The 72,089-nt window shown below is 49.4% G+C and overlaps 1 protein-coding gene across 1 annotated transcript; it reads right to left on the bottom strand.

Annotated features, from left to right (window-relative positions):
* Window positions 1-30,015: 30,015 nt before the first annotated feature.
* Window positions 30,016-35,036, bottom strand: LOC125537314 (uncharacterized). The gene is made up of 7 exons (XM_048700608.2): window positions 32,910-35,036; window positions 31,738-32,307; window positions 31,578-31,648; window positions 31,408-31,484; window positions 31,165-31,315; window positions 30,693-30,854; window positions 30,016-30,597 (listed from the first exon to the last, which is right to left on the bottom strand). The coding sequence occupies exons 1-7, from the start codon at window positions 34,846-34,848 to the stop codon at window positions 30,232-30,234; spliced, it is 3,336 nt and encodes a 1,111-aa protein (XP_048556565.2). The 5' UTR covers window positions 34,849-35,036; the 3' UTR covers window positions 30,016-30,231.
* Window positions 35,037-72,089: the final 37,053 nt, after the last annotated feature.

Below are 72,089 nucleotides of genomic sequence, written 5' to 3'. Positions count from 1 at the left end.
GCAAGGAGCTACACTACATATGTGTGCATTGGTATCAAATGGAAAAGGGGTATCATATGTGGACTGAACTGCAGAATGCTGGAATAACAGGGGGGATAGCTAGTCCTTTCGAAGACTACGCATCTGGTAACCTCCATCTTGCAGCAGAAGAAGAGAGTAGATGGTAAGTTCACCAAGTAACATCGCATAGCATAATCCTAACCGATGATCCTCCCCTCGTCGCCCTGTGAGAGAGCGATCACCGGTTGTATCTGGCACTTGGAAGGGTGTGTTTTATTAAGTCTCCGGTTCTAGTTGTCATAAGGTCAAGGTACAACTCCAAGTCGTCCTGTTACCGAAGATCACGACTATTCGAATAGATTAACTTCCTTGCAGGGGTGCACCACATTTCCCAACACGCTCAATCCCCTTTGTCCAGACACACTTTCCTGGGTCATGCCCGGCCTCGGAAGATCAACATGTCGCAGCCCTACCTAGGCACAACAGAGAGGTCATCACGCCGGTCTAAATCCTATGGCGCAGGGGTCTGGGCCCATCGCCCATTGCACACCTGCACGTTGCGAGGGCGGCCGAAGAGCAGACCTAGCAACCTCCATTACAAAGGAAGTTGCCTTATGCGGTCCAACCCGTCGCGCGCCGCTCAGTCGCTGACGTCACGAAGGCTTCGGCTGATACCACGACGTCGAGTGCCCATAACTGTTCCCGCCTAGTTGGCTAGTGCGTATAGGTGATACATCTCCAATGTATCTATAATTTTTGATTGCTCCATGCTATATTATCTACTGTTTTGGACATTATTGGGCTTTATTATCCACTTTTATATTATTTTTGGGGCTAACCTTTAACCGGAGGCCCAGCCCAGAATTGTTGTTTTTTGCCTGTTTTAGGGTTTCGAAGAAAAGGAATATCAAACGGAGTCCAAACGGAATGAAACCCTCGGGAACGTGATTTTGTCATCGAATATAACTCAGGAGACTTGGACCCTACGTCAGGACACGTAACAGGACGCCACGAGGTAGGGGGCGCGTTATTGCTCCACCGACGTACTTCTTCCTCCTATATATATCCACGTACCCCCAAACGATCAGATACGGAGCCAAAACCCTAATTCCACCGCCGCAACTTGCTGTATCCATGAGATCCCATCTTGGGGCTTGTTCCAGAGCTACGCCGGAGGGGGCATCGATCACGGAGGGCTTCTACATCAAAACCATAGCCCTTCCGATGAAGTGTGAGTAGTTTATTACCTCAGACCTACGGGTCCATAGTTAGTAGCTAGATGGCTTTTCTCTCTCTTTTTGGATCTCAATACAATGTTCTCCCCATCTCTTGTGGAGATCTATTCGATGTAATCTTCTTTTTGTGGTGTCTTTGTTGATACCGATGAATTGCGGGTTTATGATCAAGTCTATCTATGAATAATATTTGAATCTTCTCTGAATTCTTTTATGTATGATTGGTTCTCTTTGCAAGTCTCTTCGAATTATCAGTTTGGTTTGGCCTACTAGATTGAAATTTCTTGCAATAGAAGAAGTGCTTAGCTTTGGGTTCAATCTTGCGGTGTCCTTCCCCGGTGACAGTAAGGGCAGCAAGGCACGTATTGTATTGTTTCCATCGAGGATACCAAGATGGGGTTTTCTTCATATTGCATGAGTCTATCCCTCTACATCATGTCATCTTGCTTAAGGTGTTACTCTGTTTTTACTTAATACTCTAGATGCATGTTGAATAGCGGTCGATGAGTGGAGTAATAGTAGTAGATGCAGACAGGAGTCGGTTTACTTGTCTCGGACGTGATGCCTATATACATGATCATACCTAGATATTCTCATAACTATGCTCAATTCTGTCAATTGCTCAACAGCAGTTTTTTCACCCACCGTAGAATACTTATGCTCTCGAGAGAAGCCACTAGTGAAACCTATGGCCCCCGGGTCTATCTTTATCATATCAATCTCCTACTACTTAGTTATTTACTTTGCTATTTACTTTGCCTTTACTTTACTTTGCATCTTTATCATAAAAATACCAAAAATCTTATCTTATCATATCTATCAGATCTCACTCTCGTAAGTGGCCCTATAGGGATTGACAACCCCTATTTGCGTTGGTTGCAAGGATTTATTTGTTTTGTGCAGGTGCGAGGGACTCACGCGTAGCCTCCTACTGGATTGATACCTTGGTTCTCAAAAACCGAGGGAAATACTTACGCTACTTTGCTGCATCATCCCTTCCTCTTCGGGGAAAACCAACGCAGTGCTAAAAGAGGTAGCAAGAAGGATTTCCGGTGCCGTTGCCGGGGAGGTCTACGCAAAAGTCAACATACCAAGTACCCATCACATACCCTTATCTCCTGCATTACATTATTTGCCATTTGCCTCTTGTTTTCCTCTCCCCCACTTCACCCTTGCCGTTTTATTTGCCCTCTCTCTCTATCCTCCCTCTCTATTTGCCTCTTTTTGCCCGCTTGCTTTTTGTTTGCTTGTGTGTTAGTTTGCTTGCTTGTCACGATGGCTCTACCTAAATTTGGTGACCTTCACCTTAAAAGGTTAGAAGAAATCGAAAATAATGTTAGGAGTTTCATGGTTTTGCAATTTGAACATAATAGTTTCTTCAGAAACAAGCTTAAAGAACAGAAAAGTTTTATGAGATTTATGAATAAAGAGCTTGATGATATGTCTAAAGAATTTGATGGTTTAAGATCCCAACTTGCTCATCTTAAGAAATTAACTACTGAAATTTCGGATAAGCAGGTTACCCTAGTTAATAAGATGGCCGCTAAACCGAGTTGCTATAAAAATAATGATGAAGATCTAAAAGTTATTGATGTGTCCCCTATTAAATCTTTGTTTTGCAATATGAATCTTGATAATGATGGGACTGAATATGATCCACCTTTACCTAGAAGGTGCTCCAAGAATTCTGAATCTTTTGATCTTGATGCTAAATTTGATAAAAGTGGGATTGAAGAAATTAAAACCCTAGATGTTGCTAAACCCACTATTATGGATTTCAAGGAATTTAACTATGAAAATTGCTCTTTGATTGATTTTATTTCCATGTTGCAATCCGTGCTAAATTCTCCTCACGCTTATATTCAAAATAAAGCGTTTACTAAACATATCGTTGATGCCTTGATGCAATCTTATGAAGAAAAACTTGAATTGGAAGTTTCTATCCCTAGAAAACTTTATGATGAGTGGGAACCAACTATTAAAATTAAAATTAAAGATCATGAATGCTATGCTTTATGTGATTTGGGTGCTAGTGTTTCCACGATTCCAAAGACTTTGTGTGATTTGTTAGGTTTCCGTGATTTTGATGATTGCTCTCTAAACTTGCACCTTGCGGATTCCACTATTAAGAAACCTATGGGAAGAATTAATGATGTTCTTATTGTTGCAAATAGGAATTATGTGCCTGTAGATTTTATTGTTCTTGACATAGATTGCAATCCTTTATGTCCTATTATTCTTGGTAGACCTTTCCTTAGAACGATTGGTGCAATTATTGATATGAAGGAAGGAAATATTAGATTCCAATTTCCATTAAGGAAAGGCATGGAACACTTTCCTAGAAAGAAAATTAAATTACCTTATGAATCTATTATGAGAGCCACCTATGTATTGCCTACCAAAGATGGCAATACATAGATCTATTCTTGCTTGTTATGCCTAGCTAGGGGCGTTAAACGATAACGCTTGTTGGGAGGCAACCCAATTTTATTTTTATTCCTTGCTTTTTGCTCCTGTTTAGTAATAAATAAATTATTTAGCCTCTGTTTTGGCTATGTTTTTGTGTTTAATTAGTGTTTGTGCCAAGTAGAACCGTTGGAAAGACTTGGGGAAAGTCTTGTTGAACTTGCTGTAAAAAACAGAAACTTTAGCGCTCACGAGAACTGCTGTCATTTTTATTTGGAGAGTGATATTTAGTTAATTATTTTTGCAGCTGATTAATAGATAAATTAATCACGTCCAGAAATTTATTTTAGAATTTTTGGGGTTCCAGATCTTGCGCTAGCTACTGATTACTACAGACTGTTCTGTTTTTGACAGATTCTGTTTTTTGTGTGTTGTTTGCTTATTTTGATGAATCTATGGCTAGTAAAATAGTTTATAAACCATAGAGAAGTTGGAATACAGTAGGTATAACACCCATATAAATAAAGAATGATTTCATTAGAGTACCTTGAAGTGGTCTTTTGTTTTCTTTCGCTAACGGAGCTCATGAGGTTTTCTACTTTAAGTTTTGTGTTGTGAAGTTTTCAAGTTTTGGGTAAAGATTTGATGGATTATGGAACAAGGAGTGGCAAGAGACTAATATTGGGGATTCCCATGGCACCCCCAATATAATCTAAGGACACCTAAAAGCCAAAGCTTGGGGATGCCCCGGAAGGCATCCCCTCTTTCGTCTACTTCTATCGGTAACTTTACTTGGAGCTGTATTTTTATTCGCCACATGATATGTGTTTTGCTTGGAGCGTCTTGTATTATTTGAGTCTTTGCTTGTTAGTTTACCACAATCATCCTTGCTTTACACACCTTTTGAGAGAGCCATACATGATTTGGAATTTGTTAGAATACTCTATGTGCTTCGCTTATATCTTTTGAGTTATATAATTTTGCTCTAGTGCTTCACTTATATCTTTTAGAGCACGGTGATGGATTTGTTTTATAGAAACTATTGATCTCTCATGCTTCACTTAGATTATTTTGAGAGTCCTAATAGCATGGTAATTTGCTTAAAATCCTAATATGCTTGGTATGCAAGATTAATAATAAAACTTTCTTATGAGTGTGTTGAATACTAAGAGAAGTTTGATGCTTGATGATTGTTTTGAGACATGGAGGTAATAATATCAAAGTCGTGCTAGTTGAGTAGTTGTGAAATTGAGAAATACTTGTGTTGAGGTTTGCAAGTCCCGTAGCATGCATGTATGGTAAACGTTATGCAACAAATTTGAAACATGAGGTGTTATTTGATTGTCTTCCTTATGAGTGGCGGTCGGGGACGAGCGATGGTCTTTTCCTACCAATCTATCCCCCTAAGAGCATGCGCGTAGTACCGAGGTTTTTGATGACTTATAGATTTTGCAATAAGTATGTGAGTTCTTTATGACTAATGTTGAGTCCATGGATTATACGCACTCTCACCCTTCCATCCTTGCTAGCCTCTTCGGTACCGTGCATTGCCCTTTCTCACATTGAGAGTTGGTGCAAACTTCGCTGGTGCATCCAAACCCCGTGATATGATACGCTCTTTCGCACATAAACCTCCTTATATCTTCCTCAAAACAGCCACCATACCTACCTATTATAGCATTTCCATAGCCATTCCGAGATATATTGCCATGCAACTTTCCATCATTCCGTTCATCATGATACATTCATCATTGTCATATTGCTTAGCATGGTCATGTAGTTGACATAGTATTTGTGGCAAAGCCACCATTCATAATTCTTTCATACATGTCACTCTTGGTCCATTGCATATCCCGGTACACCGCCGGAGGCATTCATATAGAGTCATCTTTGTTCTAGTATCGAGTTGTAATCATTGAGTTGTAAATAAATAGAAGTGTGATGATCATCATTTTCTAGAGCATTGTCCCAAGTGAGGAATATAAAAAAGAGAGAGAAAGGCCATAAAAAAGAAAAGGCCCAAAAAAAGGCCATAAAAAAGGGCCCAAAAGAAAAAAAAGAAAAGAAAAAATGAGAGAAAAAGAGAGAAGGGACAATGTTACTATACTTTGCCACAATTGTGCTTCAAAGTAGCACCATGATTTTCATAGTAGAGAGTCTCTCATGTCATCACTTTCATATACTAGTGGGAATTTTTCATTATAGAACTTGGCTTGTATATTCCAACAATGGGCCTCCTCAAGTAGCCTAGGTCTTTGTGAGCAAGCAAGTTTGATGCACACCCACTAGTTTCTTTTGCTGAGCTTTCATACATTTATAGCTCTAGTGCATCCGTTGCATGGCAATCCCTACTCCTTGCATTAACATCAATCGGTGGGCATCTCCATAGCCCATTGATTAGCCTCGTTGATTTGAGACTTCCTCCTTTTTTGTCTTCTCCACATAACCCCCCTCATTATATTCTATTCCACCTATAGTGCTATGTCCATGGCTCGCGCTCATGTATTGTGTGAAATTTTATAGGTTTGAGATTACTAAAGTATGAAACAATTGCTTGGCTTGTCATCGGGGTTGTGCATGATGATAGCATTCTTGTGTGACGAAAATGAAACATGACTAAACCATATGATTTTGTAGGGATGAACTTTCTTTGGCCATGTTATTTTGAGAAGACATAATTGCTTAGTTAGTATGTTTGAAGTATTATCATTTTTATGTCAATATGAACTTTTGACTTGAATCTTTCGGATCTGAATATTCATACCACAATTAAGAAGAATTACATTAAAATTATGCCAAGTAGCACTCCGCATCAAAAATTCTGTTTTTATCATTTACCTACTTGAGGACGAGCAGGAATTAAGCTTGGGGATGCTTGGTACGTCTCCAACGTATCTATAATTTTCATTGCTCCATGCTATATTATCTACTGCTTTGGACATTATTGGGCTTTATTATCCACTTTCATATTATTTTTGGGACTAACCTATTAACCGGAGGCCCAACCTAGAATTGGTGTTTTTTTTGCCTGTTTTAGGGTTTCGAAGAAAAGGAATATCAAACGGAGTCCAAACGGAATGAAACCTTCGGGAACATGATTTTCTCATCGAATACATCTGGAGACTTGGACCCTACGTCAAGACATGTAGCAGGAGGCCACAAGATAGGGGGCGCGCCTACCCCCCCCCCCCAGGCGCGCCCTCCACCCTCGTGGGCCCCCTATTGCTCCACCGACGTACTTCTTCCTCCTATATATGTCCACGTACCCCCAAACGATCAGATACGGAGCCAAAACCCTAATTTCACCACCGTAACTTTCTGTATCCACGAAATCCCATCTTGGGGCCTGTTCTGGAGCTCCGCCGGAGGGGGCATCGATCACGGAGTGCTTCTACATCAACACCATAGCCCTTCCGATGAAGTGTGAGTAGTTTACCTCAGACCTACGGGTTAGTAGCTAGATGGCTTCTTCTCTCTTTTTGCATCTCAATACAATGTTCTCCCTCTCTCTTGTGGAGATCTATTCAATGTAATCTTGTTTTTGCGGTGTGTTTGTTGAGACCGATGAATTGTGGGTTTATGATCAAGTCTATCTATGAATAACATTTGAATCTTCTCTGAATTCTTTTATGTATGATTGGTTATCTTTGCAAGTCTCTTCGAATTATCAGTTTGGTTTGGCCTACTAGATTGATCTTTCTTGCAATAGGAGAAGTGCTTAGCTTTGGGTTCAATCTTGCGGTGTCCTTTCCCGGTGACAGTAAGGGCAGCAAGGCATGTATTGTATTGTTGCCATCGAGGATAACAAGATGGGGTTTTCTTCATATTGCATGAGTCTATCCCTCTACATCATGTCATCTTGCTTAAGGCGTTACTCTGTTTTTACTTAATACTCTAGATGCTTGCTGGATAGCGGTCGATGAGTGGAGTAATAGTAGTAGATGCAGGCAGGAGTCGGTCTACTTGTCTCGGACGTGATGCCTATATACATGATCATACCTAGATATTCTCATAACTATGCTCAATTCTTTCAATTGCTCAACAGTAATTTGTTCACCCACCGTAGAATACGTATGCTCTCGAGAGAAGCCACTAGTGAAACCTATGGCCCCCGGGTCTATGTTTATCATATCAATCTCCTACTATTTAGTTATTTACTTTGCTATTTACTTTGCATATTTATCATAAAAATACCAAAAATCTTATCTTATCATATCTACCAGATCTCACTGTCGTAAATGGCCCTATAGGGATTGACAACCCCTATTTGCGTTGGTTGCCAGGATTTATTTGTTTTGTGCAGGTGCGAGGGACTCGTGCGTAGCCTCCTACTGGATTGATACCTTGGTTCTCAAAAACTGAGGGAAATACTTACGCTACTTTGCTGCATCATCCCTTCCTCTTCGGGGAAAACCAACGCAGTGCTAAAAGAGGTAGCAATAGGCCAGTGGCCAGACTCAGATCAAATACCAAGATCTCGTTAAGCATGTTAATTGAAGTATCCGCGAATGCCGACCAGGGCCAGGCCCACCTCTCTCCTAGGTGGTCTCAACCTGCCCTGCCGCTCCGCCACAAAGTAACAGTCGGGGGTCGTCGGGAACCCAGGCCCACCACTACCTGGATGGAACCACCTGCCCCTTCAGCCCCCACATCGAAATCACTTGCGGGTACTCTACGAGCCGAGCCGACTTTAGTCACCACATGTATCATGTGTAATATGTATAGTATATACCCGTGATCAACACCCGACGTGATCACGGCCCGATAGTATAGCATGGCAGACTGACAAGAATGTAGGGCCACTGATGATAATCTAGCTACCTATACTAAGTGTCGGTGTCAAAACCGGCGGATCTCGGGTAGGGGGTCTCGAACTGTGCGTCTAAGGCGGATGGTAACAGGAGGCAGGGGACACGATGTTTTACCCAGGTTCGGGCCCTCTTGATGGAGGTAAAACCCTACGTCCTGCTTGATTATTCTTGATAATATGAGTAGTACAAGAGTTGATCTACCACGAGATCGGAGAGGCTAAACCCTAGAAGCTAGCCTATGGTATGATTGTATGTTGTCCTACGGACTAAAATCCTCCGGTTTATATAGACACCGGAGGGGACTAGGGTTACACAAGGTCGGTTACAAAGGAGAAGATATACATATCCGTATTGCCTAGCTTGCCTTCCACGCCAAGTAGAGTCCCATCCAGACACGGGACGAAGTCTTCAATCTTGTATCTTCATAGTCCAACAGTTCTGCCAAAGGATATAGTCCGGCTCTCTGGAGACCCCCTAATCCAGGACTCCCTCAGTAGCCCCTGAACCAGGCTTCAATGATGATGAGTCCGGTGCGCAGTGTTGTCTTCGGCATTGCAAGGCGGGTTCCTCCTCCGAATACACCACAAAAGAGTTTGAATACAAGGATAGTGTCCGACCCTGCAAATAAGTTCCACATACCACCATAGAGAGAATAATATTTCCACAAATCCAATCTGTTGACACGTTTTGGCAGCATGACATCATGCCATGGCCCGGTAATTATTCGAACCATTTTTCCTTAACCAGCCCCGCACATAATGCGAGGCAGTTTCTTGACACGTCTTGTCAAAGCAGAGATTGTGTTCCCCTTATTACGGGATTCTCATTAATACGGACGTGGGTAACCCAACCGTGCCTAGGACTCCTAGATTTTAGGCAAGTCCCAAACAGCCACGAGGAGGACGCTTGATATTCACCCTCTTTATAAAGGGACAAGGCTTTTACTTCTTCCCTCCCGTGCTCAATCGAATCCTTCCCCGGCCTCGAGTTCTAACACCCAAAGCCCAGGTCAGGTGCTTCGGACCTTCAATCATGTCCGGGTCCAGCCTTCAAGGCCGGTGGATGCCTTCCTCCGTCACGGAGGAGGATATCAAGAAGTTGAGGGAGGCCAGATACCTGACCGCCGAAATTTTGCATAGGCTGCCCGCCAGAGGGCAGGTCATCCCTACTCCCGAATCCAACGAGAGCGTTGTGTTCGTCTCCCACTTCCTCCGAGGACTAGGCCTCGCTCTGGATCCTTTTGTTAGGGGTCTTATGTTCTATTACGAGCTGGATTTTCATGACCTAGCCCAGGATTCCCTCCTTCACATCTCGTCATTTATTGTCGTTTGTGAGGCCTTCCTCCGCATTACCCCTCACTTCGGCCTGTGGCTCAAGACCTCTGATGTGAAGCTGAAGATGGTCGAGGGGCAGTACGCAGCGTGCAGAGGTGCTCTAATAAGCAAAATTGCTGGCGCTCCATGGCCGAAGGGCTCCTTTCCAGAGGTGTCCGGACTGTGGCAACGGGAGTGGTTTTACGTCACAGCTCCCCGAAGTGCCAAGTGGGTAGCCGCCCCCACCTTTCGCTCGGGCCCTCCACCACAACTGATGTCATGGATCAGCAGGGGGCTGAGCTGGGGCCCAGCCAAGGACGTGCCCATACTGCAGAGCCACATCCGAGAACTCTTCGAGGGAGATTTCAGTCTGGTTATGGTGATGCAAGTCATGCTGGTTCGTCGAGTCCAGCCTTGCAAACGCCGGCCCCTCCGCATGTGGGAATTCAATCCGGAAGGACCGCGCACTATTCAGAATTTCCTTGGCCTGACGCATGAGGAGATGTACAAATCGTTCTTCGGACCCCAAATAGAGTGTCTGGATACTACCGAGGATGTGGGCCTGAGTAGCAACCGCACCGCGGCCCAAGTAAGTAATCCCATGGCCAAACACACTGTCCTTTTCTTCATGACATTATTCTGAAGAATCGCTCTTTGACCAGGACTGGATAACAAAGGCAAAGATGATCCGGTGTTCGGCCCCCCTTCCTGAAGGCTTGGACAATCCGGTGCTAGAAAAGATGCTCGAGCCAGCACCTTGCCTGGTGCCCTCAAAGGAAGATGAAGGGGGAATAAAGAGGGCGAAAGTGGGCCTCCACCGCTACCTATTCCAACCGAGGGAATGAGCGTCTCCGTGAGGGCGGACAACCCAGCGGAAGAATCTGACATTCTCTCGCCCCGGGGAAGGAAGAGGACTACCTCTAAAGATCCGAAAACCAAGGTTTCCAAACGGGAGAAGAAATTTCCACCAGAGGGTCCTGCCTCAGAGGGTGCTCTTGCCGCACAATGTCCGCGCGGGGATCAGCCCTCTAACGAGTTGTAAGTAATCAAAAAGTACTTAATAGTGAAGATATCCTACCTTACTTCTGAGGAAAATAACCAAAGAGTTTATCTTGCAGTTCGGATCTTAGCCCTTCTCAACAGAGCTCGTCTTCGGGGGATCTTCTTCCGGAGATGATGGAGAGCGAAACGCCTCCCCCGGACTCCCCAGCTCAAGAAGCGGGCGACCTTGAAGTGTCGTCGCGAAGGGTCTCTCCGGATCCGGCGAGGCCAGAAGACAATCTTATGGCCACCCGAAGTCCCTAGTATCCGGCTCTTGAAGAGAGCAACCAAAAGAGTCCAGCACCGTCTGGTATGCGGTCGGACGTACTAAGGGATCTGCTAGAGCGAGCGACTATCTCAGAAGAGCACCGTGCGTTGATGGGTACGGTGGTTGAAAGGATTTTGTCCGCCTAAAGCGGGTTGCATGAAGCCTTTATGAGTCTACTGATGGGTTTTGAGGTACGTGAAATGATGTACATTTTTAACAGTAGCGCACATTTTAAGGTGTGCCCTGTGTAGATAGTAGCCCCTGAGACTCTGGTTGTCGTCGAGAACGGCGGCAAACAGAGGATCGTAGTCCCAGGTAATAATCAGACCACCTTTATGTGCAGGTGGTTGAAGCTCCGGTGGCTAGCCGGACTGATGGGTTTGCCGAACTAAAGCGGCAACTGGATGCGGCAGATGCCGACATTGTGCTTGTCAACAAGCGGCTTGACGAGGCTCGGGGTGAGTGATTTTTCTGGTGATCGTCACATAATAAGAGCAGCATGATGTCAGTATCTTTAATATGTTGTGACTGCAGATGGAGCTGCCACCGTGGAGGCCCTTCGGGCGGAGCTTGCCCAAGCCAAGGAGCAATTAAGGAGTAGTAATGCGGCCGCTTTAAAGGCGGCCGAAGAGTTAAGAGCCGAAAAGGCCGCGCATTGCGAGAGCAAAGAGAAAATGGCCAAGATGGCTGTAAAGTTAAAAGACACTGCCGACCGTTGCCAGCTTCTTGAAGAAGAAAACCAGGCGAAGGCGACGGACCTGGAAAAGGCCACAATAGCGACCAAAGACACCCGCTCTGCGATGAGAGCGAAGAAGGAGGAGCTGCGTCAAGCCGGGGATATCGCGGCTGGGAAACCCTTCATGCTGCGGAGGAAGTTTGGAGATCCTCAGTATGCCCCTCTGGACCGGCTGTGGAGTTCGGCGGACGCATATCTGGACTTGGTGGCGAGTGCTGACGATGCGGCCGAATACTTCCGAGATCAAACAGATCGTGAAGTGGACAAGCTATTCTGGTCACAATTTAATGTTCCAGAGCGGCCGCTTCCATTGACTGATCGGCTTGCCGAATGGGCCGAGCTAAATAGATTGTCTAGACTCGCCATGAGGTCTGTTGTGGATCATCTATGGCCGGAAAGGCCAAAGCCGAACATCTGTTTTAGTTTGGTGCAGCAGTTCCTTGGTGCGGTGCCGCGCATTAATGCGATGAAGAGGTCGTCGTGCATAGAAGGCTCGCGGATGGCCCTTGCCCGTGTCAAAACATACTGGGCGGAGATGGATTCCACCACTGTCGCGGCGCAGGGTTCGGCCATAGGCCGAGTGGCTGCCGAGCACTATTTTGAAGAAGTTCTTGAAGGCGCTCGTTCGATAGAGGCCCAGTGCTCGAAGAATATTATGTTTGAATGACATGTATTCCCATTGTAAAAAACAATGTTTATTAAGTTTATCAAGGCTCTATTTATACTTTTGCCCGAAAGTATTATGATGCCTCATGTGCGACTGTTTATGTATATATGTATATAACCTGAAAGATTGCAGTCGTCGGCTTCAGCCCCCACGCATATAATGCGGGGGTGTTCGTAGAAGACGCATGTTCACACTTGATCCAACGTCTTGGTCCATTAAGGAGGTGATAGCGCAGCGAACTAGGCAACCGGACTATAATGGTTTACCACTTTCACTTAGCCAGAGGAGTTTGACAGTGGGGCTACTATATAGCCCCTGGTGGCTCCGCACTCATCCGAATTCGGGGTGCGTACATGCCTGGCCGGGAAACGGCCCTTCGTTAAGGCGGAGGAATCCCGAAAATTCCGGTAGGTCATCGAGTGGTTGACCAGTCTCACGCTATATCATGACAGTCAGTTTTCGGCTTTCTCTACTGAGGTACTCGTCCAGATGAACCAGGGCACAATTGCAGGAGTTCTCCTGGTGCCGCCTTAGCCGATAGAGCGGAACGTAAGGCAGCAAAACACAGGAGCCGGGCAAACCCAACATTTGACCAAAGACATGATTCGGAGCTGATGCATATAAGTACAAACTCGCGATGCCGAACACTCCCTAAGGTATTCGGTCTTTATGGTGTAAACCGGGCCTAAACAGTGCCCTTTGTAATAAGCCCCTGGTGTCCAGGTACGTGCAATATTCTGACTTGGCCACATGCCAATACGTCAGCATACTTCTCAATTGTACTGAGAATCCAGGGGATGTGTATCAACAAGAGACAGTAAAAAAGGTTTACGCAGGGTCTTAATCTAAAAAGAATCCTTGGAATGGGTCCCTGCTGCACGTCTGCGCCTGTGTCTCCGTTGTGCCGTATCCTGGACGGGTGTAGCACGATGGTCATCTATAAAAGAGAGGAACTTAGTTGAAAAGTTGTCGTGCAAAAAGGTAGGTTGTACTAAAGAAAATATGTACAGTTCAAGATTAGTAAAGTTGAGCCTAATTGCCACTTGTTTGCGCGCGTTGAGCCCCTTGTATTGTAATAGGGGTATAGCCATCAAACCTGTATCAATTACATATAACTGCGCCGTACTCGTCCAACCGTGTCCGTGGTCTTAGCGACCTATCAGATGCTTTAGTTAGTGAGGCCGTTTAGTGTGCGGCTACCAAGGCAACCGCACGGTCATCCGCGTGCAAGGAGTGCTCAATATTTCCATTTACTGTAATGAAGCCACGTGGACCGGGCATCTTAAGCATGAGGGAAGCGTAATGCGGTATTGCGTTAAAGCGAGCAAAAGCTTCGCATCTGAGTAGTGCTTGATAGCCGCTTTGGAACGGAGCGATGTGAAAGGTTAAATTTTTGCTGCGGAAGTTATCGAGGAAGCCGAATATAACCTCTAGTAGCAGGGAGCCCATGCAATGGGCTTATGGGCCTGGCGTTACTCCTTTAAAGATAGTGTTGCTATGGCTAATTTTTGCTGGGTCTATCCCCATGTTGCGGACTGTGTCCTGATATATTAGGTTTAGACTGTTGCCGCCGTCCATCAAGACTCGTGTGAAGTGGTATCCGTCAATTATTGGGTCGAATACCAAGGCAGCCCATCCTGCTCGCCGGACACTTGCTGAGTAATCCCGGTGGTCAAAAGTGATCGGTTGGGACGACCAGTGGCAGAACTCCACGGTGATAGGCCCTGGGGCATGTGTCTCTGGGAATGCCGCTTTGTTTCTCCCCTTTATCACGTATAACACGTTGACTGTTTTGACTTCTGGTGGGAATTTCTTCTGTTCCCTAGTGCTTTGCTTGCGAGGCTCGTCCTCGTCTTCGCTTGGTGTATCCTGCCCCTTATGTTCGGCGTTGAGCTTGCCGGACTGCTTGAAGACCCAACATTCTCTATGGGTATGATTTGTCGGTTTGTCGGGGGTACTGTGGATCTGACATATTTGGTCTAGAATCTTGTTTAGGCTGGACAATTCGTCTCTGTTGCCTTTGGAGGGCGGCTTTTGCTGACCTGGCCGAGAGCTTCTGAATCCGGTGTTTACCGTTGTGCTCTTCGGGCTGTCTTCTTTATTCCGACGCTTGTTTTTGCTACGTCGTGATTTCCCGTTTCCGTCCCTGACTTCGGATGTACTTGGGTCGCTGGTGCTGCATCGGGCTAGCCAGCTGTCCTCGCCCGCGCAAAAGTGGGTCATGAGGCTTGTTAATGCTGCCATTGTTCTTGGCTTTTCTTGGCCGAGGTGTCTGGCGAGCCATTCGTCTCGGACACTATGCTAGAAAGCTGCTAAGGCTTCGGCATCCGGACAGTCTACTATTTGGTTCTTCTTAGTGAGGAACCTGTTCCAAAGCTTTCGGACTGACTCTCCGGGCTGTTGAGTTATATGACTTAAATCGTCTGCATCCGGTGGTCGGACATAGGTCCCTTGAAAATTTGCCCGAAAGGCGTCTTCGAGCTCTTCCCAGCTTCCAATGGAGTTTTCGGGGAGGCTTTTAAGCCAGTGCCGAGCTAGCCCTTTGAGCTTGAGGGGTAAGTACTTGATGGCGTGGAGATCGTCTCCTCGAGCCATGTGGATATGGAGGATATAGTCCTCAATCCAGACCCCCAGGGTCTGTTGTTCCGTCGTACGCTTCTATGTTTATGGGTTTGAATCCCTCTAGAAATTCATGGTCCAGCACCTCATCGGTGAAACATAGGGGGTGTGCGGCACCCCTGTATTTGGGTGTACCATGGTGTTCGGATGTTTGTTGTGTTCTATTGCATACTGGAGCGCGCTTGCGTGGCCCGTATATGGATCTGGTTGCACCGTCCTTTTGATGCGAGCCCTCGCGTGGATCGCGTACTAGCTTATGTGCGGCGTCGTTTGCCGCTCTATATTGGCCGCGAGGTCGTCTATCCGACCGGATGGCTGTTTTATTTTCTAATTGCGGGGGATCTAAAGCCTCCTCGTCGAATTCAGGTAGCAACTTTCGCTTCGGGTAGCTCTTGGTGTGGCGATTACCGCCGTACTTTGCTGTAGTGTTGAGTACTTCACTCCATCTGATTCTGAGTGTGTCTTGTGCAGCCCTGAGTGTTTGCTTCTGCTTTTTCAGACTTCTCGCAGTGGCAACAAGCCTTTGATGGGCATTCTGTTGCTCCGGGCGCCTGTCCGGTGTGATATCGTCCGGACTGTTATCTTCGAAGGAGCCAAGTTGTTCGGTTTGATTCTCCGTGTTGCCCTGGTCGAGCGATGGTTCACCCTGCTCTATCGCTGGGTCTATGTGACCGCTGTTTCTGCCGAGGCGAGATTTGGAGCAGCGCTTACGCCGCCGCTTTGACTGCTTCTCGAGGGAACAACCCTTCGTTGCATACTTCCGTTCCTCGTCGTCATTTTCTTTGGGTGTGTCCACCATGTATACATCATATGATGAGGTGGGCGTCCAGTGCTCTGTGGGCAGTGGTTCCTGTTCGTCTCCTGCATCATCGTCCATACCGTCGATGTCTTCGGAGTCGAGGTCGAGCATGTCGGTCAAATCATCGACAGTGGCTACTAAGTGGGTGGTGGGTGGGCAGCGAATTTCTTCGTCATCCGCACCCCAATCCTACCGGACATAGTTCGGCCAGGACTCTCCTAACAAGGAGAGAGACCTTAATGAGTTCAGTATGTCGCCGAAGGGCGAGTGCTGAAAGATATCCGCGGAGGTAAACTCCATGATCGGCGCCTGTCGGTGTCAAAACCGGTGGATCTCGGGTAGGGGGTCCCGAACTATGCGTCTAGGCGGATGGTAACAGGAGACAAGGGATACGATGTTTTTACCCAGGTTCGGGCCCTCTCGATGGAGGTAAAACCCTACTCCTACTTGATTAATATTGATGACATGGGTAGTACAAGAGTAGATCTACCACGAGATCAAGGAGGCTAAACCCTAGAAGCTAGCCTATGGTATGATTGTTGTTCGTCCTACGGACTAAAACCCTCCGGTTTATATAGACAGCGGAGAGGGCTAGGGTTACACAGAGTCGGTTACAATGGTAGGAGATCTACATATCCGTATCACCAAGCTTGCCTTCCACGCCAAGGGAAGTCCCTTCCGGACACGGGACGAAGTCTTCAATCTTGTATCTTCATAGTCCAGGAGTCCGGCCGAAGGTATAGTCCGGCTATCCGGACACCCCCTAATCTAGGACTCCCTCAGTAGCCCCTGAACCAGGCTTCAATGACGACGAGTTTGGCACGCAGATTGTCTTCGGCATTGCAAGGCGGGTTCCTCCTCCAAGTACTTCATAGAAGATTTTGAACACAAAGGTAGTGTCCGCCTCTGCAAAATAAGTCTCCACATATTGCCATAGAGAGAATAATATTTACACAAATCTAATCTGCTGACGTATTCCGTAGCGTGACATCACACCACGGCCAATTCTTTATTCGAATTGTTATACTGTCCCACCTCAGCGCGTTTAGCGAGGCGGTTTCCTTGGCACGTCTTGTCAAAGCAGAGATCGTGTCCCCTTATTCCGGGATTCTCATCAATACGGGCGTGGGTAACCCAACCGCGCCATGTATTACGGTGCTTGGGAGATAAGTGAGTTTTACCAGGCAGGTGGGGACGCATAGTCGCATCCTCCCATATAAGGGGATAAGGATCCACCTTTTCATCCACGCCTTCTTCCTCCTTTGCCTATCCATTTCCGTGCACTCGAGCTCCAGCGCCCAAGTCCGCACACCCCTCCTCAACCTTCTCCAGCCATGTCCGGAGCGGGAGGCAAGTGGATGGTCTCCTCCATCATGGAGGGACACATCAAAAAACTGAGGAAGGCCGGATACTTGTCTAACGACATTGCGCACCGACTTCCCGAAGAGGGGCAGCTCATCCCCACCCCTAGGCCCCATGAGAGGGTGGTGTTCCTCCCCCATTTCCTCCACGGACTGGGTTTCCCTCTCCACCCATTTGTCCGGGGGCTCATGTTCTACTATGGCCTGGATTTCCGCGATCTGGCCCCGAACTTTGTCCTCAACATCTCGGCGTTTATCGTCATGTGCGAGGCTTTCCTCTGCATCCGTCCCCATTTCGGCCTATGGCTCAAGACTTTCAATGTCAAGCCAAAGGTGGTGCGTGGCAACCAGGCGGAATGCGGAGGCGCCATGGTGGGCAAGATGCCCAACGTCCTATGGCTCGAGGGCTCCTTTGTGGAGTCCCTAAAGGGGTGGCAATCGGGGTGGTTTTACATCACCGAGTCACGCGACTCTGAATGGGTCGCAGCCCCCGAGTTCTGATCTGGACCCCCTACGCGGCTCACCTCCTGGAAAGAGACGGGCCTGTCGTGGGGTAAAAAAGGAGAGCTGACCGGACTCCAAAAATGCGTCCAAACCTTGGTGGACAAGAAGCTCAAAATTGTCAACGTAGTCCAGGTTATGCTCATCCGCTGGATCCTCCCGTGTCAACAACGGGCTTTCAACCTGTGGGAGTTCGACCCGGCGCAGCACCGAACTCTGAGCAGGCTCTTTGACACGACGTACGAAGATGCATGGAAGGTGCTTTTCGAGGGCGCCAAGGCCCCCGCATCCGCTATCGAGGATCGTGGATTCAGCACGCAGCGTCACGCTAGTGCGGTAAGCTGTTTTTACCTTTTACAGGGTATTAGTTTTTCATAGTTTGACTCCATGCGGGATCTAAGCTCCCTTACCTTTGACAGGATTGGCAGGAGACGTCCGGACAGATCAACTGTCCGGCTCCTTTGCCCGAAGGCCCAGCGGACGCTCGCTTGGCGAAGCTGCTGGTTCCGGCACCCTATGTGGTGCCGGAGAAGAAGGCCAAGAAGGCGGCCACAGGGACTCGAAAGAGTGCCCAGCGCCTGGAGGTGTCGGATTCATCATCCGACGACTCCGAGGCGCACTCCTCCCGTGAGGACGAGGAGGAGGAAGAAGAAACCTCTCCCCCTCCCGCGGGGGGAGGGAAGAAGAGGAAGGCTGCCCCAACTGGGGAGGCCGAAGGGTCCAAGAAGGGGAAAACCCTTCCTCCGGACTACTCCACCAACGCCGACGACGGCAAAGAGGAGTGGCCTCTCAGGGCCAAGCCCCTGGCGAAATCGTAAGTATCCGAATACCAAAGTGATTCATAGTATTCCTCCATTGCATAGCTTTTCCTTACGTCGAACATGTTTATGCAGTCCATCCAAAGACCGGCTCGACGTGTCGTTGAGCGGTTCCCTGGATTCGTTGGATGTGAATTCGCTTCCGACGGCTACCTCCCCCCACCCTACGGACGACGCCGAGGTGCTTTCCCAACAGGTTCCAAGCCAGGAGGAGGTGGTCCTGGAGGCGCCGCAAGGCGACCTCCCGAACTCCAGGCGCAAAGGGGATAAAACCCCCAAGGGCTCCGAGTCCGGCCTTGAGCCGGACACCGCGCCGGAACCTTCAACGGTTCCAGACTCCGGTAGGCAGCCTCCTTCCAATAGGAGCAAGCCTACCAAGCCGGTGACCTCCGTCCAACCGGAGGCACCAGACAATTTGCTGGAGGTGCTTAACGGCGCCTCCATCGACGAGGAGCACCGCACTATTATGAGTGTGGTGATCCAGAAGGTTCAGTCCGCCAAGAGCGGACTGACTGAAGCCTGTGCCAGCCTTCTAACAGGCTTTGCAGTAAGTAAAGAATATGTAAAAATATTACCGCATAGACAGTAGCCCCTGATGCTCTGTTCGGCGTTCGGAAAGAAAAGCCGAATAGAGGATCTAATAACATTCGCAGGAGTCTAACATAATCAAGTCAATATGCGTATGCAGGCTTCGCTGCTGGCCTCCGCCGCACTGACTGCGGAGGTGGATACGCTGAAGCAAAACCTCGCGCGGTCCGAGAACGAGCTCGGCCATGCCAAGAGGCAACTCAAGGAGAAGGAAGGTAAGTAATACCTTGCGCAAGTATATAGAGAAGTTGTGGATGCAAAAAAAGACAGGATCAACGTGCTATTATAGGGGCCACGACCGAGGTGGCAACCCTTAAGAAAGCGCTGTCCGAGGCCAAAAACAGAGCGGCCGCGGAGCGCATAGAGAGAGGGAAGCAGGAGGCGCGGGTGGAGGAGGTGCAGAAAGAGCTCCAGGCTCTCGTGAAAAAACACGAGAGTTTGGAGCTTGACTCAAAGACGCAAGCGTTCGAGCTTGCGGCAGCCCTCGAAAGCGCGAAGTCTGCCAAGGCCGAAGCCCAAAAGGCCCTCCAAGAAATTGAAGCGATGAAGAAGATAGCGGCGGGTAAGGCATTCATTATGCAAAGCAAGCACGTAAAAGTGAATTACTTGTTACTTACCCGAGTTCGGAGCTCTCTAGGAGCGTTCGCAGATTTGCCCCGCAGTGCGTTTGATGCCGCCGCCTACTACCGAGCCGAAGAGGGGAGCTCGACGGAGAAGGTGTTCTGGTCTCAGTATGCTGACGCCGGACACCTGGTGCTTTTAAGCGACTAGCTGAAGCAAATGGTCGAGCTCCACAAGGTGGCCGAACAGGCCATAAAGGGCCTCATAGTTCGGCTTTGGCCTAGAGAGGCTCTGCCTGGTAGCTACATCGGGCTGGTGAGGCGGCTGGTGGATGCCTGTCCATGGCTTGAAGTAATCAAGCGCTCCGTCTGCACCGAAGGTGCCCGTAGGGCGCTTGCCCATGCTAAGGTGCACTGGGGCAAGATGGATGCGGAGAAGCTGGTGAAGGACGGGCCGCCGCCGGGCAAGGAGCATCGCGTCCCGAAAGCGTATTATGAGGGCGTCCTGAACGGTGCCCGCCTTATAGCGAATGAATGCTCCAAAGATGTAATTTTTGAGTAAACTCGCATTTGTGATCATGTACGCTGAAAACTTGTTCATATGCGCTAAGCAACGCTTTTGAATTTAAAATATTACCTTCTGTGCAGCCGTTTATCAAATTTGAGAGATGGCGAGTCGTCGGCTTCTGCCCCCATGGCACGAGTGCTGGGGTGTTCGGGATAAACATGAGCGCTCTTTTTCCCATTCTTGGGTCCTTTGAGGGAGGCTCAACACAACGAACAAGGCAATTGGAATATAATGCTTGAACACTCTCACTTAGACATAGAATTCTATAATTTTAAATTTCGGCGAAGCCCCTAGTGTTCAGAAGACCGAGTTCGGGGCGCTATCCATGCCTAGGCCGGACAAAGCCGACTCCTCGCTCTAAGCGACATAAGTCTTTAGGGACTCGAAAACCTCTCGAACAGCGACCAGCTCTCGCCTCATCATGACGGTCAGTTTTAGCTTTCTCTACTGAGGTGCTTAGCCCAGCTCAACTAGGGCACAATCGCAGTAGTTCTCCTAGTGCTACCTTAGCCGATATAACGGAACATAAGGTACCAAAACATAGGAGCCGGGCAAACCCAACTATTGACCCAAGACATGATTCGGAGCCGATGCATATAATGCTATAAGTTCGGGGTGCCGCACTTGTGAAAGTGTTCGGACTTCTCACACCATATTGTGGGGTACTTAAGCCCCTGGCGTATTGGCCGTACCAAAGTGTACGGGTGCAACATGTCATTAATGAACATATATTCGTAAAAAAGAGTAATGCAATAATAGACGGAAGCTATGCATTGTTTATTTAAAAAAGCTGTGATCAAAGCAGAACGATACAAATAGTGCAATAAGCAAAAGATGGGACTATTTAACATGTCCTTTCCAGGGGCGGGCTGCGGAATGGTATATGAAACATGTATAATGCTTGTTATAGAGACCACCTTAGAGTTCCATAGTGCGGCGTAGCTTTTTGCTCCCCTGGTTGTTGCATCGTTTGTGCGGCAATTGTACTGCCGGACAGGCCTTCCGAAGAGTGGAGTCCTGAAAGTAAGAGAAAATGAAGAAGTCAGCAGCCCCTAGTGCGGTTTAAGCCATTTTTCGGGCATGCTGTGATGGTGCCCCTCCCCCTTTGCCCATGGTATTTCCAGAGCGTAGTTATGTACGCGCAACACTGGTTTCACAAGTCCATGAGGGCTGGGGTTGGGGCCGCATTGCTACGCTTGCTCGGAACGTGCCAGGCGGTCTTGTTGTAGGTTACTCCAGGCGCGCTTGACAGTGTCCAGACGTTTAATGACCGGACTGGAGAATTGCCTTGAGAGGCTGCTTTGTACTTCCGCTGCGATAGCCGCCGTATGCTCCTCCGTTCGGAGAGAGCGTTCGGTGTTTCCATTGACCGTGATGACTCCTCAAGGGCCTGGAATCTTGAGCTTGAGGTATGCGTAGTGCGGCACCGCATTGAACTTGGCAAATGCGGTTCGCCCGAGCAGTGCGTGATAGCCACTGCGGAACGGGACTATGTCGAAGATTAACTCCTCGCTTCGGAAATTATCCAGAGATCCGAAGACCACTTCAAGTGTAACTGAGCCTGTACAGTTGGCCTCTACACCTGGTATGACGCCTTTAAAGGTCGTTTTAGTGGGTTTAATCCTCGAGGGATCGATGCCCATTTTCCACACTGTATCCTGGTAAAGCAGGTTCAGGCTGCTGCCGCCGTCCATAAGGACTCTAGTGAGGTGAAATCCATCAATAATTGGGTCTAGAACCAATGCGGCGAATCCGCCATGACGGATGCTAGTGGGGTGGTCCCTTCGATCAAAAGTGATCGGGCAGGAAGACCATGGGTTGAACTTTGGGGCGACTGGCTCCATCGCATATACGTCCCTTAGCGCACGCTTCCGCTCCCTCTTGGGGACGTGGGTTGCGTATATCATGTTCACCGTCCGCACTTGTGGGGGAAAACCTTTCTGTCCACTGTTGTTCGGCGGCCGGGGCTCCTCCTCGTCATCGCTATGCAGCCCCTTGTCTCTGCTTTCGGCATTTAACTTGCCTGCCTGCTTGAACACCCAACAATCCCTGTTGGTGTGATTGGCTGGTTTTTCGGGGGTGCCATGTATCTGGCATGAGCGGTCAGTATTCGGTCCAAACTGGACGGGCCCGGAGTATTTCTTTTGAATGGCTTTTTCCGCTGACCGGGTTTAGAGCCTCTGAATCCGGCATTAACTGTCGTATCCTCAGCATTGTCGCCGTTAATGCGTCGCTTTTGCTTGTTGCGACGCGACCTGCCACTGCTGTCCTTGGTATCCGAATTACCAGGGCTCTTGGTCATGTTATTTCTGCGAGCTAGCCAGCTGTCTTCTCCCGCGCAAAAGCGGTTCATAAGTGTCGTGAGGGCTGCCATAGATTTCGGCTTTTCCTGTCCTAGGTGCCGTGCAAGCCACTCATCGCGGATGTTATGCTTGAAGGCTGCTAGGGCCTCTGCGTCCGGATAGTCGACGATTTGATTTTTCTTGGTTAGGAACCGTGTCCAGAATTGTCTGGCTGATTCCTCTGGCTACTAAATTATGTGGCTTAGGTCATCGGCGTCTGGTGGTCGCACATAAGTGCCCTGGAAATTGTCGAGGAATGCGGCTTCCAGGTCCTCCCAACAGCCAATTGATTCTGCTGGCAAGTTGTTAAGCCAATGCCGAGCTGGTCCTTTAAGCTTGAGTGGGAGGTATTTGATGGCGTGTAGGTCATCACCGCGGGCCATGTGGATATGAAGGAGATAGTCTTCGATCCATACCGCAGGATCTGTTGTGCCATCGTATGATTCGATGTTCATGGGTTTGAAACCCTCGGGGATTTGATGATCCATTACTTCATCTGTGAAGCATAGTGGGTGTGCGGCGCCTCTGTATGGGGCTATATCACGACGCAGCTCAAACGAGCTTTGTCTACTGTTTTCGGCCCGGCCGGATTTACTGTATCCGGAGTGACGATTACCGTCTCGTGCCGTGGGGCGCCCACGCGATCCGTAGATCGATCTTGTTTGCCTTGCCTTGTCCTCCATTATATCTCGCAGGTCTGGCGCGTTTTCCCGTGCCTTGGTATTTTTTGAGCGGCGCCGGGGTGCGGATGGAGTGGAGGACCGAGAGGCCTCTCTGTCGCAGCCACGGGGTGGCCGGTCGGCCGCATCATGCGCTGGTGATGTAGGTTTAGGTGCTTCCTCCTCTAATCAGGGTAGCAACCTGCGCCTTGGGTAGCTCTTGGAGGGGCGTTCGAGTTCATACTCTTCGGCCGCAAGGACTTCAGTCCATCTGTCGGCTAGAAAATCTTGATCAGCTCTAAGTTGTTGCTGTTTTTTCTTGAGGCTGCTCGCCGTGGCCATAAGCCTGCGTTTGAAACGCTCTTGTTCGACGGGATCCTCCGACACGACAAATTCGTCGTCGTCAAGGCTTGCCTCATCTTCGGAGGAAGGCATATAATTATCGTCCTCGACCTCTCTGTCTGCCGCTCTCTCATGAGGGCTGGCTTCTCCATCCTCCTGTGCTGAATCTTGCTGGAGGTGGTTGTCTTCGGCACTGTCCGGGGTGTTATTATCTCCCGTGCCGGAATCACCATTTTTGCTTTGGCGGGATTTAGAGCGGCGCCGCTGACGCCGGCGCTTAGGCTGCTTCTTGGAGGGGTCATCCTCCGCTGTGCCATCGCCATTGCCTTCTTTTGGGGTGTCCACCATGTATATATCATACGACGAGGTGGCTTTCCAGTGCTCTATAGGTGCTGGTTCTTGATCGTCTCCTGCATCGGCATCCATACCGTCGATGTCTTCGGAGTCGAAGTCGAGCATGTCGGTTAAATCATCGACAGTGGCTACGAAGTGGGTGGTGGGTGGGCTTTGAATTTCTTAATCATCCGCATCCCAACCTTGCTGACCATAGTCCGGCCAAGGCTCTTATGATAAAGAGATAGACTTTAGTGAATTCAGAATATCGCCGAAGGGCGAGTGCTGAAAGATGTTTGCGCCGGTGAACTCCATGATCGGCGCCCAATCGGGTTTGATCGGTAGGGGCGCGGAGGGCTCGGAGTCTGGAGAGGAGTCCGGCTCCTTGGAGTCACGGGCTTCGCAGAGAATAGGGCTGGTATTCGGCTCGATCGCCGTAGAGATTGCAGCCCCCGAGGCGGTGTCCAACCACCCATCCTCGATTGGCGCAGTTGGCTCCGAATTAAGGGTCGGAGCTGATGCGGGTGTGGCCTCCAGGGCACTGTTCGGCGGCAGAGCTAGATCATGCCCATCGTGACAGTGCGGCGCGCTCGGCTACGGCTCGAATCCGTCGAAGATCAAGTCTCCGCGGAGGTCGGTCGTGTAGCTCAAACTTCCAAATCTGACCTGATGGCCAGGGGCGTAGCTTTCGATCTGCTCCAGATGGCCAAGCGAATTGGCCCGCAGTGCAAAGCCGCCGAATACGAAGATCTGTTTGGGGAGAAGGGTCTCACCCTGGATCGCATCGCTGTTGATGATCGGAGAAGCCATCGGGCCTAAAAGTGACGACACAGAGGAAATCTCAATGAAAGCACCAATGTCGGTGTCAAAACCGGCGGATCTCGGGTAGGGGGTCCCGAACTGTGCGTCTAGGCGGATGGTAATAGGAGACAAGGGACATGATGTTTTTACCCAGGTTCGGGCCCTCTCGATGGAGGTAAAAACCTACTCCTGCTTGATTAATATTGATGATATGGGTAGTACAAGAGTAGATCTACCATGAGATCAAGGAGGCTAAACCCTAGAAGCTAGCCTATGGTATGATTGTTGTTCGTCCTACGGACTAAAACCCTCCGGTTTATATAGACACCGGAGAGGGCTAGGGTTACACAGAGTCGGTTACAATGGTAGGAGATCTACATATCTGTATCGCCAAGCTTGCCTTCCACGCCAAGGAAAGTCCCTTCCGTACACGGGACGAAGTCTTCAATCTTGTATCTTCATAGTCCAGGAGTAAGGCCGAAGGTATAGTCCGGCTATCCGGACACCCCCTAATCCAAGACTCCCTTAGCGCCCAATCGGATTTGATAGGCACGGGCGCAGGCGGTTCGGAGTTCATGGCCGGGGAAGGATCCGGCAAAGTGGCATCACGGCTCTCGTGAAGGGTAAGGTCGATATTCGGCTCGATCTACGCTGAGGATACGGCTTCCGTGGTGGGGTCTATCCACCCGCCCATCTATGGCGCAGCTGACTCCGAATTGAGGGTCGGAGCGGTTGCCGGCGCGATCTCCTGGACACTGTCCGATGGCAGAGCTAAATCATGCTCATCGTGACCGTGTGGCGCACTAGGCAGGGGCTCGAATCCGTCGAAGATCAAGTCTCCGCGGATATCTGTCGTGTAGTTTAAGCTTCCAAACCTGACCTGATGGCCAGGGGCGTAACTCTTGATCTGCTCCAGATGGCCAAGCGAGTTGGCCCGCAGTGCGAAGCCGCCGAATACAAAGATCTGTCCGGGGAGAAAAGTCTCACCCTGGACTGCATCGCTATCGATGATCGTAGGAGCCATCAAGCCTAATGGCGACGACACAGAGGAACTTTTAATGAAAGCACCAATGTCGGTGTCAAAACCAGCGGATCTTGGGTAGGGGGTCCTGAACTGTGCGTCTAAGGCGGATGGTAACAGGAGGCAGGGGACACGATGTTTTACCCAGGTTCGGGCCCTCTTGATGGAGGTAAAACCCTACGTCCTGCTTGATTATTCTTGATAATATGAGTAGTACAAGAGTTGATCTAATACGAGATCGGAGAGGCTAAACCCTAGAAGCTAGCCTATGGTATGATTGTATGTTGTCCTACGGACTAAAACCCTCCGGTTTATATAGACAGCGGAGGAGGCTAGGGTTACACAAGGTCGGTTACAAAGGAGAAGATATACATATCCGTATTGCCTAGCTTCCCTTCCACGCCAAGTAGAGTCCCATCCGAACACGGGACGAAGTCTTCAATCTTGTATCTTCATAGTCTAACAGTCCGGCCAAAGGATATAGTCCGGCTGTCCGGAGACCCCCTAATCCAGGACTCCCTCACTAAGCATTTAGGATTGCAGGTAAGGTATCAACAGTTGTAGCAACAATGACAGGCTATGCATCAGAAAAGGATTAACGGAAAGCAGTAACATGCTACACTACTCTAATGCAAGCAGTAGAAAGAGAGTAGGCTATATCTGGTGATCAGGGGGGGGGGGGCTTGCCTGGTTGCTCTGGCAAGAAAGAGGGGTCGTCAACAGCATAGTCGATCGGGGCACCAGCAGCGGCGTCAGTCTCGGTGTCTAGCGAGAGAAGAGGGGGAAGAAACAATAAATAATAAGCAAACAAATGCATAGCGATGCATGACATGACAAGTAGCGGTGCTAGGGGTGCCCTAACGCGGTATAAGGTGATACCGGTGAAGGGGGGGACATCCGGGAAAATATCCCCGGTGTTTCACGTTTTCGGACAGATGAATCGGAGGGGAAAGTTGTGTGTTCGCTATGCTAGGGATGTGTGGCGGACGAACGGGCCACGTATCCAGATTTGTCTCGTCGTTCTGAGTAACTTTCATGTATAAAGTTTTTCCATCCGAGCAACTGTTTATTTTATATTGATTATAAAAGATTTAAATCAATTTTATCATTTATTTACTTAATTTAATTTAACATTATCCAGAATAGTGTTTGCTGACGTCAGCATGACGTCAGCAGTTGACCTGGTCAACCTGACAGGTGGGTCCCACCTGTCAGCGACTGTCTGACTAATTAACAATAGTTAATTAGATTAACTAGTTATTAGGTTAATTAATCTTAATTAGTTATTTTAAACAGAATTAATTAAGTTAATTAATTAATTAATTAATTTTATTATTTATTTATTTATTATATTTTTAATTCTTTTTTTAACATCTTCGTTCTAGGGGCATGGGGCCCAACTGGCAGGGGGGCCATTTGGCCTAACGGGCTCTGGGCGCTAGCGGGCGCCTGAGCAGCGGTTAACGGGGGGCTGGGCGGCAGAGCGGGGCGACGGGGCGGGCGCAGGCCATCGCGTTGCGGTGGGGCGCCGACCAGGGGGTGGCGCGGTGCCTGGCAGAGCTGGCCGCGGGCGAGCTGGAGCACGGCGAGACGGACGACAGCGGGCGCGGGCGAGCACGGGGTCGAGCGGGAGCGGTGCTGCGGGCGCCCAACTGGCGCGAGGGCCGAGCAGGCGCTGGCGCGACGTCGGAGGTGGCTGCGGGGACGGCGGAGCGAAGCAGCAGCGCGGTTGGGGCGGCGGAGCCGCGGCAGCACGGCGAGGGGGAGGGTCGCGGGTCGGATGGCCGCCGGGGGTTCAGCCAAGGGAGTGGGAGGCGGAAGTGGCACGGCAGCAGCGGGGCGGAGCCGGCGCGTCGCGTCGCGTGGGGAGCTCGGGCGAACAGGGGTTTGGCCGGCGCGGGGCGTACGGCGCGGCTGCGACAACCATAGCACGGCGGCAACAGAGACGCACGAGGCAGCGGGCGGGGCCGGACGCGACGGAGGCGACTAAGCGAGCTCGCGGCGAAGGCGAGGCGGGCTCGGACACGGAGCAGGGCGCGGGGGCATGCACGGGTGTGGACAAGCGTGGACGGGGGAAGGGGAGGACGACCGAGGTCCTCACCGACGTTGGTGAGCAGGGGGCGTCGAGAAGCGGGGACGTCCGATGGGGATGAGGTCGAAGACGGGGAGGCGGAGCCGGCGGCGAGGGCAACGAGGTCGGGGCAGCGCCGGCGTCGGTGCGGCGCAGCTGGGGTCGCGCCGGGGATGGGCGCCGGCGGCGCAGGCGCAGGATCGGGCGACGGGGTCTCGGGATCGAGCGTCGTGGGCGGGGCGCCGTGTCTCGATCCAAATTCGTGGCCCGGTTGCCCTCCTCATTTTAACATCCTAACTCTGCATTATCTCGACGATCAACTTTGCTAATCAACACCTGGTGGGTGGCAACATTGCTTAACATTTTTCGGTGTCGGGACAACGGACTGATCATGTGGCTTTCAAATTTTTCTTTGCAAACCACATCTTTTATAACAAATTTTTAAACACACATGAGCAATTTAAACTTAGGATTGTGATGGTGAAATTGAATTCGCACTAAGGTCTATTTTATTGAGTTATTGAGCGAACATGTTGTTGTGCTAATGGACAATTCTAATATGACAAGTTCTTGAAGTCAAGTCAACAAAAGTCCAATTTACCAGTCTTGTCAAAGATAGAGAAGAGACGAGATAAAAAAAGAAGTCAAAGATGAAGGACCAAATGTAGAAGCCCAAGATGGAGAAGGATAGGGTAGTCCACCATGAATGATGCAACTTCCTCTCATCTTTAGTCCCATGGACTAGTGGACCAAAGATTATCAAACCATGCCCCAGCTACCTACCACCACAAGGGTAATCTTGGTCATTTATGATATTAGCCTATAAACAACCCAATGAGCATGTATTCTCATTCATGATCATGGCTAGTTAGTGAGAGTTTCAGACAAGTGGGTGGGGAAAAGTGAGAAAAAATTTAGAGCATGGGACAACTGAGCACAATTAAGGAACCAGGGGCACTATCATAAAAAAACCATAATTCAAACATAGCAAATTCAACTACTACTTCATTTCAAACATAACAATTAAACATAGTTCTAATTAAAAACATATATTAAATGACAACATCAACTAACTCAAACTACTACATTCATCAAGTTACTACTAGTAGTAGTTCGAACTAATACTTGAACTACACTGAAGATGAAACTACTCCTCATCATCGGAGTTGTGAAACTGCGCCCATAACTCATCCATGTCCGGGTCATCGCACCCCTCATCCTCCTCTTTCGAGTCACCCTAGTCCTTCGAGTCGGACTCGACGGGGATCACCGTCGAGGGGCCAACCTCATCCTCCTTCTTCATCCCTTTCTTCTTCTGCTCGGCATCGCGCTTCCAGAAGTACTCCTGCTCAGCCTGAACATACTCTGGATGCTCCCGCGTGAACCTCGCCATCGCCGCCTCGTCGCTATCGTCGAGGCCCACGACATGGCCGACCTCTTCTTCGTCGTCTTCTTCGGTATCTCCTCCATCTGAATGCCCTCCGGCACGAGGAACTCCGAATCCGCCCGAGTCTCGATCTCCGGGAAGTTGAGGTCCGTCTTCGGCCTTCCGGCACGCCACCACGTCGTAGGCACGTGCAGCCTTATCGAAGTGGGGTAGGTGCCGAGCCAGAAGCGGTGGCCGGTGCGGGAGAACTCGGCGCCGAAGTAGCCGGATGGCTTCACTCGCACGTCGAAGAACCCCGTCTTGCTCTCCGGGAACTTCTTCGGCGGCATGGCGACAGACGAATTGGGGCAGGCAGCGGAACCAGGCGGTGGATGAGGCGGTGCGGGGCAGCGATCGATGCGGGGCGACGGCGGGGATGAATCGAGTGGCGGACATGACGACCGCGCTGCGGGAAAACGACCGATTCGTGGCGGAACCGACGGCGGGGCTGCTGGAGGGGGCGGATCTGGCGTGAGGCGACAACGACAGTGCGGCGGGCGGGCGGCGGCAGTGCGGCGCGAGGAAGAAGATGAGGTTGGGAAAGGAAAGGGAAACGGCAGTTGGCGCGCGGCTCACGTTTTTACATCTCATATAGGTGAAGATGCATATTTGCATTGTGAGGTGTTGTATTTTACTTCTTCAGAAGATAGGGCTGTAAATTTTTGCATCTACATCATTTACTGAAGAGGAGTTTTTGGGCCTCAAAGATGATGCTCTAACATCACAGTTGTTTTGTTTTTTCTCAGATTTGCACTTGAGCAAAATTCCCAAGAAATGACAAACACTGAAGAAGTTCTAACACTTCGTATTTTACAAGTATATCTCACTCACCTCCAATGAGGGGATCGCAAAAAAAAACTAAAATCCAAAGGCAGTACGTAGCAGTATTTTACTAGCCTAACTCTTAGTTCCAAAAAACTTGGTTGCAACAAAGTGACGGTGACGTCACTCCAGGCCGGCGCGGCCCGGGCGCGTGCGCCGGCTCATGGCTCCGAGCTCGCCGGAGTGCCGCCCCGCCCTGCCCACGTTGTTGTCGCCGGGGTGCTGCCAGCCGGGCGCGCGGCTCGTGCTCTGCGCGGCGTCGCCGTCGCTGCTGGAGCTGGAGGCGCACAGCCCGTACTCGCTCGTGGCCTCGCTGACGAAGCCGGTGGCGCCCGTGTTGCCGCTGTCGGCGCCCCGCTGCAGGAACGCCATCCTCCTCATCCGCCGCAGCTGCTCCGTGGTGGTGGCGTCGTGCGCCTCGCTCTGCCCCGGCTCCACGCCGCCGTTGAGCGCCTCTAGCGGCAGCTCGCCCTCCAGGTACCGGACGATCTGCGTTTGTCGTTGCCACGTGCATGGCCAGTTAGTTTCTGCTCAGACTCAAGTACGTACTGTACTAAGTAGGAATGTTGTGAAGGGTGTTTCACCTGGCTCACTCGTGGGCGGGAGCGTGCCGTGTGGCGCACGGCGGCGGCGGCGCAGGCGATGAGCCGCTGCATCTCGTGGGCGTCGTAGTTGGCCTCCAGCCTTGGGTCGATGAGCTCCACGGAGAGCTCCCCATCCAGAGCTTTTGTCAGCAGAGGCCGTGCCTGCACACATACAAGATAATCAGCGGAAAGGTAATCATCGAGATGCTTCAAATCAACACGTCACGAAGCAGGAACTCGTGGACTGATTTGTGATTTTCCCACTGCAGGAGTGCTTTACTTTCTGATAGTATATTGACACGGACTGTCAGTGTAGTCATGGAGGAGAGGCCAAATGTCAAAAGTTTTCAGTAAACATACTGTTGCTCTGCACAGTGTTGCTCCACAGCTCAACTGAACTTCAGGAAAAGCAAGGCAAAGAAAGTACAGTTCGTGACTTGAGAGGCCAGGATTCAGGGTAAAAACGACTCACCCAAGAGACCAGAGTCTCGTCGTCCTGGTCGGCCTCGTCGGACAGGACCGGTCTCTTGCCGGTGATGATCTCCAGAAGCACGACGCCGAAGGAGAAGACGTCGGACCGGTCGGTTATTTTCCCGGTGTTGGTGTACTCCGGCGCCATGTACCTGCCAAACCAGTCAATGCCATTGCGTGCGTTTTATTCAGGTCAGAGCAGTTAAACGTAACGGGAATGAAATTGGAATGGTGGACTTCTTACCCGAAAGTCCCCATCACCCGCGTAGAAACATGGCTGTCGTCTCCGTGCTGGATCTTGGCCAGCCCAAAGTCGGCAACCTGCACTAGACAGAAAAGCTCCATCATGTTCTGAGATGAACATTCATAATATATCTTCCAACCAAACAACGTGATCTCGTCGTGCATTTTTACCTTGGGCTCAAAGTTGTCATCTAGAAGGATGTTGGCCGCCTTGATGTCGCGATGGATGATCTTAGGATGACCTGACAAGATGCATTCAGTCAAGAACAGGCAGTGCAATAGTGCATCATCAGTCTGAAGGACAGCAAGCAGAGGCAGCTAGCCGACTTACAGTCCTCGTGCAGGTAGGCCAAGCCCTTGGCCGCCCCGAGCGCGATGCGCCACCGGCGCTCCCAGTCCAGCAGCGTCGGCCCGTCGCCGGCGTGGTGCAGGTGGGACTCGAGAGTGTGGTTGGGGACGTGCTCGTAGACGAGCAGCCGCTGGTCGCCATGGATGCAGTACCCCAGCAGCGAGACGAGGTTGCGGTGGTGCACGCGGCCGATGCTCTCCACCTCGGCGCGGAACTCGCGCTCGCCCTGACCGCTGACGGCCCGGAGCCGCTTGATGGCCACCTCCCGCGCCGCCGCGCCCGCGCCCAGCGTGCCGCGGTACACATGCCCGAACCCGCCCTGCCCCAGCAGCTTGGCGTCCGAGAACCCGTCCGTCGCCGCCGCCAGGTCCGCGTACGACACCGTGCCGCCGGTGACCGCCGCGTGTGGGGGAGGCTGGTGGGAGGCCGTGGCGCCGCCGCCGCTCTGCCACGGGTGGACCGCTGCGTGTGGCGCTGGTGGTGGCGCGTACATTGGCGGTATGGTTGATAGCGCGTACGACGTCACCGGCAGTCGCTTGTCGTAGGGATCGCCTAGTGCAAACAAGTTCATGAGTTAGAATTAGAAGTGACGAAGTAAAATCAGTGCCACTGAAGTCAACGGTGATAAACCGAACTAGCAAGTGATGGCTTTGACTATAACTTTCCATATGCAGAAGAGGTAAACACGTAACTAAGAAAACCCAGAGATCTCTAGATTAGAGACAATTGTAATCCTTCGTGTACATTCACAATTTCAAGCAGTACTACTAACTTTTACTCGGCAGTTGCCAAATTTGGTCGCCCACTTGAAAAGAGACTTCAAGAGATGAGACCCTGCGCGCATACATGGAAGGAAAGGGCCCTCAACGCGTGCACATTTCCACTCGCATTCTCGTATCATCGCACGACACGCCGTCCGGCGCACTCCGGCCAATGTGTCGCCGTCGATCGCCAACACCTTTTGACGTCACCGGTGCACGACCAGGGAAGTGCGGCGTGGTGCCGTGCGACCAGACCCGACGCCGAGACTTTGAGGTCTACGTATACGTGTCAAACGATCAACGTGACAGACGCTCTAACCTCTTGATGCTAGCTCGCTGTTGCTGTTGCACCGGCAACGGCGAGGGTGCGTAAAGCGTATGTAATGTACGTACCTGACGAGCTGGACCGCGGACGGCTGCCGTGGCGGCGTTGGCGGCGTCGTGTCCGGAAGTAGAACAGCCCGGCCACGAGGGCGATCACGAACACTGCCGAGGCAGCCACGGAGATGCCGATCACTGTTTTGGATGCGTGTGATGAATGCGGTGGCGAAGACAGTTGCGCCGGTGATGGGGGTAAACCCGGCGGTGGACGCTGTAGCGAAGGCGGTGTTAGACTAGGAGGAGGATGAGTGGCAGGGATTGGGGTTGGCAGTTTGCTCGAAGCTGGAGCTGGTGGTGGCATTGGCTGAGACGGCGTTGTTGCAGGCGGCGGAAGAGGCGATGGTGGTGTCGTTGGCGTGCCAGGTGAAGGTGGGGTCGTAGTTGGTGGTGCCGGGTTCACCGGAGATGGTGTTGGCGGTGTCGGCTTGGTTGGAGACTTTGGTGGTGCCGGGTTAACTGGACCGGACGGCGATGGCATTGGTGGTGCAGGCGCCACGGTAGATGGCGGTGACACTGTTGGTGGTGCAGGGTTCACCGGAGCAGGAGGGGACGACGCTGGTGGCGCTGGGTTCACTGCTGACGTCGGAGGCGATGTTGGTGGCGTTGGCTGTGCTGGAGACGGCGTCGGTGGTGCAGGGTTCACTGGAATAGGCAGAGCTGGAGACGGCGGAGACAACGTTGGTGGTGGCGGGTTCACCGGGGAAGACGGCGGTGGCGCTGATGGTGTGGGCCCCGTTGGAGACGGTGGTGGTAATGTCGGTGGTACCGGGTTTACTGGAGATGGCGATGGTGGTGCCGGGTTTACTGGAGAAGGCGTCGATGGCGTTGTTGGCGTTGGCATTGCTGGTGAAGGCGGGGATGGTGCTGGGTTCGTCGGAGAAGGTGGGGACGGAGCTGGCGTCACCGGAGGGGACGGTGAAGGCGTTGATGGTGCAGGCACAACCGGAGAAGGCGTAGATGGCGTCGGTGGCACAGGTGTCACGGGTGGCGACGCAGATGGTGTTGGTGGGGCAGGTGTCACTGGCGGCACCACCGGTGGAGGAGACGCCGCAGGTTGTTGAGGAGGAGAAGATTCTGGCGGGGCAGAAGGCGTCACCGGTGGCTGCGGGGGAGTGGACGATGCCGGCGGAGCAGCCGGCGTGACCGGTGGCTGCCGGGGAGGGGACGATGCCGGTGGAGCTGCTGGCGTCACCGGTGGTTGCGGGGGAGGAGATGATGCCGGCGGAGCAGCTGGCGTGACGGGTGGCGGGAGAGGAGAAGATGGTGGAGGAGAAGACGGCGGCGGTGCAGCTGGCGTCACCGGCGGCTCTGGTGGAGTTGAAGATGGTGGCGGAGCAGTTGGGGTCACCGGCGGCGGGTCAGCTGGCGGCTCTGGTGGAGGAGTTGATGGTGGCGGGGCTGCTGGTGTAACCGGCGGCGGGTCAGCAGGCGGCTCTGGCGTAGGAGTTGATGGTGGCGGGGCTGCTGGTGTCACCGGCGGTGGGTCAGCAGGCGGCTGTGGCGGAGGAGAAGATGGCGGCGGGTCAACCGGTGTCACCGGCGGAGGAGAAGATGGCGGCGGATCAACCGGCGTCACAGGTGGAGGAGAAGACGGCGGTGGATCAACTGGCGTCACAGGTGTCTCTGGCGGCGAATCAGCAGGAGGCATCACCGGCGGCTGCGGAGGAGGCGAAGCTGGCGTGTCCGGGGGCGGAGGGGGTGACGCAGGCGGAGCGGCAGGGATCACCGGCCCGACAGGCGGCGAAGGTGGAGGGGCACTGGGCGGCGGCGGTGGCAACGGTGGGGGAGAACTTGGCAACGGTGCAGGCGGCGGAGTGGAGGGTGGCGGCGGGGGAGGAGCAGTGTCAGGCGGAGGCGGGTCGGGAGGCGTTGGTTCAGGGGGAGGCGGGGACGCGTCGGGAGGAGTATCAGACGGAGGCGACGGAGAATCCCCCGGCAGCGGCGCGGACATGGACTGCGCCGTTCAGCTCCGCGGACGCTGTTGCCAGGAACACCTGCCCGCGGCGCACCTGATGGCGGCGGGAAGAGGCGATCGCGGAGAGGCGCCGGCGCGGGAGGGAGGGGTGGAAGGATCGATCGGGATGGAAAGCCGCGGAGCGAACCGTATTTATCCGCGGCCCGAAATCTCGCCCGCCGAACTCGCTCGCGGCAGGGTGCGTTTTCGTTTCTGGTTTTGTTCTGCCGCCTCTAGTAGATCGATATATAGATCATCTACGTACGTATGTATCTATCCGTCTGTTGTCGACAGCCATCCGAGGCCACGATCCTGTTAGTTACAAAAAAAAAACCGGCTTGTTCTGTTTAACTTGCAGAGAAGAAATGATATGATTCTGCAGTTGGGTAACGACCGACGGCCAATGTTCTCCCGGGAATGCGGCGCCAACACATCATTTCTGAAGCTACAACGACAGGCCAACACCGCATCGTGTAAATTCACAAGCTCTGCAAGTCTGAAGTTGCTCCTTGAAGCAGCTGTCGGGCGTTTCAGACTTTCAGTTGGGTACATACGGAGTACGCCATCCCCGCAACAGAAGAAGAAGATACAGATGGCACGGACTAACGGTTAGACATAGTCATAATATTCTCGAGGATGCTGGCATTTTGACATCACCATCGGTTAGTCAGGCAAACAAAGCCCGAACTGGAAAGAATGATGCGAATCTCTTTTTTAAATATGAGACAGCGGTTTGATGATGATGACAGCTTCTAAAACATGTGCATGTCGTGTACGCTTTAGCTCCAATGTACTGGTTGTTGGTTCCGATACGTTATATGGATCTGATGAGTCAATCTTGGTGGTTCTTCATCTCGTTCTCACGGGCCTGGTGCTTAGGGCACCACTAGCGCTGATCCGCTGCTGCAAGGCTGCCCTTGCAATGCCGCTCCGGGAGAGGCGACCGGAGCTCCGCCACCTCGTCGATCTGCCCCAACACTACCTGCCCATCCATGTGCTCGCGCTAGGCCTTCGCTGGTGGTGTGCTGCACTTGGCTCCCACGGTGATGCCGGCAATGGCCGGCCTTCCGCACATGCGGTGGCCGCCAGCGGCGCTACAGTCCACGGCTTGGTGGTGGCGATCTAGATCCGATCGGTCGGATGGTGGTGATTGCAAAATGCAGGTACTTCCTATGGCTCCACGATGGTAGTGATCAACAAAAGATTTTTGGGAGGTTCATCTCTTGAACCGGTGGTTGATTTCGGCGGTGAGATACAAATTATGGACGATGACTTGACGCAAATGAATGGTTGTACAGTGGCGGTGATCATATCGCATGTAGCCGCTGAGATTTGTGGAAAAGTGGTGGCGACAACACATGGGTGATTTCGATGGTGATGCTACTCGAGCACCTGGTCTTGAGCTTCGGGGCAAAATCCTAGATCAACCGAGAGTGGTTATGCCTGGCAATAGCAATGTTTTTTTTACATTGTTAACTTGTTGAAGGCGTTGCTCGAATATGCTCGGACTGCTTCTTCAGGGTGAAAATCTAGATTCTTACTTTATGGTTGGATCCGGTGACGGCGACACTTGAGTGTCTCTCCCTTCCCTAAAGGCGTTGCTGTTGAAGAACCTCGTTATCCATGTGATGTTATGAGATAGTTGGTGCGGATATGGTTGTTGTTGTAGTTTGTCGATTGCACATCAGATAGCCTTGAGTATTTTTCCTCGCCTACGCATAGCTTTGGTCTTATATGACTTTGCTAGTTGTGGGCGTGTTTTTTGCGTGCGTGTGAGTTTGTGTTGGCTGTGTGCATCCTAGCTACGCAAAGGCCGGGTGTATGCTCATTGTGTTATGTATCTTCTTGATGCTTCATTTTGAACCAATAAAATTCACCCTTTGTTGAGAAAATATGGATGGATCGGCTATAACATCGGTTTTAGATACGGTGAGTTAGAACACTCCATATTATCAAGTTTGTAGGTGTAAGTGGTGGCTTCGGATGACTTGATGTATATTCTTGACAAGCTTTCATAGAATAATTAATAAAGATGATTGTATGCATCGATTGATGCAGAAACCGGGGTTTTAAGTCCGAACAAGATATGCAATTCCCATATTTAGTGATACCACAAATTTGTCCGTCGATGCCTTTTAGCATGTTATATAGTACATTTTAACGAGGGGTTTTTGCCATGTTGATCTACACTAGATGTGCGTTGCTGTGGAGTAAAAAAATGATGTATAAAATCAGAAAGTTGTGTGGACCAATGAGTGGAAGATGCTGATAAAAGAATTTGAAAAGGAATAAGCGATGAATTTGAGAAAATCTTGCTGGAATACCTCCGTATAGAGTGTGAAATTGGAGATGAGTGTGGATTTGATGCCACTGGGATAGCTACCCCCGGTATCTACCGTTCGTCTCTCTTAGAGATCCGTGCAGCATGCGAATAGTTACCTTTGTCATTTCCTGGCATGGGAGGTGTTGTCACATCAAAAGAATCGGGGCTGGGGAAAGGCTGGCATATTGTTTTTCATGGATAGGTCAATGAACAGACATTGATAAACATATTTCTTGTCAGTTATCAGAGTGTTTTGACCATATATGTTTGCTTGTACTAGTGTTTTGACCATATATGTTTGCTTGTACTGAGAACTCGGCAAAAGTTCTTAGTAGCTGAAATAATCAACAAAAGAAGCATTGGTAAGACAGCAGTGCTTGTGCACGCTGGTCACATACGGACAATTTAGATTGTCTAGACATGTATATGACATTTAGCTTTCATCTTGTTTACTTTTTTGTCGTATGCTTCATTGCGTAAATTGGGATCCGTCAGTACTACCAGCGAAATATGAACTGGATGCCTTGACAAAAGCATATATCATACCCATAATTTTCGTACACATATATCTTGTGCCCATGCAACTTCAGATAAAAGCCAAGATTGTACGTACAATTTTTATGTTAGACTACTCGGTAATGTTTATCTGCAATGCTGGTCTAAAAATTACTGACACCTACCTGTGGTTAGTGCTTGTTTCATGTATGTCTTGAAGGAGATATGCCCTAGATGCAATAATAAAGTTGTTATTTATATTTCCTTATATCATGATAAATGTTTATTATTCATGCTAGAATTGTATTAACGAAAACTTAGTACATGTGTGAATACATAGACAAACAGAGTGTCCCTAGTATGCCTCTACTTGACTAGCTCATTAATCAAAGATGGTTAAGTTTCCTGACCATAGACATGTGTTGTCATTTGATAAACGGGATCACATCATTAGAGAATGATGTGATGGACAAGACCCATCCATTAGCTTAACATTATAACTGTTTAGTTTTATGCTATTGCTTTCTTCATGACTTATACATATTCCTCTGACTATGAGTTTATGCAACTCCCGAATACCGGAGGAACACCTTGTGTGCTATCAACCGTCACAACGTAACTGGGTGATTATAAAGATGCTCTACATGTGTCTTCGAAGGTGTTTGTTGAGTTGGCATAGATCGAGATTAGGATTTGTACTCCGAGTATCGGAGAGGTATCTCTGGGCGCTCTCGGTAATGCACATCACTATAAGCCTTGCAAGCAATGTATCTAATGAGTTAGTTGCGGGATGATGCATTACGAAACGAGTAAAGAGACTTGCCGGTAACGAGATTGAACTAGGTATGATGATACCGACGATCGAATCTCGGGCAAGTAACATACCGATGACAAAGGTAATGACGTATGTTGTTATATTATACGGTTTGACCGATAAAGATCTTCGTAGAATATGTAGGAACCAATATGAGCATCCAGATCCCGCTATTGGTTATTGACCAGAGATGTGTCTCGTTCATGTCTACATAGTTCTCGAACCCGTAGGGTCCGCACACTTAACGTTCGATGACGATTCGTATTATGAGTTATGTGTTTTGGTTACCTAAGTTTGTTCGGAGTCCCGGATGAGATCACGGAGATGGCGAGGAGTCTCAAAATGGTCGAGAGGTATAGATTCATATATTGGAAGGTAGTATATGGACACCGGAATGGTTCCAAAGAGGTTCGGAGATTTTTTGGAGTACCGGGAGGTTACCAGAACCCCCCCGGGAAAGTTAATGGGCCCAATGGGCCATAGTGGAGGAGAGGAGGCAGGCCACGGGAGGTGGCGCGCGCCCCCCTTGCCCAATCCGAATTGGACAAGGGGAGGGGCGCGGCCCCCCTTTCATTCTCCTTCTCCCTCCTTTCCCCTTTCCCCCTCTCCGTTGGAAGGAAAAGGGGGGGGGGGGGCGAATCGTACTAGGAACGGAGTCCTAGTAGGACTCCCTACTCATGGCGCGCCACCCCTGGCCGGCCACCTCCTCCCCCATGGGGGCAAGGGGCACACCAATATTTCTCTTAGCCGTATGCAGTGCCCCCCTCCATAGTTTACTCCTCCGATCATAGCGTCGTAGTGCTTAGGCGAAGCCCTGCGCGGATCACATCACCATCACCGTCACCACACCGTCGTGTTGATGAAACTCTCCCTCGACCCTCTACTGGATCAAGAGCTCGAGGGACGTCATCGAGCTGAACGTGTGCTGAACACGGAGGTGCCGTACGTTCGGTACTTGGATCGGTTGGATCATGAAGACGTTCGACTACATCAACCGCGTTAACCTAACGCTTCTGCTTTCAGTCTTCGAGGGTAGGTGGACACACTCTCCCCCTCTCATTGCTATGCATCTCCTAGATAGATCTTGCGTGATCGTAGGATTTTTTTTTGAAATTGCATGCTACGTTCCCCAACAGTGGCATCCGAGCCAGGTCTATGCGTAGATGATATGCACGAGAAGAACACAAAGAGTTATGGACGATAATAGTCATACTGCTTACCACCAGCGTCTTACTTTGATACGACAGTATTGTTGGATGAAGCGGCCTGGACCAACATTACATGACCGCGTTCATGAGACTGGTTCTACCGACGTGCTTTGCACACAGGTGGCTGGTGGGTGTCTGTTTCTCCAACTTTAGTTGAATCGAGTTTGACTACGGTCGATCCTTGTTGAAGGTTAAAACAACACACTTGACGAAAAATCGTTGTGGTTTTGATGGGTAGGTAAGAACGGTTCTTGCTAGAAGCCCATAGCAGCCACATAAAACTTGCAACAACAAAGTAGAGGACGTCTAACTTGTTTCTGCAGGGCATGCTGTGATGTGATATGGTCAAGAAGTGATGAGATATAAATTGTTGTATGAGATGATCGTGTTTTGCAAAAGTTATCGGCAACTAGCAGGAGCCTTATGGTTGTCGCTTTATTGTATGAAATGCAATCGCCATGTAATTGCTTTACCTTATCACTAAGCGGTAGCGATAGTCGTAGAAGCAATAGTTGGCAAGACGACAACGACGGTACCATGGAGATCAAGGTGTCAAGCCGGTGACGATGGAGATCATGACAGTGCTTTGGAGATGGAGATCAAAGGCACAAGATGATGATGGCCATGTCATGTCACATATTTTGATTGCATGTGATGTTTATTATTTATGCATCTTATTTTGCTTAGTACGGCGGTAGCATGATAAGATGATCCCTCACTAAATTTTAAGGTACAAGTGTTCTCCCTGAGTATGCACTGTTGCTACAGTTGGTCGTGCCGAGACACCACGTGATGATCGGGTGTGATAAGCTCTACGTTCACATACACCGGGTGCAAGCCAGTTTTGCACATGCAGAATACTCGGGTTAAACTTGACGAGCCTAGCATATGCAGATATGGCCTCGAAACACTGAGACCGAAAGGTCGAACGTGAATCATATAGTATATACGATCAACATAGTGAACTTCACCATTGAAAACTACTCCATCTCACGTGATGATCGGACATGGTTTAGTTGATATGGATCACGTGATCATTTAGATGACTATAGGGATGTCTATCTAAGTGGGAGTTCTTAAGTAATATGATTAATTGAACTTGAATTTATCATGAACTTAGTACCTGATAGTTTTTGCATATCTATGTTGTTGTAGATCAATGGCCCATGCTATCGTTCCCTTGAATTTTAATGCGTTCCTAGAGAAAGCTAAGTTGAAAGATGATGGTAGCAACTACACGGACTGGGTCCATAACTTGAGGATTATAATCATTGTTGCACAGAAGAATTACATCCTGGAAGCACCGCTAGGTACAAGACCCGTTGCAGGAACAACTCCGGATGTTATGAACGTCTGGCAGAGCAGAGCTGATGACTACTTGATAGTTCAGTGTGCCATGCTTTACGGCTTAGAATCGGGACTTCAAAGACGTTTTGAACGTCATGGAGCACATGAGATGTTCCAGGAGTTGAAGTTAACATTTCAAGCAAATGCCCGAGTTGAGAGATATGAAGTCTCCAACAAGTTCTACAGCTGCAAAATGGAGGAGAATAGTTCTGTCAGTGAACACATACTCAGAATGTGTGGGTACCATAACCACTTGACTCAGCTGGGAGTTAATCTTCCTGATGATAGTGTCATTGACAGAGTTCTTCAATCACTGCCACTAAGCTATAAAGGCTTCGTGATGAACTATAACACGCAAGGGATGGAAAAGACAATTCCCGAGCTCTTCGCAATGCTAAAGGCTGCGGAGGTAGAAATCAAGAAGGAGCATCAAGTGTTGATGGTTAACAAGACCACTAGCTTCAAGAAAAAGGGCAAAGGGAAGAAGGGGAACTTCAAGAAGAACAGCAAGCAAGTTGCTGCTCAAGGGAAGAAGCCCAAATCTGGACCTAAGCCTGAAACTAAGTGCTTCAATTGCAAAGGGACTGGTCACTGGAAGTGGAACTGCCCCAAGTATTTGGCAGATAAGAAGGATGGCAAAGTGAAAGGTATATTTGATATACATGTTATTGATGTGTACCTTACTAATGCTCGTAGTAGCGCCTGGGTATTTGATACTGGTTCTGTTGCTCATATTTGCAACTCGAAACAGGGGCTACGGATTAAACGAAGATTAGCTAAGGACGAGGTGACGATGCATGTGGGAAATGGTTCCAAAGTCGATGTGATCGCCGTCGGCATGCTTCCTCTACATCTACCGCCGGGATTAGTTTTATACCTGAATAATTGTTATTTGGTGCCAGCATTGAGCATTAACATTATATCTGGATCTTGTTTGATGCGAGATGGTTATTCATTTAAATCAGAGAATAATGGTTGTTCTATTTATATGTAGCGATCCGACCTCAAACGGTCAAATCTCTGTGCATAAGTGTCATCCCTGGATCGGTAATGCTGACACACACAGTACTTGAAGGATTTATAACAGAGTAGCAATCACGGACTTATTACATTGAATGTCTCAAAAGAGAACTTATTACAATAAATATGGCTTAAGGCCATCTAATTAAGATAACAGTGGAAGGCTTGGAAGATAAAGTGAGTCCATCAACTCCAACGGCATAGCTGAGTGCACAACAAACGACCTATGGCACCTTACCCGTCGTCTGAAAAGTCTGCAACATGATATGTTGCAGCCCGAAATGGGTCAGCACATGGAATATGCTGGCAATATAACACAATAGAGCAATGAACAGATAAATTCTATCACTACATGCATATATGGCTGGTGGAGGCTCTATGGTTATATTGTTTTGCGAAAAGCCAATTTTTCCCTACAACAAAGGAATATGTTTTATTTAACTATCATGGTAGTTGAAACATCATTGAGAAGGTTCCTCCAACTCAATCCCAATTAAAGTAGTCATTAACACCTGTCAAATTAAATTAGAGTGATGAGATCAAATTAATAATTCAAGTACCAGATACTCAAGATGTCCATAACCGGGAACACGGCTAACCATGATTAGTTTATACACTCTACAGAGGTTTGCGCACTTTTCCCCACAAGACTCGATCTCCTCCGTTTGATTTCTCATACTACATGGTGTTTGAGAAACAGATGACCGAGACACAGTCTTTCAGAAGCATTAACTCTTTACCCTGGGTGGACAGTTACACCTACTTTCCCCTACATCTGCTAGCCCACCACTGAAAGAGGTCACGCAACATACTCAACTATGCCAGAGCCCATAATGGCTTGTGGCTGCACATGGAAGTTTCTAGCATGAATAATCTTATGATCCCTTTGATCCCGAGTGGCGGACCGTAGGATGATCACAGGGTACTCCGGGATATCCTCGGACAACACTGGATTCTCGAGGTGCCCACAAGCAATCCACCTAGATGTGTATTAAAGTTGCCACCTTAAGTTGAACCATTAATTAACAACTCACATCTGTCATGGTTACACTCAAACCCAAACCACGTCTACGGGCATAGCATGGCAATATAAGGATAGCGTAGAAGTAACTCCCAAGGGTTTGATAATAAAACTGGTAATAGGTTCTACCTCATCATCTACTTCCCAGACCCACATGTTAAGAGGTCCTACTCATGCAATGTGTGAGGGTTGAAACTAATGCATAAAAACTAGGTAATAAAGGGGTATGATCAATGTGTTACTTGCCTTGCTGACGATCTGCAAATCCTAGAGACTCGTAGTAGCATGCTTCGCACTCCGGGAATTCTATCGTATACAAACAATAACATACATAAGCAATCAAGCAAGGATGCACGGGTAAAACTCAAATAACAAGATCTAACCAGAAAGTTCAATTGAAGAACTCCGGTTTGCAAAAAAAATCAAATCAAATGGAGCAACGAAACTCAAACTACGAAAGAAACAAGATCCGTTTACTAATTTGGACTAAAGTCAAATTTTACAATACCAAAATCTTGTACAAGTTGGTTAAACAACAGAAAGAGGGTTTGGAGACGAAGATCTAGGCGCCTGTTTCACCTGATTTGGATAAACGAGCGAAAAGATATACTATAATGAAGATTAGGGCAGAAATCGCAATCGAAAATAACCGCGGAAAAACCCTGGAAAATAAAACGAGACGAACAGGCTAACGAACGAACGTTCGCTGTCTGCGGCTAACTGACGAACAACGTTCGTTAAAACGAACTTACGGACGAACGTCCGTTATTTAACTAAACTGAAAAAACCGAACCGATCTAATAAAAAAACGAATCTAGGGTTTACTAAAAAAACCATTCGGTTTTTTGAGAAAAAACTGAGATGTTGCGCCGGCGATTTCTACCTCCGGCGAATGGCGGCGGCGGCGGGATCGATGGTCGGCGGCGGCGGCGCGACAGGGAGGCGGCGGCGGCTTCGATGCGGTTTTCGAGGCGGCGATGCTAGGGTTTCGGGGCGGGGCTGGCCGCGCTGCGGGCTTCGGGCCACGCCCTTTAAAGGCCGGCCGGGCAGTGTCCGGGTCGGGCATGACCCGTTAGGTCGGTGCATTTTTTCAAAAAATCCTGACACGGAAAAACAAATAAAAGAAATACTAAACGGAATCCAAAAATCCTGAAATAATTTTTCACGGTCCTCTAATAATATTGCAGACAAAGTGAACATTTATTTAGGCCTCTAATGGAATTTTGAAAAACGCATATTTTTCCTAATTCAATTAAAATAGCAATAAAAGTCCAAAAGAAAATATTTATTTGATTTTAATATTTTTCCTCCAATATTCCCTTTATTTTGGAGAAGTCATATTGTCTCCTCTGTTATATTTTAATATGAAATATTTTCGGAGAGAAAAATAATTAAAAACCAAAGTGATCCTTGTTTCGATATTGGATAAAATTCAAATATGAAAACGTGAAATCTCCAACTCTCTCCGTGGGGCCTTGAGTTTCTTAGAATTTCGAGGATCGCAAAGCAACATTGCAGTAAAAATATAATATGCATGAATGACCTATGTATAACATTCCAAATTGAAAAATTGGGATGTTACAAACCTACCCCCTTAAGATGAATCTCGTCCTCGAGATTCGGGTTGGCTAGAAAATAGGTGTGGGTGGTCTTTGCATAGATCATCCTCTCGTTCCCAGGTGGCTTCATCCTCGGTATGGTGGCTCCACTGAACTTTTCACAAATTGATAACCTTGCTGCGAGTAACTCGGCTAGCAACCTCGAGAATCTTAACAAGTTTCTCCTCATATGTCAAATCACTATCCAACTGAATTGCTTCTAGGGGCACTGTATCTCTTAGAGGAATATCGGCCATCTCTGCATGGCACTTCTTCAACTGGGAAACGTGAAACACATCATGAACTCCTGATAGTCCTTTGGGTAACTCCAACTTGTAGGTAACCTCTCCCATGCGTTCCAACACACGGTACGGTCCTACAAATCTCGGGGCTAACTTTCCCTTAACTCCAAAACGTTTAACTCCTCGTAGTGGTGACACATGGACATATGCTCTGTCTCCGATCTCATAGACTACCTCCTTGCGTTTTGAGTCTGCATAGCTCTTCTGCCTGGACTGAGCTACCTTTAGTCTATCTCGAATTAGCTTAACCTTTTCTTCGGATTCCTTAATCAAATCTGGTCCAAACAACTGACGGTCTCCAACTTCATCCCACATCAATGGTGTTCTGCACCTCCTTCCATACAAGGCTTCGAAAGGTGCCATCTTCAAACTGACCTAGTAGCTGTTATTGTATGAGAACTCCACGTAGGGAAAATTATCATCCCAACTAGATCCATAATCTAGCGCACAAGCTCTCAACATGTCCTCTAGAATCTGATTGACTCTCTCAGTCTGTCCATCTGTCTGCGGATGAAAAGCTGTACTGAAATCTAGCCTGGTACCCAAAGTCTGGTGCAGCTGGTGCCAAAACTTTGAAGTAAATGCATTCCTCTATCTGATACGATGGTCCTTGGGACTCGATGCAGACATACGATCCTGGTCATATATATCTTGGCCAACTTTGCACCAGTATAGGTGGTTTTCACTGGGATAAAGTGAGCTACTTTGGTCAAGCGATCCACTACTACCCAGATAGAATCATATCGCTCAGGTCCTGGGTAATCCGGTGATAAAATCCATGCCAAGCTTGTCCCACTTCCATTCGGGTATCGGCATAGGCTGCAGTAATTGAGGGAGTCCTGGATTAGGGGGTCCTCGGACAGCCGGACTATATCCTTCGGCCGGACTGTTGGATTATGAAGATACAAGATTGAAGACTTTGTCTCGTGTCCGAGTGGGACTCTCCTTTGCGTGGAAGGCAAGCTTGGCAATTCGGATATGTAGATCTCCTCCCTTGTAACCGACTCTATGTAACCCTAGCCCTCTCCGGTGTCTATATAAACCAGAGGGTTTAGTCCGTAGGAAAACAATAATCAGAATCATAGGCTAGCTTCTAGGGTTTAGCCTCTACGATCTCGTGGTAGATCAACTCTTGTAATACTCATATCATCAAGATCAATCAAGCAGGAAGTAGGGTATTACCTCCATCAAGAGGGCCCAAACCTGGGTAAACATTGTGTCCCCCGCCTCCTGTTACCATCCGCCTTAGACGCACAGTTCGGGACCCCCTACCCGAGATCCGTCGGTTTTGACACTGACATTGGTGCTTTCATTGAGAGTTCCACTGTGTCGTCACCATAAGGCTTGATGGCTCCTTCGATCATCGGCAACGATGCGATCCAGGGTGAGGTTTTCCTCCCCGGACAGATCATCGTATTCGGTGGCTTCACACTGCGGGCCAACTCGCTTGGCCATCTGGAGCAGATCGAGAACTACGCCCCTGACCGTCAGTCAGGTTTGGAAACTTACACCACTAGGGAAAACCTTATACACAGAATATTACCAGCAGCGCGGTTTAAAAACAATCGCTACTGCTACTTAGCAGTAGCGCGCTGCAAGAGACCACGCTGCTAATACCCAAATAGTAGTAGCGCGCTAGGAGATAAGAGCGCTACTACTACAATTGCTAGGGCGTTGCCCCCAGACTATGCATTGTAGTAGCGCCCTTTCCATAGACGCGCTACTCCTAAATGAATAGCTGTAGCGTTGATGAAACACCCCACGCTAGTAGTACTAAGCTTGTCACTCCACCCGCACCACCCACCCCACCAACAACAGTCCCACTCCACTCCCACACCACCCACCCCCCGATGTAGATCGACATCCCCTCCACCGCCGGCCACCCCTTCCCCCTTCTCTCCTCTGCCGTCCCTCACCGCAGATCCACTCAAGCTCCTCCGTCCTCTCCCCACCACCCGGATTCCTCTACAATCCCACCGCCGCCGAACCCCACCGGCAACCTCACCTCTCCCTCCATGGATGGATGGGCCAACAGCTCCACCCACCCACCCATGGATGGGGCAACAACTCCGCCCACCCATGGATGGGATGGATGGGGCGACCACGCCCAAAACCCTAGCCCCTCACCCACACATGGATGGGGATGGGATTGGGGCGACGACGCCACCGGATCCGCACCCGCACCCACCTGCAGCTCCATGGACCCTCCCCAGCCGCAACGGGATCCGCCCCCTTCTCTTCTCTCGGTGGGGCGCGGCACACCGGGAGCTTGCGGCGGTGGCCGTCGACGCCAGCAGCATCTCCGACGGGCTGCACAACATCGTCATAGCCCAAGGTACGCCTTCCTCCTCCTCCTTCCGCCCACATCTCTTCTCCATCTCCTCTCATGCGGGGCAGCTTCGTGCTGCAGATCCAACCTCTTCTGCCTTTGACCGACCACGACTATGGCAACCAGAAGGCTACGTACGACATGCTGGATGAGGAGGTGGACAACCTTGACGCTACCGCACAAGACGACCATATCCATGTCGCCGCCGGAGGATGGCTGTTGGGACGGCCAGTTCCAGGTCGTGCCGAGGGCCCAGGCGCTGTTGGACGCGGTGCCGCAGCCGCCGCAGCCGATGGGGGAGAGGGGCATCCCTGAAGCTCTGAAGTTCTCCATGGCTCATGGTGAGTCTGCTCTGTCCTTGAGATGGGTATTTGTTTTGTGGCGTGAGATGAGCTTGTTTAATCTGTGCATGCTACACTTGCTAGTAGAAAAGAGTAGATAGTGGTGTGACACATGGCTGGGTTCGGCTCTCAGTAATTTAAGTTTCAGCATTCACACACAGAAAAATGTTTCAGTACAAATTTTGCAATGTTTGTAGCATATGTAGACATAGAGGATGCAATTCTAGGAGAGCTTAGGTAATGTCAAGTGCACATAGTATGATCTTAGGTGTTTATCTCAGATAATAGGGCTATTACAAGAAAACCGTGTAATGCGCCGTGAGAAGAGTATGATGTGCCATGCCCAATGAATTAGTTAAATATGTTCATGTTAGTAGAAAAGAGTAGAGAATGATGTGATACATGTGAATGACACAGGGTTTGGTTCAGCTCTCGGTAATTTAAGTTTCTGTATAAATTTGGCGCTATATGTACCTATTTCTCTACATAGGTAGACAAATTTGGTGTTGTTCAAAGAAAGGTAGATAATTTTTAGTATGAAGTGTAAACCCAAATACTAGAATGCTTACCGCAGTGTGAATATGTGAGTTAATTAGCTTAAATTAGATAAAAAATTAGTACTCCCTCCATAAAGAAATATAAGAGCGTTTAGATCACTGAAGTAGTGATCTAAATGCTCTTATATTTCTTTACAGAGGGAGTACTTTCCAATCTGCAAAAAAGTAGTGATCTTAATGCTCTTAAATTTACTGGTTTCTTCTAGCAAAAGTATTGCCAATTTGTGTATACCTTGATTCAGAGATCAATCACATCTTGATTCAGAAAAACCGTACTGCACAATTATGCTATTTCCTGACATGAGAAGAACACCCCAGCACATAACTAGTCTGTAGACGCGTGCCATGGAAATTTCAACAATTTCTTGGGTTAAAGAAACATTTTCTTTTATTCAGTCGTGGCATGACACCAAAAGAACCTAGTATGTAACTAATGCTATATAGATTCGATTCTTCTGAAACTTATGCTTTTTTTGTTCGAAGACTGAACTTATCCTTTGATATGGAAAATTGAACATCATAAGTTAGATTGCCATGGATTCATAAGTCAGACCTACTTCTGTTTTTATGGATCTTGGAAATATGGTTGATGGTGCATTTGGGTTCAGGTAAAGGAGGGAACAGTTCTGAGCACTCTGCAGGTGATCCAGAGGTTGATCCCAGTTCTATTTCGTATTTGGTCGCCGATCTGATGGATTGCTACTGCTGCTAGTTGGTGGTTATGGCAGGGGCAGAGATGGCCACCGAGCGAGCGAGGGAGGGCCCATGGCGCTCTCCTGCATGAGCTGCCCGTCCGTTGCCAGCGGCCCCTCCATGCGCCGGCACGCGGAGAGTCCGCCCTGGTCGTCCGTCGCCTTTTCCTTTGCCAGATGCATTGGGAGATCGGCGGCCGCCGCCTCAGGGTGGTGCATTGACGCCGTCGCTGGGAACGGAGGTGGGTGCTCTCTTCTCGACTTACTCTGTTCCGCTAGAGTGTTGATTCTCTCCGTGCTCTTGGCTTCTCCTGAATGATGAAGTTGTGCGCGTACATGTCGTCTTGGATGATGAAGCTGGCCGAACTGAACGTAGTCACCCCTAGAGCCCAGATTCCTCGACTGAATTGGCCTATTGACTTTTGTGCCTCTAAGCTTCCTCCTAGAGATGTGCCGCCTTTTGTTCCTGCATTACCACCACCATTCTTTCTGCAATAGTATCTGAATCCTGCCACTCTGCTGCACCATTACCAACCTTACTTACTGTCTAAAACAAATTCAGTCGCCATTGAAAAGTCGGAACAAGATAAATGAAGTGGGTTTACGAATTTGAGATCATTCTCACTAGCTTTGGTAACTTAGAGATATTTAGCATTCTTAACGAACCCCTAGCATCTTCTTTGAGTTAGTAATGTTATTACATACGTCTGTACTGTTGATGGTTACTACTGTTAGTTATGCACTTGAGTGATGGGTCTGTAGGATAATAAGATCATCAACTCTGCTACACAGGGTCTGTAGGATAATGCTGATCAAAATATTGATATGTTAGGACTAGTTTCCTAGTGCAAATGCACTAAGAAAAATCATGCGCCAATTGAAATTTATGCTAGCTAGCTATATTCAGTTGGTAGGTGCTCGTACTTAAACTGCACATTTAAAATTTAAGCTTTGGTAGTGTTATCTATTTAGTCTGATTTATACACTGCATTCCCAAGCTGAAATATTTTTTGGAACTGAAATATATAGTTGGAGTTTCATTCAGTTATTTGTCACTTTTTAACTGAATACCTTTTTGTAACTGAAATATATGTGTACTTACAGTGCATATTCGCATTGTATCAGGATCTTAGTCCTTTTCTCCTGTATCGTCTGAGATTATGCTTCCTCTCCATTTATTCATTATATCTATATGCCTTGCTGATGCTCATTTCTATCACTGCAGGATAATGGGATGTTGAAGCGGCAGAGTGAATCCATGAGACTGTAGTGCAATTGCACCGTTACATTGAATATTACTCAGGAATAAGGACATTTCAATGGCAGATTAGCTCTATTTTTCCTTTTCATTTTTCTTACTATTGGAGTGAGGACATGTAGAAAGAGAAACTGTGTGGTAGCAGATATGGCAACTGTGTGATAGTAGAATCAGGAATAAAGAAGAATATGGCAACTGTGTGATAGTGACATTTTTCCATCACTATTGTTTCTCAGAATTGTATGCATAAAATGGAATTGGTTGATTTTATTTTTCTTAAATCCTAAATAGTTAGTAGTAGCGTGGGAACAAATTGAGCGCTACTAGTATTTAGGATACTAGTAGCGCTGGTATTATAAGCACGCTACTACTACTTCATTAGTAGTAGCGCGGTTCTGTAATAGCAGTAGCGCGGGTGTCACACACGCTACTACTAACAACTATTAGCTGTAGCGCGATACTAGTAGCGCGGGTACCCACGCTGCTAGTAGCCATTTTACCCGCGCTGCTAGTAGCCTTTTTCCTAGTAGTGTTAAACTGTACTGCCGACATCCGCGGAGACTTGATCTTCGACGGATTCGAGCCCGTGTCAGGTGCGCCGCACAGCCACGACGAGCATGACCTAGCTCTACCGCCAGACAGTGTTCGGGAGATCACATCTGTGGCAACTCCGGCCCTTGATCCGGAGCAGATCGCGCTGTCCGAGGACGGGTGGATGGACCCCTCCACGGATGCCGCACACTCAGCGGCGATAGAGCCGAATACTGACTTCACCTCCTATGAGACCTGTGTTGCCGGATCCTTGGATTCGTCCCCGGCCACGGGCTCCGAACCATCCGCGTTCATGCCTATCGAATCTGATTGGGCGCCGATCATGGAGTTTTCCTCCGCGGATATCTTTTAGCACTTGCCCTTGGGCGATGTTCTAAATTCATTAAGGTCTCTGAGGGAGTCCTGGATTAGGGGGTCTCTGGACAGACGGACTATCTCCATTGGCCGGACTGTTAGACTATGAAGATACAAGATTGAAGACTTCGTCTCGTGTCCGGATGGGACTCTACTTGGCGTGGAAGGCAAGCTAGGAAATACGTATCTGGATATATCCTCCTTTGTAGCCGACCTTGTGTAACCCTAACCCTCTCCGGTGTCTATATAAACCGAAGGGTTTTAGTCCGTAGGACAACAATCACAACATAAAATCATACCATAGGCTAGCTTCTAGGGTTTAGCCTCTCTGATCTCGTGGTAGATCTACTCTTGTACTACACATATCATCAATATTAATCAAGCAGGACGTAGGGTTTTACCTCCATCAAGAGGGCCCGAACCTGGGTAAAACATCGTGTCCCCTGCCTCCTGTTACCATCCGGCCTAGACGCACAGTTCGGGACCCCCTACCCGAGATCCGCCGGTTTTGACACCGACATTGGTGCTTTCATTGAGAGTTCCTCTGTGTTGTCGCCGTTAGGCTTGATGGCTCCTACTATCATCGATAGCGATGCGGTCCAGGGTGAGACTTTTTTCCCTGGACAGATCTTCGTATTCGGCGGTTTTGCACTACGGGCTAATTCGCTTGGCCATCTGGAGCAGATTGAAAGCTACGCCCCTGGCCATCAGGTCAGATTTGGAAGTTTGAATTACACGGCCAACATCCGTGGGGACTTGATCTTCGACATATTCGAGCCACAGCCGGGCGCGCCGCATTGTCGCGATGGGTATGACCTAGCTCTGCCACCGGACGGTACCCCAGTGGCTGCGCCCGCATCAGCTCCGACCCTTAGCTCGGAGCCAACTGCGCCAATCGAGGATGGGTGGCTAGACACCGCCTCAGGGGCTGCAGTCTCGACGACGATCGAGCCAAACACCAGCATAATCCTCTGCGCAACCCGTGACTCCAAGGTGCCGGACTCCGAACCATCCGCGCCCCTGCCAATCGAATCCGATTGGGCGCCGATCATGGAATTCACCGCCGCGAGTATCTTTTAGCACTCACCCTTCGGCGACATTCTGAATTCACTAAGGTCTCTCTCTTTGTCAGGAGAGCCCTGGCCGTATTATGGCCAACAGGATTGGGATGCGGACGACGAAGAAATTCGACGCCCACCCACCACCCACTTAATAGCCATTGTCGATGACTCAACCGACATGCTCGACTTTGACTCCGAAGACATCGACGGTATGGACAACAATGCGGGAGGCGAAGAGGAACCACCGCCCACAGGGCACTGGACGTCCACTTCATCATATGACGTATACATGGTGGACACACCAAAAGAAGACGACGACGAGGAACGGAAGGACGCACCGAAGGCTTGTTCCCTCGAGAAGCAGTCAAAGAGGCGGCGCAAGCGCCGCCCCAAATCTCGCCTCGCCAGAAATAATGATCACACAGACCCAACATTGGAGCAGGGCGAACCACTGCCGGACCACGGCTATACGGAGAATCAAACCGAACAAACCAATTCTGTCAAAGATAATAGTCCGGACGACACAACGCCGGACAGGCACCCGGAGCAGCAGAATGCCTGTCAAAGGCTTGTTGCCATCGCGAGGAGTCTAAAAAAGCAGAAGCAAAGGCTCAAGGCTGCGCAGGACACACTCCAAATCAAATGGAGTAAAGTACTCAACACAGCAGCGAAGTACAGCGACAATCGCCCCACCAAGAGCTACCCAAAGCGGAAGTTGCTACCTGAATTCGATGAGGAGGCCTCAGACCTCTCACAACCAAAAATCAAAACAGCCACCTGGCCGGTAGACGACCTCATGGCCAACATAGAGCGGCAAACAATGCCACTCACAAGACAATACGCGATTCACATGAGGGCTTGCACTAAAAGGACAGCGCAACCAGATCCATCTATGGACCACGCAAGCGCGCCCCAGCATACGATATAACACAACAAACATCCGAACAACGTGGTACACCCAGATACAGGGGTGCCGCACACCCCCTATGTTTCACCGATGAGGTGCTGGATCATGAATTTCCAGAGGGATTCAAACCTGTAAACATAGAGGCATACGACGGAACAACAGACCCTGGGGTCTGGATCAAGGACTATATCATCCACATCAATATGGCTTGAGGAGATGATCTCCACGGTATCAAGTACTTACCACTCAAACTCAAAGGGCCAGCTCGTCATTGGCTTAAAGGCCTCCCCGAAAACTCCATTGGAAGCTGGGCAGAGCTCGAAGACGCTTTTCGAGCAAACTTTCAAGGGACTTATGTCCGACCTCCGGACGCGGATGATTTGAGTCATATAACTCAACAACCCGGAGAGTCAGCCCGAAAGCTTTGGAACAGGTTTCTTACTAAAAAGAACAAAATTGTCGACTATCCGGATGCTGAAGCCTTGGCAACTTTTAAGCATAGCGTCCGTGACGAATGGCTTGCCCGACACCTCGGCCAAGAAAAACCGAGAACAATGGCAGCATTAACAAGCCTCATGACCCGCTTTTGCGCGGGTGAGGACAGCTGGCTAGCCCGATGCAGCACCAGTGACACCAGTACATCTGAAGTTAGAGATGGAAACGGGAAATCACGGCGCAACAGCAATAACAAACGCCGGAATAAAGGAGACAGCACGAAGAGCACGGCAGTAAACGCCGAATTCAAAAGCTCTCAGCCAGGTTAGCAAAAGCCGCCCCCTAAAGGCGCCAAAGACGAACTGTCCAGCCTTAACAAAATTCTGGACCAAATATGTCAGGTCCATAGCACCCCTGGCAAACCAGCCAATCATACCCACAGAGAATGTTGGGTCTTCAAGCAGTCCGGCAAGCTCAACGCCGTACACAAGGGGGAGGACACTCCAAGCGAAGATGAGGATGAGTCTCTCAAGGAAGACACTGGGGAACAAAAGAAATTTCCACCAGAAGTCAAAACAGTAAACGTGTTACACGTGATCAAGGGAAGAAACAAAACGGCACTCCCAGAAAAATACGCCCGAAGGCCTATCACCGTGGAGTCCTGCCACTGGTCGTCTCAACCGATCAATTTCGACCATCGTGATTACTCAGCAAGTATCCAGTGTGCAGGATGGGCTGCCCTGGTATTAGACCCAATAATTGACGGATACCACTTCACACGAGTCCTGATGGACGGTGGCAGCAGTCTAAACCTGATATACTAGGATACAATCCGCGAAATGGGGATAGACCCAACAAAAATTCGCCATAGCAATATTACCTTTAAAGGAGTAACACCAGGCCCAGGGGCTCATTGCACGGGCTCCCTGCTACTAAAAGTTATATTCGGCTTCCCCGATAATTTCCGTAGCGAACATTTAACCTTCCACATCGCTCCATTCCAAAGTGGCTATCAAGCACTACTCGGACGCGAAGCTTTCGCTCGCTTTAATGCAATACCACACTACGCTTCCCTCACACTCAAGATGCTCGGTCCACGTGGCATCATTACAGTGAACGGAAGTTTTAAGCGATCTTTGCGTGCCGAAGAGCATGCGGCTGCCCTGGCAGCCGCACACTAAAAACGGCCTCACCAACTAAAGCACTTAGCAGGTCGTCACGACCTCGGACATGGTTAGACGAGTCCGGCGCAACTATATGCAATTTATACCGGATCAATGATCACACCCCTATTACAAACACAAGGGGCTCAACGTGCACAGACAAGTGACAATTCTTACTCACCTTGAATTATACATGGTTTCTTTAAAAACTATCTTTTTGCATGACAACTTTTTCACCTAAGCTCCTCTCTTTTATAGATAATCATCGTGCTACACCCGTCCAGGATACGGCACAACAGAGACACAGGCATAGAGGTGCAGTAGGGACCCGCTCCAAGGATTCTTTTTAGATTAAGACCTTGCGTAAACCTTTTTTACTATCTCTTGTTGATACATATCCACCGAATTCTCAGCACAGTTGAGAAGGATGCTGATGTCTTGGCATGTGGCCACGTCAGAATAATGCACGTACCTGGACACAAGGGGCTTCTTACAAACGACACTATTTCGGCCTGGTTTATACCATAAATACCGAATACCTTAGGGAGTGTTCGGTGTCGCGAGTTTGGCCTTATATGCATCAGCTTCGAATCATTGTCTTTGGTCAAATGTTGGGTTTGCCCGGCTCCTGTGTTTTGGTGCCTTACGTTCCGCTTTACCGGCTAAGGTAGCACCAGGAGAACTACTGCGATTGTGCCCTGGTTCATCCGGACGAGCACCTCAGTAGAGAAAGCCGAAAACTGACTGTCATGATATAGCGTGAGACTGGTCAACCACTCGATGACCTATCGGAATGTTAGAATTCCTCTGCCTTAATGAAGGGCCGTTTTCCGGCCAGGCAGGTACGCACCCCATGATCGAGAGAGCGCGGAGCCACCAGAGGCTATCTAGTAGCCCCACTGTCAAACTCCTATGGCTAAGTGAAAGTGTTAAAGCATTATAGTCCGGTTGCCTCGCTCGCTGCGCTATCACCTCCTTATTAGGACCAAGACGTTGGGTTAAGTGTGAACACGCGTTTGTTGCGAGCACCTCCACATTATATGCGTGGGGGTTGAAGCCGAAGGCTACAATCTTTCAGGTTATACACATGTATACATAAACGGCCGCACATGAGGCATCATACTACTTTCAGGCAAAAGTATAAACATAGCCTTATAAAAACTTCATAAAAGCATTGTGTTTACAGTGAGAATGCATATCACTCAAACATAATATTCTTCGAGCACTGGGCCTCTATTAAACGAGCACCCTCGAGAACCTCCTCAAAATAATGCTCGGCTGCTACTCGGCCTATGGCCGAACCCTGCGCCGCGACTACGGAAGCGTCCATCTCCGCCCAGTATGCTTTAACACGGGCAAGGGCCATCTGCGAGCCTTCTATGCACGCCGACCTCTTCATCGCATGCGCGGCACCGCACCAAGGAACTGCTGCACTTAGCTAAAATAGCCATCCGGCTTTTGCTTCTTCGGCCACAGCTGATCCAAAACAGCCCTCATGGCAAGTCCGGACAACCTATTCAGTTCGGCCCATTCGGCTAGCTGGTCAGTTAATGAAAGCGGACGCTTTGGAATGTTGAACTGCGACCAGAACAGCTTGTGCACTTCACGATCTGTCTGACCTTGGAAGTACTTGGCAGCATCGGCAGCACTCGCCGCCAAATCCATATACGCATCTGCCGAACTCCACAGCCGATCCAAAGGGGCATACCGTGGATCTCCGAACTTCCTCCGTAACATGAAGGGTTTCCCAGCCGCAATATCCCCGGCTTCCCGCAGCTCCTCCTTCTTCGCTCTCATAGCAGAACGGGTGTCCTTCTCCGCCGCCGTGGCCTTCTCAAGGTCCGCTGCCTTTGCTCGATTTTCCTTTTCAAGGACCCGACAACAGTCGGCAGTGTCTTTTAATTCCACGGCCATCTTGGCCATCTTCTCTTGGCTCTCGCAATGTGCGGCCTTCTCAGCCTCCAACTCTTCGGCCGCCTTCAAAGCAGCGGCATTACTAATCCTCGCTTGTTCCTTGGCTTGGGCAAGTTCTGCCCGCAAGGCTTCCACGGTGGCAGCTCCATCTGCAGTCACAACATATTAAAGATACTGGCATTATGCTGCTCTTACTATGTGGCATTCACCAGATAATAACACTTACCCTGTGCCTCGTCAAGCCTCTTGTTAACAAGCTCGAGATCAGCGTCTGCCGCATTCAATTGCCGTTTTAATTTGGTAAACTCACTAGTCCGGCTAGCCACCGGAGCCTCCACCACCTGCACGTAAGGGCAGTTTGGTTATTGCCTGGGAATATGGTCCTCTGTTCGCCGCCGTTCTCGACGGCAACCAGAGTCTCAGGGGCTACTATCTACACAGGACACAGCTAACATGTGCAGTACTATCACATATTATCTTACGTACCTCAAAGCCTGTCAGTAGACTCATAAAGGCTTCATGTAATCCGCTTTCAGCGGACGAGATTCTCTCCATCACCGTACCCATCAGCACACGGTGTTCTTCTGAGATGGCCGCTCGCCCCACCAACTCCCTCATAACGTCCGACCGCACACCAGACGGTGCCGGACTCTTTTGTCTGCTCTCCTCGGGAGCCGGACGCTGGGGACTTCGGGGGTCTATGGGATTATCTTCTGGCCTCACCAGATTTGGAGAGGCCCTCCGTGACGACACTTCGGGGTTGCCCGCTTCTGGAGCAGAGGAGTCCGGGGGAGGCATTTCGCTCTCCATCATCTCTGGAAGAAGATCCCCCGAAGATGAGCTCATCTGAGAGGGGCTAAGGCCCGAACTACAAGATATATGCGGTGGTTATTTTCTCAGAAGAAAGATAGCATACCTTAAAGTATTTTGGGATCACTTACGACTCGTTGGAGGGCAGATCCCCGCGCAGACTGTGTGCGGCAGGAGCACCCCCCAAGGCGGGACCCTCTGTGGGAGATTTCTTCTCCCGTTTGGAGGCTTCGGCTTCCGGATCCTCGAAAGCAGTCCTTTTCCTCCTCCGGTTGTCCTCCTTTATGGAGACGCTCATTCCCTTGGTTGGAACGAGCAGCGACGGGGGCCCGCGTTCGCCCGTATTATCCCCCCCGGTATCTTCCTTCGAGGGATCCGTGCAAGGTGCGACCTCGAGCATCTTTTCCAATACTGGATTTTCCAAACCCTTAGGGAGGGGGGCCAAACACCGAATCATCTTCGCTTTCGTTAGCTAGTCTTGGTCAAAAAGTGAACTCTCAGAAACAACTTCGAATAAAAGATAGTGTGTTCGGCCAGAGGATTTCTTACTTGTTCGGCGGCGCGGTTAGTGCTCAGGCCCACGTCCTCGGTAATATCCGGACACTCCACTTGAGATCCAAAGAATGACTTGTACATCTCCTCGTGCGTCAGGCCGAGGAAACTTTGAATGGCACGCAGTCCCTCTGGGTTGAACTCCCACAAGCGAAGGGGCCGGCATCTGCAAGGCTGGACTTGGCGAACCAGCATAACTTGTATTACCACAGCCAAATTAAAATCTCCCTCGAAGAGATCTCGAATGCGGCTTTGTAGTATAGGCACGTCCTTGGCTGGACCCCAGCTCAGGCCTCTGCTAACCCATGACATCAGTTGTGGTGGGGGGCCCGAGCGGAAAGCGGGGGCAGCCGCCCACTTGGCACTTCGGGGAGCCGTGACGTAAAACCACTCCTGTTGCCATAATTCGGACACCTCTGGAAAGGAACCTTCCGGCCATGGAGCTCCTGCCATCTTGCCTATTGATGCACCTCCGCACGCTGCTTTTTGCCCCTCGATCATCTTTGGCTTTACTTCAAAGGTCTTGAGCCACAGGTCGAAGTGAGGGGTAACGCGGAGGAAGGCCTCACACACGACAATAAATGTCGAGATGTGGAGAAAGGAGTCCGGAGCTAGATCATGAAAATCTAGCCCGTAATAGAACATCAAACCCCTGAGGAAAGGATCCAGAGTGAGGCCTAGACCTCGGAGGAAGTGGGAGACGACCACAACGTTCTCGTTGGGTTCGGGAGTAGGGACGACCTGCCCTCAAGCAGGAAGCCGATGCGAAACCTCGGCGGTCAGGTATCTGGCCTCCCTCAACTTCTTAATGTCATCTTCCGTCACGGAGGAGGGCATCCATCGGCCTTCAAGGCTGGATCCAGACATGATTGAAGATCCGGCGCACCTAACCTGGGCTTTGGGTGTTAGAACTCGAGGCGGAGGAAGGGTTCGATTGAGCACGAGAGAGAAAAAGCAAAAACCTCGTCCCTTTATAAAGAGGGTGAATATTAAGCGTCCTCTCCGTAGCCGTTTAGGACTTGCCTATAATCTAGGAGTCCTAGACACGGTTGGGTTACCCATGACCGCATTAATGAGAATCCCGTAATTGGGGGAACACGATCTCCGCTTTGGCAAGACGTGTCATGGAACCGCCTCGTGTTATGTGTGGAGCTGGTTAAAAGAAACGGTTCGAATAATCACCGGGCCGTGACGTAACGTCATGCTGCCAAAACAAGCCAGCAAATTAGATCTGCGAAAACGTTATTCTCTCTGCAGTGGAATGTGGAATTTATTTTGCAGGGTCGGACACTATCCTCGTATTCAACTTCTTCTGTCATGTATTCGGAGAAGGAACCCGCCTTGCAATGCCAAAGACAACTGCGTGCCGGACTCATCGTCATTGAAGCCTGGTTCAGGGGCTACTGAGGGAGTCCTGGATTAGGGGGTCTCCGGACAGCCGGACTATCTCCATTCGCTGGACTGTTAGACTATGAAGATACAAGATTGAAGACTTCGTCTCATGTCTGGATGGGACTCTACTTGGCGTGGAAGGCAAGCTAGGCAATACGTATATGGATATCTCCTCCTTTGTAACTGACCTTGTGTAACCCTAACCCTCTCTGGTGTCTATATAAACCGAAGGGTTTTAGTCCGTAGGACAACAATCACAACATACAATCATACCATAGGCTAGCTTCTAGGGTTTAGCCTCTCTGATCTCGTGGTAGATCTACTCTTGTACTACACATATCATCAATATTAATCAAGTAGGACGTACGGTTTTACCTCCATCAAGAGGGCCCGAACCTGGGTAAAACATCGTGTCCCCTGCCTCCTGTTACCATCCGGCCTAGACGCACAGTTCGGGACCCCCTACCCGAGATCCGTCGGTTTTGACACCGACAGTCTCTCTCCTTGTCAGGAGGCCCTTGGCCGAACTATGACCGGCTGGAGTGGGAAGCGGACGACGAAGAAATTCGTTCCCCACCCACCACCCACTTAATAGCCACTGTCGACGACTTAACCGACATGCTTGAATTTGACTCCAAAGACATCGACGGTATGGACGACGATGCAGGAGAGGAACAGGAACCACCGCCCACAGGGTGTTGGACATCCACTTCATCACATGATATATACATGGTGGATACACCCAAAGAAAACAATGACGAGGAACGGAAGGATGCACTGAAGGATAATCCCCTCGAGAAGCAACCAAAGCGACGATGTAGGCGCTGCTCCAAATCTCGCCTTGGGAAAAACAGCGATAACAGCGCAAGAAAGAATAATACCCCGGTCGACTCCAAAGCAAACGACAACCACATGGACCAAGCGACAGAGCAGGATGAACCAGTGGACGGCAAACATAGTACGGAGCCGCTGTCCCATCACGGCGACGCCGAGGGTAAAGCTCATCAACCTGTCTCCGGAGAGGAGAACAGTCCGGACGACGATGCACACATCATCCCGAAAAGGCACTTGGAGCAAGAGGACCTCCACAGAAGGCTTATTGCCACCGCGAGGAGTCTAAAGAAGCAGAAGCAAAGGCTTAAGGCCGCACAAAATACACTCAACAGTAGATGGAACAAAGTGCTCGACATTGAAGAAGAGTACGGTGGCAGCCGCCACACAAAAAGCTATCCAAAGCGCAAGCTGCTGCCTGAATTCGATGACGAGGCTTTAGAGCCTATATAGCCAAAAAATAAAATGGCCGATCAGCCAGATCGACCACCCCGTGGCCGTGATGGGGCAGCTAACGATGTCGCACATAAGTCAGCACACGATTTACATGAGGACTTGCACAAAAAAGCCGGTATGACCAGGTCCATCTATAGATCTAGGAAGTGCGCTCCAACACAGAATCAAAACCGAACACTACAACCATCAGAATGCCATGACACATTCAAATACAGGGGTGCCACGCACCCCCTATGCTTCACCGATGAGGTTCTGGATCACGAATTTCCAGAAGGATTCAAATCTGTGAACATAGAGGCATACGACAGAACGACAAACCCTGGGGTCTGGATTGAGGACTTTATCGTTCATATCCACATGGCTCGCGGAGATGATCTCCACGCCATCAAATACTTGCCCCTCAAGTTGAAAGGACCAGCTCGGCACTGGCTGAAGAGCCTCCCTGAAAACCCAATTGGAAGTTGGGAAGAGCTTGAAGATGCCTTTAGGGCTAATTTTCAAGGGACCTATGTCCGACCTAAGGATGCAGACAATTTAAGTCATATAATTCAACAGCCCGGAGAGTCAGCCCGAAAGCTTTGGAACAGATTCCTCACTAAGAAGAATCAAATTGTTGACTGCCCGGACGCCGAAGCCTTAGCGGCTTTCAAACACAGTGTCCGGGACGAATGGCTCGCCAGACACCTCGGCTAGGAAAAACTAAGGACAATGGCAGCCCTAAGAAGCCTTATGACCCGCTTTTGTGCGGGCGAAGATAGTTGGCTGGCCCGTAGCGGCACCAGCAACCCAGGCACATCCGAAGTCAGGGATGGCAATGGAAAACCATGACGCAATAAAAGCAAGCGTCGAAACAATGAAGACAACCCAGACAACACGGCGGTAAACACCAGATTCAAGAGCTCTCGACCCGGTCAACGGAAAAAGCCATTTAAAGGCAACAGAGATGGACCGTCCAGCCTAAACAAGATTCTAGACAGATTATGTCAGATTCATGGCACCTCCGACAAACCCGCAAATCACACCGACAGAGAATGCTGGGTCTTCAAGCAAGCCGGCAAGCTAAACGCCAAACACAAGGGGGGGGGGAGACACCAAGCGAAGACGAGGATGAGCCTCGCTAGCCGAACACTGGGGGACAGAAAAAATCCCCACCAGAGGTCAAAACAGTGAACGTGATTCATGTAACAAAGAGGAGGAGCAAACGCGCACTCCAAGACGTATGCGCCATGGAGCCCTCTACACCCAAGTTCAACCCTTGGTCGGCCTGCCCGATCACTTTTGTTCACGGGGATTACCCGACTAGTATCCGGCACAGAAGATCGGCTGCCTTGGTACTAGACCCAATAATTGACGGATACCATCTCACTCGAGTCCTTATGGACAACGGCAGTAGTCTTAATCTGATATATCAGGACACAGTCCGCAAAATGGGGGTAGACCCGACATGAATCGGCCAAAGAAATACTACCTTTAAATGAGTAATAACAGGCCCAGAGGCCCGCTGCACGGGCTCTCTAGTACTAGAGGTTGTATTCGGTTCTCCCGACAACTTCCGAAGTGAAAAGTTAACCTTTGACATCGCTCCATTACGAAGCGGCTATCAAGCTCTACTCGGAAGAAAGGCCTTCGCTCGTTTTAGTGCAATACCGCATTACGCTTATCTTAAGCTTAAGATGCCTGGTCCATGCGGCATCATCATAGTTAGCGGAAACACAGAACGTTCCTTACGTGCGGAAGAACGTGTGGCGGCTTTAGCAGCTGAACACTGAACTCCCTCTCCAACCAGAATAAATGATCGGTCGTCAAGACCGCGGACACGGCTAGACGAGTCCGGCGCACCACTAGCTGTAACAGCTCAGATAAACCTAAGACTGGGTGGATGGATATACCCCCATAGGTGGTGCTAGGGGCTTCCCACATGTAAAAAGGACTACAGTTCGGCTTGATCTTATTTAGATTGAATTTTAATGGTTTATTAAGAGTAACCAATTTTTCGCACGAAAACTTTCACCTGGGCTTTTCTCTCTTACAGATGATCATCGTGCCACACCCTTCCAGGATACGGCACAACGGAGATACAGGCGCAAACGTGCAGCAGGGCCCTATTCAAAGGTTTCTTTTTAGATTAAGACCCTGTGTAAACCTTTTTTACTGTCTCTTGTTGCTTCACACCCTCAGGATACTCAACATAACCAAGAGGGATGCTGGCGTTGTTGACATTTCGTCACGTCAGACTAATGCACGTACCTGGAAATTCAGGGCTTATTATCGAGGGTGTTACTCAACCCAGTATACGTTGTAAAGACCGAATACCTTAGGGAGTGTTCGGCGTCGTGAGTTTGGCCTTATATGCATCAGCTCCGAATCATGTCTTTGGTCAGTAGTTGAGTTTGCCCGGCTCCCGTGTTTTGCTACCTTAGGTTCCGCTCTATCGGCTAAGGTGGCACCGGGAGAACTACTGCGATTTTTCCCTGGTTCATCTGGATGAGTACCTCAGTAGAGAAAGCTGAAAACTGACTGTCATGATAAAGCGCGAGACTGGTCAACCACTCGAGGACTCAGTGGAATCTTCGCGATTCCTCCGCATTAACGAAGGACCGGCTTCCCGGTCATGTATGTACGCGCACTGTATTCGGATAAGCGCGGAAGTACCAGGGGCTATATAGTAGCCCCACCGTCAAACTCCTCTGGCTAAGTGAAAGTGTTAAAGCAATATAGTCTGATTGCCTTGTTCGCCGCACTATCACCTCCTTAATGGACCAAGACGTTGGATCAAGTGTGAATACGCGCTTTTCCGAACACCCCCGCATTATTTGCGTGGGGGCTGAAGCCGACGACTGCAAGCTTTCAGGTTATATACAAACATAAAACGGCCGCACATGAGGTATCATAATACTTTCAGGCAAAAGTATAAACATAGCCTTTATAAGCCAAATAGCATTGTTTTTACAATTGGGATACATGTCACTCGAACATGATACTCTTCGAGCACTGAGCCTCTATTAAACGAGCGCCTTCTAGGACTTCTTCAAAATAGTGCTTGGCCGAGACCTGGCCTACGGCCGGACCCTGGGTTGCAATAGTGGTGGCATCCATCCCTGCCCATTATGTCTTAACACGGGCAAGAGCCATCCGCACACCCTCTATACACGCCGACCTCTTTACAGCGTCGATATGCGGCACAGCACCAAGGAATCGTTGCACTAAACGAAAACAACTATTCGGCCTTGGTCCTTCCGACCAAAGATGATCCACGACAGACCTCATGGCAAGCCCGGACAACCTATGGAGCTCAGCCCACCCGGCCATTTGCTCATTTAACAGCAGCGGACGCGTTGGAGCACTGAACTGCGACCAGAACAACTTTTCCACTTCATGATCTTTTTGATCTTTGAAAAACTCAGTCGCATCAGCACCACTCATTGCCAGGTCCGAATACGCGTCTGCAACACTCCATAATTGATCCAGAGGGGCATACTTCGGATCTCCGAACTTCATCCGCAACCAAAGGGCTTCCCAGCTGTGATATCTCCGGCTTGACGAAGCTCCTCCTTCGCCGCTCTGATTTTAGAGCGGGTCTCCCTGGCTGCTACCATGGTTTTCTCCAGGTCCATCGCTTTCGCTTGGCTTTCCTTTTCAAGAAGCTCATACCGGTCGACGGCATCCTCCAGCTCAATGGCCATCTTGGCTATTTTATCTTCGCTCTGGCGATGAGCAGCCCGTTCGGCTCTTAACTCTTCGGCCGCCTTTAGGGCAGCTGCATCACTCCTCCTGGCTTGTTCCTTGGCTCGGGCAAGTTCCACCCGAAGGGTCTCCACGGCGGCAGCTCCATCTACAGTCACAACATATTATAGATACTAGCATCATGCACCTCTTAATATTTGTTGACCACCCGAAAATACATACCCCGTGCCTCGTCAAGCCGCTTGTTCACAAGCGCAATGTCAGCATCTGCCACGTCAAGTTGCCGGCTAAATCCGGCAAACTCAGCAGTCCGGCCAGCCACCGGACCGTCAGCCGCCTGCACATGAAAGCAGCGTGATCATTACCTGGGACTACGATCCTCTGTTTGCCGCCTCTCGACAGCAACCAGAGTCTCAGGGGGTACTATCTGTATAGAGCACACCTAGCGTGTGCGGTACCATCAAAAAATTTATATATTACTTTGCGTACCTCAAAGCCTCTTAGCAGACTCATAAAAGCTTCATGCAACCCACTTTTGGCGGATGAAATCCTCTCAACCACCGTACCCATTAAAGTACGATGCGCCCCTGAGATAGCCGCTTGCTCCAAAAGACCCATCAGTGCGTCCGGTTGCGCACCAGACAGTCCCGGACTCTTTCTGTTGCTCTCCTTAGGAGACAAATGCTCTGGACTTCGGGTGGCCGAAGGGTTACCTTCTGGCCTTGGCGGATCAGGAGAAGTCCTCCTTGACGACACCTCAGGGTCATCCGCCCCAGGAGGCGGGGAGACAGGGGGAGGCGTTTCGCTCTCCATCATCTCCAGAAGAAGATCCCCCGAAGACGAACTCTGTTGAGAAGGGCTACGAGCTAGACTGCAAGATATATGTCTCGGTTATTGTCCTTGGAGATAAAGAGGATATATTTACCAAAAGTACTCTTGATTCACTTACAGCTCGGTGGAGGGCTGGCCCCCCTTGCGGGCACTACGCGGTAAGGACGCCCTCTGGGGCAGGGCCCCCTAGCGAAGGTTTCTTCCCTCGTTTGGAAACCTTCGTTTCCAAGTCTTCAGGGGCGGTCCTTTTCCTTCCTTGGGGAGAGGGGATTCTAGACTCTTCTCCCCGACTATCCTCCTTCGCGGAGACACTAATTCCCCCAGTTTGGATGAATAATGCGTGAGGCCCACTTTCGACTTCTTTATCCCTCCCTTTATCTTCCCCTGATGGCACTTGATAAAGTGCGTGCTCAAGCATCCTGGCTAGTACAGGATCCGGTGAGCCTTCGGGAAGGGGGGCCGAACACCTGGTCATCTTCGCCTTTCTTATCCAGTCCTGGCCAGGAGCAATTTTTTCAGAATGATGTTATGAAAAATGAAAAGAAGACGTGTTCGGCCGCAGAATTACTTACATGGGTATCTGGACGATTGCCGTTTAGACCTGCATCCTCGGTGGTGTTCGGACACTTTATTCGTGATCCGAAGAACAATCCATACATCCCTTCGAGCGTCATGCTGAAGAATTGCTGAATAGTTCGCGATCCTTCCGGGTTGAACTCCCACATACGGAGAGATCGGCGTTGGCATGGCAGGACCCGACGAACTAGCATAACTTGCATTACCTTGATGAGACTGACATCCCTCTTGAGGAGATCTCAGATGCGACTTTGCAATGTCGGCACGTCATTAACTGGCCCCCAGTCCAACCCCTTGTTGACCCATGACGCCAGTTGTGGCGGGGGGCCCGAACGGAAGGCGGAGGCAGGTACCCACTTAGTACTTCAGGGAGCTGTGATGTAAAATCACTCCCGCTGCCATAAGTTGGACACCTCCGGGAAGGAACCCTTTGGCCATGGAGCATCGGCACCTTTGCTTATTATGGCACCTCCGCATTCTGCGTGTCGCCCATCGATCATCTTCGGCTTCACATTGAAGGTCTTGAGCCATAAGCCGAAGTGTGGGGTGATGCGGAGGAAGGCCTCACACACGATGATAAACGATGAGATGTGAAGGATGGAATCTGGGGCTAGATCGTGGAAATCGAGCCCGTAATAGAACATAAGCCCTCTAACAAAGGGATCAAGACTAAAGCCTAGCCCTCAGAGGAAGTGGGAAACAAATACAACACTCTCGTTGGGTTCAGGAGTGGGGATGGCCTGCCCTAGAGCGGGCAGCCTGTGCGAGATTTCGGCGGTTAGATACCTGGCTTCTCTTAGCTTCGTGATGTCCTCCTCTGTGACAGAAGAGGCCATCCACTGGCCCTGAAGGTTGGATCCAGACATAGTTGTAGGTCCGAAGCGCTTAACCTGAGCCTTGGGAGTTGGAACTCAAGGTGGGGGAAGGGAAGGATCGAGCGCGAGAAGAAAAGGACAAGCCTTTGCCCCTTTATAAACAGGATGAATATCAAGCGTCCTCCGCGTGGCCGTTCTGAACTTGCCTAAAACCGAGGAGTCATACCAGTAGGCGCAATCGGGTTACCCACACCCGTATTGATGAGAATCCCGTGATAAGGGGACACGATCTCTGCTTCGACAAGACGTGCCAAGAAAACCGCCTCGCAATATGTGCAGTAGCTGGTTGAGAAAAAAGGTTCGAATAATGACCAGGCCATGGCGTGATGTCACGTTATGAAAAGTTGTCAGCAGATTAGATTTGTGGAAATATTATACTCTCCACGGTGGTATGTAGAATTTGTTTTGCAGAGCCAGACACTATCCTTGTGTTTGAAATATTCTATAGAGTATTCGGAGGAGGAACCCACCTTGCAATGCCGAAGACAATCTGTGCGCCGGACTCATCGTCATTGAAGGCTGGTTCAGGGCTACTGACGGAGTCCTGGATTAGGGGGTCCTCGGACAGCCGGACTATATCCTTCGGCCGGACTGTTGGATTATGAAGATACAAGATTGAAGACTTCATCCCGTGTCTGAGTGGGACTCTCCTTTGCGTGGAAGGCAAGCTTAGCAATTCGGATATGTAGATCTCCTCCCTTGTAACCGACTCTATGTAACCCTAGCCCCCTCCGGTGTCTATATAAACCGGAGGGTTTAGTCCGTAGGACAACAATAATCAGAATCATAGGCTAGCTTCTAGGGTTTAGCCTCTACGATCTCGTGGTAGATCAACTCTTTTAATACTCATATCATCAAGATCAATCAAGAAGGAAGTAGGGTATTACCTCCATCGAGAGGGCCCGAACCTGGGTAAACATTGTGTCCCCCGCCTCCTGTTACCATCTGCCTTAGACGCACAGTTCGGGACCACCTACCAGAGATCCGCCGGTTTTGACACCGACAGTAATCCTGCTGGCTTCTGATGTTCTGCCTTCACTCTCTGACATACATCACATACGGCTACATACTCAGCAATATCCTTCTTCATTTCAGTCCACCAGAAATGCTCCTTCAAATCCAAATACATCTTGGTGTTTCCAGGGTGTATCGAGTAAGGTGAGTCATGTGCCTCCTGTAGTATTAAGTTCCTAATCTCTGCATTATTGGGTACATAAACACGGTCCTCGAACCACAATGTGTCATGCTCGTCCTCATGAAAACCTTTGGCTTTTCCTTCACTTATCTTCTCTTTTATCTCCGCAATTTCCTTGTCATCCTTCTGAGCTTCACGAATGTTTCCCAACAATGTAGATTGAACTTCCATCGCTGCAAAAAACCCTCTAGGAACAATCTCCAAACAGAGTTCCCTGAGATTGTCGGCTAACTCCTTTGGAAAACCTCTTGTTACTAAGGTATTGGCATAACTCTTCCGGCTCAAAGCGTCTGCTACGACATTGGCCTTTCCTGGATGATAGTGCAGCTTCATATCATAATCCTTTATAAGCTCCAACAATCTCCTCTGCCCGAGGTTCAACTCCTTTTGAGTAAAAATGTACTTCAAAATCTTGTGATCCGTGTACACATCACAACGGTTTCCAATAAGGAAATGTCTCCAGGTCTTGAGCACATGCACTACAGCTGCTAACTCGAAATCATGGGTGGCATAATTCAACTCATGCGCTCGAAGTTGACGTGAGGCATATGAAACAAATCTTCCGTCTTGCATAAGTACTCCTCCAAGTCCTAAGTGAGAGGCGTCACAATACACTTGGAAATCCTTGCATATATCTGGTAGAATCAGCACTTGGGCCATAGTCAAACGTTTCTTCAACTCCTAGAAACTTGCTTCACATTCTTCAGCCCAATGGAACTTGGTGTCCTTCTTCAACAACGTCGCCATGGGCTTCGCAATCTTAGAAAAATTCTCAATGAATCTCCGGTAATATCCCGTGAGTCCAAGAAAACTGCGGATCTCTCCAACTGAGGTGGGTGCCAACCACTCAATGACTGACTAAGCCTTGGAAGGGTCTACTGCTATACCCTATCCTAATATAACATGTCCAAGGAATCCAACTTCCTTCAACCAAAACTCACATTTGCTGAACTTGGCGTATAACTGGTGTTCCCCGAGCTTCTCGAGAACTCAGCGCAAATGCTCCTTATGCTCCACTTCATTCTTTGAGTACACCAAAATGTCATCAATGAACACCACGACAAATTTATCCAAGAACTCCATGAACACCTTGTTCATCATACTCATGAAATAGGCAGGGGCGTTAGTCAATCCGAATGACATAACCGTATACTCATACAGCCCGTACCTGGTGGTGAAAGATATCTTAGGTATATCTTGTTCTCGAATCTTCAGCTGGTGGTATCCCGATCGAAGATCGATCTTGGAAAAGAATTTTGCTCCTTGCAGCTAGTCAAACAGATCATTGATCATAGGCAACGAGTACTTATTCTTGATCGTCACTTCATCCAACACATGATAATCAACAACCATTCTCAGAGACTTATCCTTCTTCTCAACCAAGAGCACTGGGGCTCGCCATGGTGACGAACTTTGTCGAATGTAACCTTGGAAAATCCTTCACTACGGGCACTTCTTCCTGAACAACTCCCGCAAGAGAATTTACTTGGGCCCTGCTCGGTGCATGCCTCAAAACATACTTGATTCTTTTTCCCTCCAGGGTGGTGAGCAGAATTGACTTACTAGCGCAATCGATGTTTCCTCCATACATAGATAGCCAATCCATACCGACTATCACATCCAATCCTTGGGATTCCAAAATTATCAACTGAGGGGAAAACATGCCTACCTATGGTCAATGGCATCTGAAAACATCCCTGACTTGCCATATACTCCGCTCCTGGTGAGCTTACTAACATGGGTGTCCTAAGTACTTTAGTGGGCAACTTATATTTATTGATGAATCCCCTTGAAATGTATGAATGCGATGAACCAGTATCAAAAAGAACTACTGCAGTAAATGACATAACCAAAAACTTACCAATAACTGCATCTGGCTGCTCCTCAACCTCCTCCACGTTCACGTGGTTCACTTGCCCCTTGTTGAAAGGGTTGGGCTTCTTCCCAGAGATTCCACTGCCATTTCCATTCTTTGCTTCAGAACACTCAGTGGCATAGTGTCCAGTCTTCCCGCACTTGAAACAAGTGATGTGGCTTAAATCCTTGTTGGCGGGCGTGCTTGGGTAAGAGCAGTTCTAATTGCTTCCTACTCCACTCCCATTTCCATTACTAGGGCCATGGTGGTTATGCGGAATTCCTCCATTGTGCTTATGGCCTCCATGGTTATGGGTAAATCCTCCTGGGTTCGGGGTGAAACGGGGTTTCTGCTGAGCTCCTGAATTGTACTTTCCTTGCCCATACTTCCTCTTGCGGCTCTCAATCTGCTGCTGCTTCCCTTCAATCATAAGAGCCTTATCTACCAACTCCTGGTAGTTGTTGAATGTTGCCACCATCAACTGCATACTCATCTCATCGTTCAGCCCTTCCATAAACTTCTCTTGTTTCGCGGCATCGGTGGCCACGTCATCTAGGGCATAATGAGCCAGCTTGCTAAACTCCTCCATGTACTGCCCTACAGTATGGTTGCCCTGGCATCAGTTGCAAAACTCACGCTTCTTCATACTCATAGCTCCAGTTTAGACATGAGCAGTGCGGAATGCTTGTTGAAACTACTCTCAAGTAACATTGGCTATGGGGAAAGTGGCTGTGTAATTTTCCCACCATGCGGCTGCGGGTCCATCCAATTGGTGTGCGGCAAAACGCACCTTCTCAGCATCTGTGCAACCGGCAGTGGTTAACTTCCTTCCAATCATGCGTAGCCAGTCATCCGTAACTATGGGCTCGGTGCTACTGGAAAACACCGGCGGCTGTAACCTCAGAAAACGGGCTAAGTTGTCAACTGGAGGTGGTGCTGGTGGGTTATTGTTATTGTTGTTGTTGCCCTGATTCTGAACTAGCAACTGCATCCATGTATTCTGCTGCTGGATCAACTGAGTGAGCTCCGATGGAAAAGCAAATCCAGGGTCACATCTAGGAGGCATATGATGGGTTTAGAGGGGAGAGATTAGAATAGACTGAGGTCTAATGAGAAAGCACTACCCATATGCACATGAGACAAAACACAATCAATATCACACCAAAACAATATCAAGCAAGGGCATACATTTGATCAAACTATCTTTACAGTGCTCGGACTACAAATATATACATGGGGGGGATACTACTAATCATATGGTGGTCATTGAGAAATTTTGATCGGTGGAAGACTCCATGATATTTGCTCCAGCTTCATCTTCATACTCATCATCACTACCATCAGGGTCGGGGTCGGTGTCGTTGATGATGATGTAGTCTTCAGAATGTATCTCCTTGGGTTCCTTGTCAGGTCGTCATTCATCTCCACAAGTATCGTCATTTCCTCCTCATATCCATCGCGTGTAGATGTGAGTTCCTCTTATAGCTCTGTGATCCTGGTCATCGCTTTCTTCAAATCTATCATGCTTGCGCAATCTGGTTCTCCTGGCGACGAATGTGATGATTTAACTCCTGGATGAAGGCTGCAATGGACCTGTCCTTCCTGGTGCTCATCATCTCCCATTGCTCATCTCGGCGCCCACATATCTGGCAGATAGTGTCCTTAATCTCCTTGTGATAAACTTTTCCAATGCGTCCCATGGCGATGTGGGCTGTCATGCTCTTTCCTAGACTCCAGGTTGGTTGTAACGCCCTCGATGCGGCTATAGCTCCCACGTGTCGAGTCACGACTTAGAGACATAACCGCATTAAAAGCAATGTCGCAAGTTAGGCAATCTTCACAACATCCCATGTAATATAGATAATAAAAGGGGAGATACATAGTTGGCTTACACTCGCCACGTCAATCAAAGTACATAAATAGCATTACAACATCCAAACACTCATGGCCCGACTACGTCGCCAAAATAAAAGATAACCCAACATGCGACACGGTCTCGATCGCCCCAACTAGGCACCACTACTGATCATTAGGGAAAGACACATAATATCAGCGTGAGTCCTCGTCGAACTCCCACTTGAGCTCAAGCGCGTCATCTGGAACGGAATCATCAGGCCCTGCATCTAGTTTGGAAGTAATCTGTGAGCCACAGGGACTCAGCAATCTCGCACCCTCGCGATCAAGACTATTTAAGCTTAATAGGTAAGGCAAGGTGAATATATGTGGAGCTGCAGCAAGCGACTAGCATATATGGTGGCTACCCTGTTCGCAAAAGAGAGCGAGAAGAGGAGGCAAGGCGCGAACGAGTAACTAGAGAGCAACCTGCGACAAGCATTACTCCAACACCGTGTTCACTTCCCGGACTCCGCCAAGAAGAGACCATCACAGTAACTCACATAGTTGATTCATTTTAATTATGTTAAGGTTCAAGTTATCTACAACCGGACATTAACAAATTCCCATCTGCCCATAACCGCCGGCACGGCTTTC

This window comes from Triticum urartu, chromosome 1A, assembly GCF_056163025.1.
Source record: "Triticum urartu cultivar PI428250 chromosome 1A, HENAU_Tu73, whole genome shotgun sequence".
NCBI lineage: Eukaryota > Viridiplantae > Streptophyta > Magnoliopsida > Poales > Poaceae > Triticum > Triticum urartu.
This window is presented reverse-complemented; position numbering and strand designations above follow the sequence as displayed.

Excerpts from the sequence above, each read along its gene's own strand:
- LOC125537314 (XM_048700608.2), bottom strand. The coding sequence starts at position 34,848 with ATGTCCGCGCCGCTGCCGGGGGATTCTCCGTCGCCTCCGTCTGATACT. Across the intron at positions 32,308-32,909 it reads TCCGCGGTCCAGCTCGTCAG|GCGATCCCTACGACAAGCGA; the intron begins GTACGTACATTA and ends TGTTTGCACTAG. Across the intron at positions 31,485-31,577 it reads ATGACAACTTTGAGCCCAAG|GTTGCCGACTTTGGGCTGGC; the intron begins GTAAAAATGCAC and ends TGTCTAGTGCAG.